This window comes from Rhineura floridana, chromosome 2, assembly GCF_030035675.1.
Source record: "Rhineura floridana isolate rRhiFlo1 chromosome 2, rRhiFlo1.hap2, whole genome shotgun sequence".
Taxonomy (NCBI): domain Eukaryota; kingdom Metazoa; phylum Chordata; class Lepidosauria; order Squamata; family Rhineuridae; genus Rhineura; species Rhineura floridana.
Window position 1 is genome coordinate 102,178,482 of NC_084481.1, and position 72,089 is coordinate 102,250,570.

Below are 72,089 nucleotides of genomic sequence, written 5' to 3' on the forward strand. Positions count from 1 at the left end.
GAGGTGGTAATGGTATGGTATGGAAAGGATGTTGAATTTTATAGGTAACTCTGCATTCCTACAAAAAAAGCAAATTATATAGAATTTCTTTTATAGTCAATGAACCTCAGCATTTGGTTTCCTCCTTTCTTTGTCTTCTTTTTGTTTCCTCTGTGTATCTTTTACTCTTTCTCTTACTCTTTCTCTGTTTGTAATTCTCAGCTTAATTCTCCCACACATAATCCTCCCTCTCCTGCTTTCTAATACACAGCATCTTTTGTTTAATTAAAGCTACTCCATACTCTTTCCCCAAGCTATGCAGCCAACAATGTGCAGCCTTTTGCTTAATTGGCCACTGAAACCATTCGCAAAAGTAAATACAGTGAATTCATTCCCCCTCTTATTATTCCTTTCTGTGGCTGAGAATGAGTGCCAAACCCAAGGCCTTGACATTGGAGAGAGGTACAGATACTTCCCAAACATGGCAGAGAGTTGGACTGTATAATGGCACTGATAATACTGTTCCTCTGTGAGACACTGCCAGAAAACTTGACCTTTTCCAACTTTTTCTGATGAAATCAACTCTGCAGACGGAACTAACCCTTCTTTGCTGAATGGTACCAACAAGACAGAACTATGAATACTGTAGTGTTGTTAGATCATGCTTATTTCAAAGATTTACTAGTGCCAAACAGTTGTGCTGAGTTGCAGTGTATGGCTGTAATCAGTTGTTGTTGTTATTTACTGCATTTATTCAGTGCTTACTACAAAAATGTCTCAAAGTGACTTACAGTTATACAATACAATATTGTATACAATATTTAAAAAGATAAAAACATTAATTGACTAAAAAGTGGTCATCCTGCAACAGCAAAAAGGACAAATCCTGCCCCATCCTACTAAAAGGTGAGCACCAGTACAGGCTTGGATATATCCCAATTAAGAGTTAGATGCCTGTGTGAACAGGAATGCCTTTGCATGGCATCTAGAAATTCAAAATGATGGCATCAGGCACATCTCTTATACTGACAATTGAACCCTAAACCTTCAGCTTTGGTAATGTCACATTACATGTAAAGACATTGTTTGGGATGCATTAAGGTGTCTGTGTACCACTGTTCCCTGGGCTGATTTCAGCTTAAATTTGGGTTGCATTCTATAACATTTTCGTAAACTAAGCAGAGGTCTTCTGTTCAAGCAAGTGGTGTACAAATTTTGTTAAATAAATAAAATACAAGACAAAGAGCATCTCCTAGCTGACCAAAGAAAGACAGATTTCCTAAGTTGTATTAACACACAATTCTAAAATAATACAACAGATACACATAAATAAATATAGGTTCCTAAAGCATAAATCCTAACTGTATAAATCTAGCATTCACAGATATACAATGTAAAATTATCTCAACCAAATCAAATATCACACTTGTTTGGGTGATCAAGCCAACTAGTGGATAAGCTCTTACTCAAGTTGGGGAGGTGTTTCAAGAAACATGGAAGTGTTCCAAGGAACGTCAGCTTCTAGACATATGGAATTATGTCCCACAGGCTAACATTGTTTTTAAAAATATATATTTATTTATTCTATTTAGTAGGAGATATTGTATACTGCTTTTTATCATTCATGATCCCAAAGTGGTTTACATAAAAGAAACTACAATAATATTTACAAAATTCATAGGATACAATTGCAAAGAAAATCAGAGGCAGAACTAATCTAAACATGGCCTCCAAAAGCTTGGGAAAACAAGTGAGACTTCACCATTTGGTGGAAGTCCATCAGTGTTGTAGCCATCCCCACATGCAAGGGGAGTTCCACAGCTGGGGCGCCAACACAGAGAAGATCCTATTCTGGATTCCCACACAATGGGTCACACTTGTCGGTAGGACACAAGCTAGACTCCCCTGCTAATCTCAGGATGTGGGCTAGTTGATATGGGGAGAGGCACTCTGACAAATACCTGGGTCTGAAGTCATTAATGGCTTTTTACATCAGTGTTAGCACTTTGAACTGGGCCCAGTAACTTACAGGCAACCAGTACAGATACTGCAGAATAATTGTAACCGGACATTGTAAAGAACTATCAGTCACGATTCCAGCTGCTACATTCTGCCCTAGCTGCAATTTCAGGATCATCTTCAAGGGTAGTCTCCCAGGAGGATCCCTACGCCTGTGCAGCCTCTGAGACGAGCTCCGTCTTGGATGAAACTTATCCAGTTTAAATTCAGTCAGAAGGCTCTTTTCTGACTGGGAATAATTTCTTCCGGATAAGGAAGAAACGTGAGATTTCCCACACAGCTTTGTTTTGATTGTTGGAGTCTGGAATTCGTCAGAATTGTCTGTCTTCCAGCAGCTCAGACAGAACGAGGATTTTTATGCTAGCTCAGCTGGATAAGTGATCCGGTTTTTTTTACGGATTAACAGGCAAACATCCTCCTGTCTACATTCATCATTTTCTTATCTATACAGCTAAAGAGATTTGTCAAAGTAACAGCAATTGAGATAACCTAGGTGAGGTAAGACTTTCCTTTTTTTATTCACGGAACTAAGGGGGAAGAAAATATAAATAGCTTATCTTTTTTTTTATTGCAAAAAGCTGACATGGAAAATAGCATTTTAAAGATTACAACGGACGGGAGATTTCTGATTGGAAGAGATAAGAAATCTTTTTGATTTATAAGACTTTTGTGTAATATATGGCTGGGACTATTTTTCCTGATCTACTTTTTTTTTTGACGAATCTGCTCATTCTCTCTGCTACTAGTTATTTGGACGCTGTGAACTAAAGCCGTTCTTACACTTCCGGGCAGATAAGAGATAAGGGCTGTCTAGCATGTGACGTTAGTTGGTTGGAAAGATTAACTCCTTAGTAATTGGTTAAAGAAATAAGCTGCTCTTTGTTTGGGACATTGAAAATTGAAGGAGTTTTGTTCCTTTGGCTTTAAGAATGACAATTAAGAAGATCATGGATGTACAAGAAGGGACTTTATCTCTAGACATGTTTCAGAAAATAATGAATGGGATTAACTCAATAAAACAAGAACTGAGAAATAATAGACAAGAGTGGAGAATTGAATTTCACAAAATGAGACAGGAGCTGAAAGAAACTCAGGATCCTATGAGAAAGGAGAATAAAGATAGATCTGGAAAACAAAAAAAGGATGAAAGAGAAATTAAAGGCAAGGCTCAAACTATGGAGATTGGCTTAATTATGGACATGAAAAAAGATTTGGATTTCCTGACTTTGATGGATCCTGGAGACAAATATTACAGTTTGGAATTCAGCGCTGTCCCTGAAGGAATTGAAGAGATTGGAGATAAAGATATTATCGGTTCAAAAAAATTCCTGGAGTGGAAGGATTTGATGGAACTTGAAATGGAGAAATTAACAGAATTAATCCCTGTTTTGTGTCAATGGAAAAATCTTCAAGAGATGTACTAGTGTATCATGTGGAAAAGAGGAACAGAGATGCGGCTTTGCAACAATACTTCAGTGATACGTTTGGATTTGATGGCAAGAAAATATCTGTGATGGAGGAAATTCCTATCAGACTTTTATTATATGACTATGACAGCAAGATTTTTGGGTGCGTAAAGATGGAAGATGGAAGATGGACCCAATATGGATAATGACAGAAGAGCGATTTAAAATTACTGGACTTAGTAGAGTTGATGAGTTGGATTAATTGATATGTTTATTTAGTAAAAAAAATTGATTGATATATATCTCAAGGATTGGAAACTTCTCTTTGACTTTTTGTGGAAGATTAAAATGATAGGATGTTAATGAGATTTGAAACTAACTAAGATAACCGTTGGAGGAAGGTGATTTTATAATCTATTAAGAGACAGGTTTGTTATACATTATAGATTTATAGCTGAATTATAGCGATTTGAAATTACTGGACTTAGTAGATTTGATGAGTTGGATTAACTGGCATGTTTATTTAGAAAAAAAATTGATTGACATATATCTCAAGGATTGGAAACTTCTCTTTGACTTTTTGTGGAAGATTAAAATGATATGATGTTAATGAGATTTGAAACCAACTAAGATAACCGCTGGAGGAAGGTGATTTTATAATCTGTCAAGAGATAGGTTTGATATATATTATAGATTTATAGCTGAACTATGACAAATCGGAAGTCAATATTCTTTCTTTTTTATATATATATATATTTTTTCTTTTTGTATTGTACTAGTTATTGATTTGTGTTGTTTTCTTTTTGTATTGTTTTGGTTTTGAAAATTGGAATAAAAATTAATTGCAAAAAAAAAAAGGGTAGTCCAACACAGGGTGCATTATAGTTGTCTATCTAGGAAGTCATCAGCGTGTAGCACCAAAGCTGTCTTGATCCAGGAATGGTCATCACTGTTGAGCCAGCTACATGTAGTCAGAAAGGGGCACTCTTAGCCACCAAAGCCACCTGGGTCTCAAATGACAAAATTGGATCCAAAAGTACTTCCCCCCCCCCGACTACAGACCTGTTTCTTCAGGGGGAGTGCAATACCATCTAGAGTGGACTGAATCCTCAATTCCTGAACAAGAGAACCACCCACCAAAATTGCCTCCATGTTGTCAGGATTCAGCTTCAGTATATTGGCCCACATCCAATCTATTTCCACATCCAATTATTTGCAATTTAAAAAGTGAGCGGAACAACGTTAAATATTTTCCCTGTGGGCAAGGTCTGCTGCATGGCTTCTCAAAACAGGGTCTGAGCAGGATTAATTGTCTCTGGCTGTAATATATTATTACAGCAAAAGTAAATTCCTACATTGTCAGCTTCATCATGAGATGGTGAATGTGGTTACATTTCCCTGCCTTAAAAAGTACATGAAACTGGAGGAGGAAGTTTCCCACTTCCTCAAGGCTCAGATCAGCAACTGAACAGCTGGATGGAAAATGGAACAACCAAGAGAAGGGGGAGCAATCTGGGAGAGAGGGAGAGAAAATGCAGCAATTGAGAGAAAGTCGGGTGCCACAGGAGTCAGGAGAGACAAAATGCAAACACACAAGTTGGATCCAGTAAGACAGAAGACTCTTGAAACTGCATAATTTTTAATGGTTCTGCCCTCTCACCACCACAATCACAGATTACATCTGTCTCTGTTGAATGAATCATAGGAATCATGGATTTCTATTAAACCTGGCTTGCTAATTTTGTTTTGCCAACTATACAGAAAAATATTTCTTCAGTTGAAGACAGCGGGTAGGCAAACCTAGATAATTTTTTTAAGTTTTTTTCTTTGAGGGAGGACTGTTTAAGAATCCAGCTCCAGTAAGATATAGTGGCTTCCTTTTTTATGCTAATCTGGAAATAAAAATAGCGGAGTCGGGGGAGGCGCGGACCTCTACTTCAAGCACACGTCGTGTCTGAGGATGGCGAGAACTGCCTCCGTAGCGCCCCAAAAGCTGCTTCTATGAAGAGACCTGGGTTCGCAGCGTTAGCAGCAGCTGCCGCCGCATCGCCACTCTACCACTGCGGTGGGCTATTTCACGGTAGCAGGGCTTCCTCAAATTTAAGCTGAAGGCAGCCGGCCTTCACCTTCGAATGATTAGTGCCAGCCAATGGCAGAGCACCGCCTTGCCGGGAGAGAGCAGCTATTGGCGGAGGAGCTCTGCTGATTATTCTGGAAACCTCGTCGGTGATTCATGGAGTGGGATGGAGAGGCTGAGGTTCCCCCTAGCTGGCGAAAGAATTATATGAAAGGGAAAAGGCCGCCGTTGCAGCCTAGGGGGCACTTCAGAGCAGGCGACGGAACCGGCAAAAATTGCACAAGGTCTGGCCGGGGGAAAGACAAAGAGAAGGCAGAAAGGGCAGAGGTGGCAGGGAAGCCGATGGATTAAACCAGGGCGAAGAGACGCTCTCCTTACAGCCAGCCCCTAGCAGGATCTGGGGGAAGCCCGAAGTCGATCCGAAGAAGGGGACAAAGAAACGGGGAGCACTCATGAGGAAACGGGAGGAAGAAGGTGGGATGTGCGGCGAGCTGGAGGCGCAGATCCCCTCGTATACTTGGGAAGAGATCCAGAAGCACAACCTGCGCACGGACAAGTGGTTGGTGATCGAGCGGAGAGTGTACAATATCACGCAATGGGCCAAACGTCACCCGGGGGGACTGCGCGTGATTAGCCACTACGCCGGCGAAGATGCCACGGTAAGGCGCCGCTGCCGCCGCCGCCTGCTTCTTGCGAGGGACAAATGGCTGCTGCAGGGCGCGCGTTATGTCTATCACCTGCCGCTCTAAGGAGGAAGGGAACGCCGCCTGAGAGCTGGGAAATCTCCCCCGCTCGCTGTGGCGCCTCAGCTTTGAGGTCCCTGGAGCGGGGATGGCGCAGTGCGGGGCCGTTTGGCTTCGCTCGGGGCACGCCGAAAGGGGGACTTGACGCAAAAAGATCGGATGGAGCCCGGGTGGAAAAGGTGGTGCTTGCAATTTGGAAGGCTCCAGTCAGCGGGGAGACTGAAAAAGAAAAAGGGGAGGGGGGAGGAAGGAAGGATTTGCCTGCAAGCGGGCGAAACAGCTGCGCTCTGACCCAGGCCCTCGAGCGCCTCCTTCTCCAAGCAGTTTTGTGCTGAGCGTCCCCCCCCCCCCCGTCCCATAAGGGAAGGAGCCGGCCGCGTTCTCCCGTCGCCTGGGCAGCTTCTCCTCCTTCCGCGAATGCGTTGCCCAGTTTTAGTTCCCGCCCGCGGGACTCCTGTCTCAGTGATAGCAACAGAGTGGGGAAGAGGCAGCGAAAAGGAGCAAATCCAGGATGAGCAGCTGTGGTTTCTTAAACCACGATCCTCCAGGAGAGTGTAGGTGAACTCTCCGGTCACCTGCGCAGCCCGAGGAAGGGAATCCCGCAAGATGCATTGCCCCAGCAGCAGAGGCTGCGTGCTTCGGAATACCAGATACTGGGGAAGGGCAGCGGCGATTGCCTTCTTCTCATGCTTCTCCGCTAGGCTTCTGATTTGCCACAAGATCAGAAAAGCCAAAGGCTCCTGTAGTCCAGCACCTTGTTTCCCATAGTGGCCAGCTGGATGCCTAGGGGAAGCCCGTAAGCGGGATGCGAGGGCAATTATATTGTTCCCAGCCACTGGAATCCAGAGGCATGCTGCTTTTTGATCCTGGAGATAGTCTATCAAGGACTAGCAGCCATTGATAGCCTTATTCTCCATGCATCTGTCTAATCCCTTTTAAAGCTGTCTGAGTTGGGGATCATCCCCACATGTTGTGGTAGTATCCCATAGTTCAATTATACACAGTGTGAAGAAGTAGAATAGAATCAACCCTGGCGATCAATGGGGTGACAGATGTCGCAGCCAGATCGCCCTCACATCCATGTGAAGAAGTACTTACTTTCATCTATCCAGAATTACCCACCATTCAGTTTCATTGGATGCTCCTAGATTCTAATATTTTGAGAGAAAGCGAAACATTTTTTCTCTGTCCACCTTCTCCACACCAAGCATAGCTGTATATGCCTTTATTTATTTATTTATTTATTTATTTTATATTCTGTCCCCTTATTCACCTTTTTTCCCTAAACTAAAACAAGCTGCAAATGTTTTAAGCTTTTCTCATAGGGGACTGGCTCATTTTTTCTGCACATTTTCCAGCTCTACAATATCTTTTTTTTTTTTTAGATGTGGTGACAGAACTATGCACAGTGTTCCAAGAGTGGTCACGATTTGTTTAAAGGCATCACAATATTGATAGTTACATTTTCAGACTTTTTCCAAATGATCCCTAGCATGAAATGAATGGAAAAGAGAATGAATGCATGAATGATGGATGAATAGGATGCATGCTTTTGTGTGTGTGAATGGATGGGTGGTGTGTGGGTCTGAAAGAGAAAGAATGAATAAATGACAAAGAGGAAAGGAGGAGGAGGAGGGAGAAAGTGTGGCAGAGAGAGAAAAACTGTGTTCCTGCCCCCTTTGGACTTTAGCCCTGACCACCTCTTCTATGCTATGCACCCCTTTTTGATATTGAGGACCATTTCAGTCCAAGTGGAGCCACAATGGGAATCAGAATGCCAGGTTAGGTAGGCCTTTAGTCTGAGATCCAGCAGGACTCTTCTTTCATTCTGATTATTGCAACTATTTGGATGTATCTGTTAAGAGAAGGGGGAAATGCAAGGTGATTAACCTCATGTGTTGGCAGTTTAGGGAGTGAAAGGTGATGATGGGGCTTAGTTTTGTATTATAACTGCACTTTCTACTCTAGAAGCCTTTCCTCAACCAGATATGGATGTGTGTGTTGTGAGTTGTGGTTACTTGGTGATGATGGAAAAGTTCTTTGTATGTGCTCAGAGGCACTGTTTTCTTCTTTCATCTTGCCTCCTGTGTTCTGAAGATGATCCCGGGGATGACTATTCTGGGCCTGAGAGGTATTGAGGACTAATCCAAAATGTGTGACAACTGGTTTAGATCATTTGTGGAGGAGAGAGGCACCCTGGACATAATCAAAGTTATTATCATTATTACATTATTTACATGTTCCAAAGCAGGAATGGGGAACCTGTGCCTTTCAGATGTTGTGGGACTGGCTACAACTCCTATAATTCCTGACCACTGATCATGCTGTCTGGGGCTGATGAGAGCTGGGAGTCTGACAACATCTGGTGGTCTACAGGTACCCCAGCTGTAGTATCCATAACACATCTACAGAAGTAAGGATGGATTCACACATTCATATAATGTGCCAAAGTCAACCTTTGCAGTAGCTGGGTGGGTATGCATTTTGTTGTCTACCCTTCCACATGCATACATGTGCCTGTAACGTGTACTATCAGTCATTTCTACAAACATATTTGCAAATAGCATGCTAGTCAAAAGCAAGTGCAAGCTTTCACACATAAAGAGAACATGTGAATCCATTGAGTCTTGGCTTCATGTAAGCAGTTCCTGAGCTCAGCAGGTGTCTGCCATAAGGAATTTGTGAGACTTGTAGGACTTGTGTTTTTTGCAATGTGTCTTGACAGCATGTTTCTGGCTTTGTGTTACTTCTGTCCGTGTTTTCAGATGAGTTGGACCTTCAAAGGGTGTGTGTGTGTGTGTGTGTGACATGATTTGAAGGCAGCAATTTTTTCTTCAAATAGCCATTCCTCTTCAAAAAGCTTACACCCATGGTGTATTAAAATACATTGTTCCAAATGTCCCACCAATCTGCAAGTTCTATTATTACATTATTTACATTGTATTTTCACTCATCTCTGGTTCCTGAATCGTGAAACACACAGTGATTCTATTGTTTTTGGTGCCTTTTAAAAAGAAAACAGAGGAGACACACTGAGCTGAAATGACTGGATTGTGGGATTCTATAGAGCAGCAACATTTTGACAACAAATTATATCTTTTAGTTCATGTATTATTACATGTTATATTACAAATGCATTGTTACAAAAAGTCTCAAAGTAGCTTAACAAGAGAAAATACAAACAGATAAAATAAAATAAAAACCAGAAAATGTAAAAACAATGTACATTACAAAATTGCTAAAATGCTCATCCAACAACACAGTGAGGTCAAGTGCAATCCCATCCCACTAAGATGAGCACCACTATAAAGGCTAGCTTAGCTGCTAAAGGCCTGGGTAAATACAAATGTCTTAGCCTGGCACATAAAAACCGACAATTTTATTTGTTTATTCATGTATTATTTATTTATTTATATCCCACCCTTCCTCCCAGTAGGAATCCAGGGCGGCAAACAAAAGCACTAAAAACACTCTAAAACTTCGTAAAGCTTTAAAATATATTACAACAAAACATCTTTTAAAACATATTAAAACAAAACAGTGATGGTGCCAGCTGTGTTTCACTGAGGGGAGCAATCCACAAATGGTGGGAGAGGCAATTGTTGTGGCTCCACCCTCTGCACCTCCCTCAGATGAGATTCACAGAGAAGGCATCTAATGAAGATTACAAAGTCTGGGCTGGTTCATGTGAAGACAGGCAATCCTTGACGTATTGGATTCCTGAGCCACATAGGCTTTATAGGTCAAAAAGAGCATTTTTAATTGATCCTAGAAACTAATTGGCAGTCAGTGCAAGTCACTCCAGAATTGGTGTAATATGTTCAGACCTTCTGGCCCCAGTCAGTAATCTGGTCACTGAATTCTGCACTAGCTGTAGTTTCCAAACTGTCTTGAAAGGCAACCCCATATCTAATACATTGAAGTAATCTAACCTAGAGGTTACCAGAGATAACAAATTCTCAACTTGCAGAAGTGTTGTGTGTTTATGATTTTCTGGATTCATCAGTGGGGGATGGGGGTTGGTGGCTCTCATCTTTTGTCAATGGTTTGGCTACATTGCCTTGTCATCCCTTCTAGGATTCCATGAATTCCTATTTCTCTCAAACATTATGTGCTTTGGCATCATCTGTATGTCCATGACACAGCTGTCAGCCTCATAGGCGGACACATGTACCAGTGTTTTTGTTTACATTATGGCCTACCATGTGGTAGGGAGGGGCATATAGCCACCGGAGCAGCATGTTCTTCCTCCAAGTGCTTTGTGGAACATTAAATGTTGACTTGTCACTGTAGTTATGTTTGGACTTCAGCAGTGCAGAAGTATTCAGACACGATCACATCCCTTAGATGTTCCAGGCCAGTCATTTCTTTTGGCTGAGGGAATGCTGGAGACTTAAGGTGCCTTGTGTAATAAATATTTGTTTCTAAACATACAATTTCAGCAGGTAGTAAGCAAATGGATAGTGCTAGCCAGACCCATAGCTGGGGGGGGGTCTAGGGGGGCCCATCCCCACTAAAACTTTCCTGCCCCCATATATATATATATATATATTTACAAAGAATAAATAAATTTATTTCAGAAAATTTTTCTCCCCCCCCCTACTTTTTTTGGTGCCACCTCCCTGACATTTTAGGTTGGCTGCAGGCCATGTGCTAGCCCAAAACCAGTCTCAAGTTCTGAAGCCTCTGCCAACCAATTCCAAGACCATAGGACTGTCTTCTGTTTGGCAAGATTCAGACTGCATAAACTGTCTCATTCAGCCACCATCCCACAAGCAAGTGTGACTATTTTCACAGTGCAATTTTATAAGGGCTTATAAAGGGGTCCCTTAGTTCTTCCTAAGAAGATGCCATTGTTGCTCACCATCTGCTAGCAATGTGTTCAAGACCCTAGAAAGAGACGGATATCTGTACAACAGAACAGCATGACTGTAATAATGTTATAATCACTTTGCAAATAAACCATTATATGCATGTACTAAAAAGTAAGGTCAGAGTCTGATGGATAGGTCCAAAAGGCCTATGGTCCCAGAATATGATCCCAACAGAGGGCTTGGCATACCTTTTAATCTAATGCTAGCAAGATGCAGTTACTGGGTTGTAATGAAGGCCATGAGCCAGTTCTCAGATTGGTCTTTTTTACCTCAGCATTAAACAATGCTGATCCAATACTTTTTGTAAGGTCTACTGCAATCTCCTAAAAGCTTGCCTGTTTCTTTTACTGACCTAGCCTTAGAATCTTTTGTGCCAAGTCTCTGAGCAACAAGCCTCTCTAGCTTCTTGCCCCATCCTACAACCTTTCATTTTCCTTACAAGCCAATGTACTATTTGTTTTGGGTATCAGAGGAGGCTAGGGATAGGGTTGCCATGTCTCTGTTTTTTGCCCAGAAACTTCAGATTTTTGTGGTCCTCTCTAGGTGAGTCATCCCAATCTCCAGACTCTCAGCTTTCATTTAAAAAAAATACATTTCTAGGTGGTCTGGTTCAAGAGATATACCCAAAAACGTCAGCTGCCCCCCTCCACAACTTCTGTTAAATGAGCTCGTAGCTGGCAGCTCTAACCCCGCCCTTTCAGGTTTGTAGCCAATAAATGAAATCAGGGTTGAGACTGACAAGGGATTTGTTGATCTCCAAGCGACTGCTAGAACCCATTACAAGGCCAGAAAACTTGTCTTTTCCTGCTTGCCTGAAAATCTCATAAACTGAGTAAGTTTGTAGCTTTCAGCAGTAGTAAAATTCCCTTTCTCTCCGTGTGCAGGAGATGAAGAACAAAAAATCACAGCAGAATCTTGGTAGGCAATTGTTTACTGTAAACAATTTGAGTTATGATTATAATAAAAGTGTACATGCAGCGTTTTTCAAATTACTTGCAAAAATAGCATATTATACATTTTATCTTTCAAATAATTTTTGAACACAAATTTAGAAGTGTACATGCAGCTTATGATGCCATTACAATGTGTTATATTTTTCTAATTATGAGGAGTCAAACAAGTTTAAATTTTCCAGGGCTGTTGAAGAGGGCAGCTTATTTGTCTAATTCATAGGCTGTTTGGAAAACCTTCCCAATATGAAGCTTTAATCCTATACTCGTTTTTCTGGGAGTAAAGCTGCAGTGCTAATCCCACATCATGGGAGTAAATCCCATTGAATTCAGTAGGACTTACCTTTGAGAAGACATGGTTAGGATTGTGCTGAAAATCAATGGAACTTTGGAGTGAACATAGCAAAGGATTGTGTTTGTGTTATAAATCTTTCTCTCCCCTTTTAATCCTATTTTTAAAGCAATTAGGCAGGGCTTACATGCCACTGCTTTTATTTGGTAGGAAACTAATACAGTAGGGACCCACTTTTCGGCACCCCACTTTTCAGCATTCCGCTAATACGGTGGTGCCAGCGGGGTGATCAGCTGTAGTGCAGGGAGCTCCAGCCGCCGCGCTCCAGCTGACAGCGATCTGCTGTAGTGCACGAGCTCCCCACACTCCAGCTGATCTCATGCTACAGCTGACAGTGATCAGCTATAGTGCGCAGGCTCCCCAGACTCCAGCTGATAGCACGCTACAGCTGATCACTGTCAGCTGGAGCTTGGTGGCTAGAGCTCCCCACACTCCAGCTGATCGCTGTCAGCTGGAGCACGGCAGCTGGAATATAGTAGGCCACCACTTTCTGGCGGTTTTCGCTTTTCGGCGGGGGCCTGGAATGTAACCTGCCGTATGAGTGGGGCCCTACTATACTGATTTTTTTTTTAAGTTCTACAATGACCAACTAGTTTTGACAATAAACTATTATATGAGGTGTATTTTTTTCCCATCTCCAGTGTGTGTGTATCTTTCCAAGAACTCCGTGAGGTAGGGTTGCCAATGGGAAACCAAGACAGCTCACAACAAGAAATAAACCCATTTAAAATCAAATAACCATAAAACAAGTATAAAACAGTTGCAAAATAGCTTACAGTGGCATGATTATGAATTTTGGGTTGGGTGAGTGAAGTTCATTATCACAAGGTTGCAGTCCTGTGCATGTTTTCCTGTTTGAGTAAGCCGCATTGAATACATTGGGACTTGCTTCTCAGTAAACATGCATAGGATTGCACTATAAATATCTTTACAGGTTGTGTAAATAATACATATCTTTGAGAGTCAGGCTCATATAAATATTTCTTCATACTATGTCCCAATAAGTATCTGATTTCACACCATGGCTGTACGTTATTATTTCCTCTACATTTTAAGTGTGCCCTTCTTCCTTGAGTGGTCATGGTCCCCCTCTGTTTTTTTCATTCTGAGGAGCAGACAAGGCTAGGAGATGGTGAGTAGCCCATGGTCGCTCAGTAAACTTTGTAGCTGATTTCCATTTTTAAAAAAGTATTAAAATGGTTTATATGCAGGCAAATTTTATGAAGTAGATCCACACAATAATTTAAGGCACATCCCACTCACATTTAAAGTGCATAAATTCCCCCAAGGAATCCTGTGAAGTGTAGATGAAAAGTTCCTTACCAGGCTTCCTGAGCAGGTGAGAAGGAAAGATCCTGTCACTTCAGCTGAAACTGGGGACACCTCATTTAGCTAAGATTTCTGTCTTAATTTCCAATCAGAGGGGGTTTTTTTGAGTGGTATGCTCCAAGCAACTGTGGTTGATGCTTAATGTATCATGCTTAATGACATCACTAGGGCCCACCCCTGAAATCTCAGGGTTTGGGATGCTTCTGACTTGGCAACCCTAGTTGGGGTATGGGGGGGAGGCGGTGTCTCTTTTTCTAGTTTGTACTGATTCCAAAAGAAGAAGAAAAAGGCTGGTAATGATATAGCCAATGTTTTGACAGGGAATGGCACAAAAGGGCATGCCCATGTAATAGTTGCTTTCACAGATATTCTCTTCTCTGTATTTCTTCCTATGGATTGAAGTCAACTAAGTCCTACTCAGAGTAGACCCACTGAAATTAATAAACCTAAGTCATGTCTATTAACTTCAGTGGGTCTACTCTTGGTAGGACTAGCACTGATTTATTTCCTCCTTATCCCCTTTTTCAGGGCTTTTCCCAAGAGAATGAAGCTGCTGAAGCTAATTTAACTGATTAATGTTCCCTCTTTCTCCCATTTCTCCATGAGCAAAAGACAACAGGGGACTCATTATAAACAATGACTCGAATCAGATCAGTCCCTAAGTAGCATAAGATTTGGATTCCTCATTCTGCCATGTGCTTATTATTTGACTGTGAGAGTATCATGTTACTTAGTCTGCTGATGTCTTTGCTTATCTGCAAATAATATTGCTGGGAGCTAGGAACTTACAATGTTTTATAATATTATTGTATAACGAGGGGTTCCGCCCTGCTCGCTTTGCCTGCAACATCAAGTGACAACTTGCATGAATGAATGAGGCACTACAGGTCAAACAACAGAAAACTTTCACAGCACCCCACATCATTTTAAACATGATGCTCTTAGATGATGTTAGTTCACACATTTGGCTGTGCTGATCAGTGAAGAGAAACTGAGCATTGGTGCAGTTGTGAATCAACTATCTGATTGCAGTAAATGAAAGAGCAAAAAGTTTCAAATCCTGTTTGCAATTCAGTGGAAAGAGTAGGACAGGAAAAAGGTGCTATAGGATATCCAGGACATGGTAACTTACTCAATGCACCTCTGATCTATATTTCAGGGCTTATTATGTTTGCTTAGGTACATCTTGGGGCAGAATCACAAATTTAGAATCCATATTACTGCTGACAAGAATTTAGACTCTTGACAGATTGGCTTTTCTATGTCCATATGGAGTTTTGTGTTACAAAACAAGGATGCTCCCTGAATTCAGCTCCAGGAGCTGGCAAAGATATGGCCTTTTAAAACATGATTCATTAATGGTGGGAAGTTAACAAGATTCAGGGAATTTCTTTTCTTTTTTGCCATGTTGAACCAGTCTTCCAAAATCAGCACGTGGAATGCTGGTGATGCAGTCATGCTCTTATTTCGCCACAGGACCAAATTTAGATCACACAACCGTCAGACTACATTTCAGCTCAGTTTTTCAGGGTGACCTGGATCATCCCAAAACGATAGGAATTTGGAAATAAGTTGCTGGATTATGAAGGCAAAGGGGAGAATCAGAAACAAATATGAGAGATAAGAAAGAGTGGATAAAAAGTCAATTATTATTAACTTGTATTTCTTCATTCTAGGATGCATTTAAAGCCTTTCATCCTGACGCTATGTTTGTGAGGAAGTTTCTTAAGCCATTATTGATTGGAGAACTTGCTCCAGGAGAACCCAGTCAAGACAGAGGCAAGAACGTGAGTGAGAGCAACTTTTCCTGCACATTCAGTGCATTTCCTGTAAGACTGCTTGCTACATTCTTGCGTGCAGTGCAAACACCTATAATACACATATATCCTGTATAGGCTTCTCTATACTATACTACACTACACTAGAGCAGGGGTGGATAACCTGTGGCCCTCTAGATGTTGTTGGAGTACAACTCCCATCATCCTTGAACTTTGGCCATTCTGGCTGTGGCTGATGGGAGTTGAGGGGATCCAACTTAATCTGATGGGCCAAAGTTAGCCACGCCTGCCCTGAGAAGTTTGGGAAATTCTGATGTATATATTGTTGGGTTTTTTGCCTCCATATAGCTTTGGAAAGTTTCAGAAATGGTGGATGCAAAGAATTATGATGTTTAGTCTTTTCATGACTCAACACCACCTGCAGCTCAGCACCAGCTTTGCTCATTTAGCTGATTTCTTGTCTATAACTAGATGGCTCAATAGCAAGCAAAGCTGGGGAGTTCCAAGGTGAGGAGGGTATGGAATGCAGACCATTGGATCAGGGCCAAACTCACAATCACACGGGCAGATCTGTGTCAGAACACTGATCTATCCCAGTCATGTAGAAGGAGAGAGAGCCTGGTTGTAACAACAAAAGAGGCACATCAGTACAGAGTGCAGGGGCCCTGTTTACTTCCTCTAGGCCCCTCTTCTGAGTCCTCAAAAATTTATCTTCTTAGCCACACCCACTTATGGTATTACAACTCAACTGTGAAGATGTGCCTGGGGACATAGTCTATTGAGAGCAAACCTGAGGTGAGTGGATGATTCTGCAATCCTCACCGACATGCCTCTGCTGCTGTTTAAAACAAACTCTTCCCCCTTTCTATATGATTGGGGCAGATCCATGTTTAAAGACCCAGATTTGCTGAGATAGGGTTGTATCCAATGATGTACATGCAGAGTTATGCTCATGCAGTGGGACCACCTCTTTCTGTTCCCTGCCAGACCTCTGGAGTAGATTTTGAGGGTGGATGGGGGGCAGATGGGGAAAGGAAGGGGAGATTATGTTGCTCACGTGGACGTCTGTGGCACAAATGGAACAACAGTTCTGGATACAACCCATGGTGTTTAGTTTGGTCCTTGAACACTCCAAAACCTTCTAGAAATTACCTGGTGCTACAAAGTTTGTTAACATATTTGATGCTGAGCTAAGGAGGACATAAGTATATTGAAGACTGAAGAATTCCAGTGGGGGTGGAGGTGGAGGAAAGTATCTAGGGAGTTACAGACAGTCCAACCTATCCAAGGCAAATTTGTGGAAAACATAATTAAAAGATGAAATTATGAATTATATTGAAGAAACTTGCTGAAGATGAACTAGCGTGGCTTCTGCAAAGCGCAGACCTGCCTTACCCAAGGTTTAGGAGTTCTTTGATAGCATCAACAAATATGTGGATAGGCATGAACCAATAAATATTATATACTTCTTGGATTTTGAAATAGTTTTTAACAAAGACCTTCATCAACAGCTCCTAGATAGCAATAACTAGACAAGAGGATATGTCCTTTTAAGATATTAGTAAATGGCAAAAGAACAGGAAGCAAATATAAGGGATAGAGTAAATGGACAGTTTTCACAATGGAAGGCAATATACACTGGGATCTTCGAGGGATCTTTATTGGGCTTGATGCTGTTGAACATTCATAAGTGATCTGGAGCTAAGGTTGAAGAATGGAGTATCTCATTTTGTGGATTACACAAATGTATGCAGAGTGGAGAGCTCCAAAGAAATGTCTAAAACTGGGAAACTTAGTATCAGAATGGCAGAAGAGATTCAGTGTAAGAAGTACAAAGTAATGCACCTTGAGACTACACAAATATACTGATGGTCATCTAATTTGCCCATGACTACCCAAGAAAGATAATGGGATTTTAATGGAAAATTCACAGAAAATCCAAGTACAGTGATTCTATCACAATGCCAATTTTAGGGTTTCTGTGTGGATGTTTCTTTAGGGTACTTAGCATTGTCATAAAAGCATTATATGAATGAAGTACTAAAGCGCAGAACATTGATTTGACGAAAAGTAATAATGAAATTTTTTCTAAAAATAAAAAAGTCACACAGACTAAAAAAAAAACTTTTAAAGAATAAAACATGAGGCAGACACAGGTTAGCTGTTACTGTTACACTTGCAAGCCCTCCCTAGCTGTTGGATGAGCTGTATTGTTATATGCCTGGATGAGGAATGGGAAGGTGGGCCTCTCAAGACCTGGGGGGCTTCAGGAGTGCTTTGGAATGTCTTTAACATGTAGATAAAGGTGGTCCTAAGAGAAGCAGGGTGCAAGAAACAAGCAGGTGGAGAGAAATGGGGAGAGTGGGGGTCTAAGAAAAGAAAGGGGGAAGCACAAAAGGGCAGGATGGAGGGAGAAAGCACCTTACCGAAGGAAGGGAGGATCAGGTTAGGAGACTGAAAACTAGAGATAGGAAGAGGAGTCCACTGGAAATATACCTGTGAATCCACACACACTCACACACCCCACCCCAAGTATATTAGCCAAGTTGCTATCATATGACAGAATATTCTGTAGGAAAAACCTCACACAAGGCCTAGGTACAGAAGACTGTGCATGCATTTGGGAAGAAGAGGGAGCGTTGTAATGAAATGAGGAGTCCTGAATGTAAATTAGCCAAGCAGCATAAAACATCCAGAGAATTTTCATGGGCTTCCGTTCCGCTTGTCAGGATTCTGTTACCGGTACGTTGGACTGCATGCCAAACCAGTCACTCACATCAGTATTCCAAACAGATAGTGCGTGGGCCTCTAATAATGTGAAATGTCTAGTTCTGGTTTGGAGGGCAGCTTTGCAAGGAAGATCCAAAGATGCCTTTCCCATGTGGTTCCATGCTGCCATGTCACTCAGGATCCCCAAATTCCAAATGCTCTAGCTATCAATTATTCAGGCACTTTGTCCCGCTTGGTTGATTGCAAAAGGAAGCCCTTTCTGCTCCCTCTTGTTTGTGGATGACTGAGTTTATGACAGCTAGCCAGTATCTAAACATTAACCTGCAGATGCCTCATTAGCAACTTTCCCTAAGGGAAGCCACTCTGTGGAGAGCAGTGTTTCATATCCCAAAGAGAATGGCTGTTCAGAGGGCATTTGGGAGGACTGTGAGGTTGCTTGGAAACTTATGAGGGACACCCCAGTGAGAAGTGCCATAATGGCAGACAAGATTCTCTGAATGCAGACACGTTTCTTGGGTGCTTGACTGGTGTCCCCACTATTGCTGATCTTTCCTTGTAATGTGCAGCCACAGGAGAATGCTAGGAATGCTCTAAAGGTTCATGCTTAGTCTGTGTGGTACAATGACAATATCTAATAGTCTTGGATAGTGCCCCCTGCAAACAGAGAGTGTGCCGTTCCAAAATCTATTGCAGCAGAAAGGAGTGCTTTGGGAAACAAATCAGGGCTGCCAGGATTCCTAGAGAGTAGGCAAGGGCAGTTTGAAAATGACTGAGTTTTACGTTACAATATTGTCACAATTTTGCAGAAGGGAGTTATCTACAAGCTCCCCTTCCACTAGCATTCATTAGGAAATTGTTCAGCATCACAATCTGACCAAGGTTATAGTAGCCCTTATGTATTTTTTGGATATTTAAAAATGTTTGGGGGGGATTGGGGGAGAAATCGGCATGTGTTTGTGGAAATGGCAGGCATTCCTTCACCTGAGAGAGATGCACTTGGGCAGAAAGAGAAGGAAAGATGAAGGAGGGGGAGGTATTTATGTATGTGCAGTCTGTGAGAGAGGGAGAGATGTATGTGGTGTGTGATGGAGGGGAAGAAGGGTGGTCTCTGTGTGGTCTGTGAAAGAGGAGAGAAATATGTGTGATTGTGTATATGTGAACTGTATGAGTGTGTGTGTGTGTGAGATTGAGTGAGATTGAGAGAGATCCATGTATGTCTGTGGTCTGTATACATATAGCAAGTGTGTGCATGTGCTGTGTGTGAGAGAATGTGTCTGTTTTCCCTAGTACTGTGGAATGTTCCCTGTTATTAGAAAGCAACAGCATTGTTGTTGTTGTGTGTGTGAATCAATATTGTGTGATCTCCCGCAATCACTACCAGCACAATATAGGTGACTTCCTATGTCAAGCCTGAGGTGGGAGGACAGGCCCAGCACCACCGGGTGCCCAGGTCAGGCACTGGCCAAGGGACCCTGCGGCCCTGAGGGGCCTCTCCTTACGCTGGCAAGATGGAGCTGCTGTTCCGTGACCACTGTAGAAACAGTAGTGACACAGAAAAGAAGCAAAGTAAGAACACCACCAACAAACATATAAAAATGTAATTTTCCATCTTTGGAGATGCCAGTGTTGCCACCACTCATCATATGCTCAAAGGCACATGTTACCAAATTCTTCCAAGCTACACAGGAAGTGGATTGGACTGTGAAAGACCAACCCAAATTGTGTTTGCATTTTAACAAATTTGTAGGGCAGTACAATATCTCAGAGAGAAGGCCAGGGCTCCTGCTCCCCTAGTGCATTCACTATAGCTGCCCAATTTCCCTGCTTTTTAAAGTTTGATAGAAATATCTGTGGGCTATAGGTACGTTCTTAAACTGCAAGGTTTTTTGCCTATTAGTGATTTTTTCTGCTTTTGAATCCAGGAGGTAAGAAATGGGATACTGTGCAAGTTTGCTTAGAATGGACGATTTGCATGCTTATTGAGTTCAGTGGGATTTACTCCCCTGCAATCATGCTTAGGAGAGGTGAAACTGACCACAGGTGATGTGTAGGGGAGGAGGGGGAGGGAAGCAGGCAGGAGGAGGAGGAGGACAGGTTTGATCATTTGCATGTTTATTGAGTTCAATGGGATTTACTCCCATGCAATCATGCTTAGCATAGGTAAAACTGACCATGGGAAGGGAAGCCTGGAATGGGCAGGGGAGGAGAAAGAAGGAAGAGAGGAGGGGAGGAAGAAGGGAGAAGGAAGGGAGAGGAGAGGGGAAGGAAGGGAAATGCAGGTCTGATCATTTGCATGCTTATTGAGTTCAATAGGATTTACTCCTGTGCAATCATGGCTAGGATAGGTAAAACTGACCATGGGGGAGGAGGGGGGAGGAGGGGGAGAGTAGGGGGAAGAGTAGGGGGAAGGAAGAAGGGGGAGAGGGGAGCAGAAGGAGTGGGAGGGGAAAGGAGGGGATTGGAAGGGGAGGGAGGGGTGAAGGAAGAGGGAGGGAAGGGGCAAAAGGGAGGTGATGGGAGGAAGGAGGAGGGGAGGGCAGGTTTGATCATTTGCATGCTTATTGAGTTCAATGGGATTTATTCCCGTGCAATCATGCTTGAAAATGAAATGGACTGCCTTTAAGTCGATTCCTATTTATGGTGACCCTATGAATAGGGTTTTCATCGTAAGCAGTATTCAGAGATGGTTTACCATTGCCTCCCTCTGAGGCTGAGAGGCAGTGACTGGCCCAATGTCACCCAGTGAGTTTCATGTAGGGATTTGAATCCTGGTCTCTCAGGACGTAGTCCTAGGATAGGTAAAACTGACCATGGGGGAGGGTGGTGAGGAGGGGGAGGAGGAAGAGGGGGAGGAGGGGATTGGAAGAGGATGGGGAGGGGAGGGGCAAAGGAAGGGAGAGGGAACGGGCAAGAGGGAGGGAATAGGAGGGAGGAGGGAGGGAGGGCAGGTTTGATCATTTGCATGCTTTTTGAGTTCAGTGGGATTTACTCCTGTGCAATCATTCTTAGGATAGCATTATTCAGAGGTGGTTTACCATTGCCTTCCTCTGAGGCTGAGAGGCAGTGACTGGCCCAAGGCCACCCAGTGAGCTTCATAGCTGTGTGGGGATTTGAACTCTGGTCTAGGATAGGTAAAACTGACCATGGGGGAGGGGGAGGGCGGACGGGGGAAGGAGGAGGAGGGGATTGGAAGGGGAGGGGGAGGGGAAGAGAGGGGTGAAGGAAGGGGGAGGGAAGGTATAGGAGGAAGGGAAGGCAGATTTGATCATTTGCATGCTTTTTGAGTTCAGTGGGATGTACTCCTGTGCAATCATGCTTAGGATAGGTAAAACTGACCTGGGAGAGGGGCACGGAGGGGAGGAGGAGGGGAGAAACGGGAGGGGGAGGGAGGAAGGGGGAAGGGAGGAGATTGTGTGGGTGGGCACTAGGCAGAGTGGAAACTCCTTTCTTTTCCAAAAGGAAAAGATTGTGAACAGTATCATTCTTTTTCAGGGTTTCCCCAATCTTTTTATTCTACAGCAGGCACGTGTAGCCTCCCACCCAAATTTAAACCAAAGCTGTCCCTGGTGACATCCACACCAGACCTTTACTTCACTTTAGACACTCATGGCTTCCCCCAAAGAATGCTGGGAAGTGTAGTTAGTGAAGGGTGCTGAGAGTTGCTAGGAGATGCCCTGTTGCCCTCACAGAGCTTCAATCAGAGTGGCTGACTGTCTCAAGTGAAATAAAGGTCTGGCATGGGTGTGGCCACCTGATTATCCACGCCAAGCAACTGTGAGTCTGGCTTTTAGAACACAGACAGTTGCTTCTTACTGAGCATGCCCAACATTATCATTGAGTTCAATGCAAAATTTCTTAAATTAATTAAGAATCAGCCAGGCTTTCTCTTTTTTTTAAGTTTTAAACTGCAGAAGATGAAGGTCAGAGTATGGGGCAAGGTCAGTAATAGGATTACAGGTACTCTGTGTACATGGCTCATTTTTAATTAATTTTGACAGATCATGAGAACTCTGACAGAAAAAAGTCCAGAAGGGGTCTAGTTTCTTTCTCTCTCTTTTTACACTTTGAACTCTTGATTCTCTCTGACTGTTTTGTGTATCACCATGGAAATTTAGAGGATTGTTAAGCAAGCATTTCTGAGTTCAGGACTATAAGTTTTGTAAGGTTTTATTTTGAAATGAGCTTATGGGAAGCATCAGAATGGCATGGGGGTATTCTCTAACATTGCAGAATGCAAAACATCCACGCTGACTATAGTATGCAGCCACTGTTGTGGCTGTATAATCAGAGTTCAAGTATTTGATTCCAGTCAGGCAAAAACACTCAAGGAGGGTGTGAAGCAGGGCCAGTGAAGGGTGTGGCCAAGGGAGAGTCTAAAGGGACCAATAGAGGGCCACATTTGACCCCTGGGCTTGAGGTTCTGTACCCCTGCTGTACAGAGACCCAGGGTAAAATCCAGAGAATATTAATGTTCTTTTTGGTATTGAGAAGAATATCTTTTAACATCCTGTATTTCTACTTGTAGTCCCAACTGGTGGAAGACTTCCGTGCCCTGAGGAAGACAGCAGAGGACATGAGCTTATTCCAAGCCAGTCCTGTATTTTTTTCCCTTTACTTGGGTCATATCCTTGTGATGGAGGCTCTGGCTTGGTTAATGGTTTCATACTATGGTACTAGTTGGAGTACAACCTTCCTCCTTGCCATCATCCTTACGATTTCTCAGGTGAAACTTTATTTTGTGGCTATCAAATGCTCAACTGTCTCCTAGTTAATCCATACTTTAAATTTAAATTAAAGCTGCCTGCTGCCCAAACCTCAATGTAAGTGTGCTTTTTTCAGTACTGAAGCATGCATGAAACAACTTATAACAATTCAATAATTGGCAGTCATTGCTGGAAGGATGGGCGATCTTTAATATTTTTCTGTTTCATTCCTTATTACAGTATAATACATCTGAACTGAAATACCCTCAGAAATAAACCAGTTTGCCCTCGACTCTCAGCCTCTGTGATTAGAATTAGCCTTCCCTCATTAAAATTAGCCTCCACCAATTCAAGTAGCCTCCCCTAATTAAAATTACCCTCCACCAATATTGGGCACTTCTAAACGGTTGAAATTTTCGAGTGGGATTCCAGTAAATTTAGGTCGCACGGTTATAGTTGCTTTGGAGCTCTTGTGCAACAAGCTCAATTTGCCAAAAGCTTGGCATTTTTGCAATGAGGAAAGTGACAGGAGAAATGCACTGGAAAATGTGAGATAACACCTGCTTTGTTGCAATGTCATCTAACCTACCCGTAAACAAATCAAAATGAATGCTCCTTAAATAGCCACCATTGTCTAATCTGCCTGTAAAGAAATCGGAATGAATGCTCAGCAAACAGGTTGTCTGGAAGTACCCTAAATTATAATCCTGCTATTCCTCATGGGTGGAGTACATAGCATTGCACAAGCCAGAATATGGCCACTAAAGGTCCTCTGCTCCCACACATTAGGGTGTTATTGACCTAAGTTCTGAATGCAGAATCCAAAGGAATTCCAAAGCATGCCTATACTACTTGTTGCTTAGTGATAAGGAGTAGACACTAGTAAACAAGAGTATCTGACAATCAGACAGCAGCAAAGAGAATGGAGTGGATGTAGACAAGCTTCTTCCCAACCCATCTTATCATTTGCTGTTCAGTGATGGCAGCTCAAGGCGGAAGGGTGTCTCACTATTTGATGCAGGGATGGGGCACCAATGGTCCTTGACAAGACGCTGCTGGACTCCAGTTTCCATTATCCCTGCCCACTGGCCATGTTAGTTGGGAATGATGGGAGTTGGAGCCCAACAACACCTAGAGGGCTACAGGTTCTTCATCCCCGATCTAATGTACTGAACAGCACACAAAGGAAAGGAATGGAGAGGAGTGGGTCAGTCCAGCCCCTCTCTCTCCTGTCATTAGTTACTCTCTCCCTGTCATTTGTTCAGTGCGTGTGTGCCCTGCCCCCCCATAAAGATAAAGCAGATTGCACTCTCAAGCTTTAGTTGAGGGTCCCACTATACCAAAGACCTGGTCATTTTCCAAATAAAAGCACAATGACAGGATGGGCAAGCACTGGAAGATGTCCAAGTCACCACTGCAAGATTCCAGTGCCAGGGCTCAAACAGCAACTGATTTTTAAAAATAAACCAATTTCTTAGGTCTGTTTCAGACATTCTCCCCCCCCACACACACAGATATATCTGTATAAGGAAAAAAACCTTATTTTCTGTGTGTTCCTCCTTCATACTAGTTTGGAGAGGACATCAGGAATTTCAACTGCATCTGTTTCAGCTGCTCTTTTGTCAATGGCGTAAAGGAAACTGAGGATAAAACATTTGGGGTTAGGTTCTGATGCAAAGTTTCTCTTAGGTGTGCCTTTTCTCTCCCTCATGACTGTTCTCTTTCTTCCTAAGGCCCAGGCTGGATGGTTACAGCATGACTTTGGACACCTCTCTGTGTTTAAGAAGTCTGTATGGAACCACATAGTCCATAAGTTTGTAATTGGTCACTTGAAGGTAAGGTCAGTTCCCATTAAGTGTTAAGGAAATAACTGCAGCAAAAGATGCTGGGGTGAAGGTTGCCATCTTCTTCCTGGTAGGACTTCTGTGTTTAACTGCTGCATGGCTGGCAGAAATCCAAATGATCATACATTCTCCATCACTGGGAAGTGCTATAGCTGTTGGATTTCTGCTTGTTCTGCAGTTATGAAAGGAATAGAACAAAAGAGGCCAATCTTACCTGGAGGCCAACTTATTTCATGCTTCAATTGTAAAACCAGTGAATTCTATCCCTGCTTTAGCAACGAATAAGCTGAACTGAAGAATCAGTTCTAGATGAGCTTCTTGTTGTGCCCAAAGTGGAGTATGAATTTCTCTCAAATAATATCAAATAAGAAAAAGCATACCTTCATTTGCAAAATCTTAACTATTAAGTCGGAGTCAAACTTGGATGACTAATTATTCTTTGCCAGTTTGTTAAGGGATCAGGGCATGGGCAGTCTTTGCAGGATCAAAGCTAACAAGAGTATGTCCCTCTGTTAAACCCAGAAATGAGGAATTTTATAAATTCAGAAGCTGGCAGGTCTAATTGAGTCCAAGAGAATTGGCAATACATAAGTGAGTTCAGAGGATCAAGAGTTCAAGACCAGGAAATCAGATCTCACAAGAAGCCACTGAAGCTGAAGAGCTATAACAGAAGAGCAGGATAATGCCAATAATAGTTACCACATTTTTACCCAACAGAGGGTCTGTGCCTTGCAGACAGAAACTCAACAGATGCAACCAGATGTCTTAAGTAATCATTGCTAAGAACCAGCTTGAAACACTCTTGCAGAATTAGCAGGATGTCACCTATGACTGCCGATTTCTTTATTGCTCCTGCACCTTTAGCAACAACCTGACACACACAGATGAAAAGCAGATCAAGCTTTTCCTGGCATGGAGAATAAGTGGCAGGAAAAGCCTCATTGCTGTGTACCAGGCCACTGTTAAAGGTGCAGGAGCAATAAGATCTCCAGCAACACTAGCATGACGTGACATAATTAACATGTTTGTGATGGCCAAGGATGGACATTCATTTAAGGGCCTTCTTTCAGATTATCACTCAAAGTCACTGACCATGGAGCCCCAAGGAAGCCTGGAACAATTTATCCTTGCCACATAAAAACAAGGATAAGGCTTTTGGGGACTGATTACCTTCATGAATGCTAGCCTCTCAACAATACCCTTATGGTATGCTCCAAGCTGTAGCCTTCCTTGCTTCTGTCTGGGGGCATCCAGGGTCTATGAGTAGGATGTTGTAATTGCTTTCCATAAACATGACCTGGACTGAAAGCCTCTTTGTGAGGGAAGGCTTTCTGTCTGTCCTGAGTTCTTGGAGGTGGTCTGGAACAGCACCGACAGCCAGCTGTTTATTATGCCAATGATAAGCAGCAGACTGGCCTTCTGCACTGGCACTGTGGCAATTTAAATTGGTACTCAAATCTCAAGAGAAAAAGGAGCAAAGAGTTACAGGGAGCCAACTGACTATTGTACTTAATTCTCCCCACACTTCTTTAATTGTTTTTAGGTATATCACATTGGGTGGGAGGGTGGGGGGAACCAACAGCAAACATAGGGCTGGGAACCATGGCTGCAGAAAATCCAGTTTGCAGAGAAGTGATGGGCACATATTTAATTCTTAACTCCCACTTGCTGCTTCCCCCCCCCGTGTGAATGTGCACGTGTGCTTATATATACACACACACACACACCCTGCCTGAGTTGCTTTCCCCCAAACTCAATGCAGCAAACACTCATCTGGGTACCATGGCTGGGGGAAGGGAACAGCCAGGGAAGAAGCAGCAGGGTGGGGAAAAGAAGGGGTTAAGTGCTGCTTCTCCACTGGAAGTTGTCCCCCAGACCACTCAGCAACTGGGAAAGGTGGCTAGTGTTCTCAGCCCCCCTCTTTGCTAACAAATAGTTAAGTCGCCTCTTAGAACAGGTATGGACAACCTGTGGCCTTCCAGATGTTGCTGAACTACAACTCTAATCATCCCTGGTCTTTGGCCAGGGCAGGCTGGCTAGAACTCATGGGAGTTGTAGTTCAGCAACATGTGGAGGGCCAAGAGTTCCTCCTACCTCTGCCTTAGAAAGTGAAAAATAGTATTATTTCCCTTACCAATTGCTTTCCTTTGTTCGCTCAGGTAGATGTGAGTTTTCTTAGCTTAATTTTACTTAGCATCTACCTTGTTTTCTTTAACTCAGTGTACTTTTCACTTGCATCTGTGCTCACACATGACTTCTCGCCACTGTCAATTGACAATGCCAGCTGAGGTCTCGAGAGAAGACTGATAAGAGACTTCTATCATTCATTCAGTGGTTTCCACAAATATTTACAGTGTTTGATGTTCATTATTATATTGCACAGCATTTTTCTGAGTGTATGAAAACATTGACAGAAAAACCAGAGTTGCCCATGGACTGTCTGCATGTTCCTACAGGGTGCCTCGGCGAATTGGTGGAACCACCGTCATTTCCAGCATCACGCTAAGCCAAACATCTTCGAGAAAGACCCGGATGTGAACATGCTGCACCTTTTTGTCCTGGGAGATACACAGCCTGTTGAGGTAAGGGGAGAGAATGTGAAATCCACTGGCATTTACACTGGATCACTTTGTTTCCAGGATGTCAGGTTAGCATGTTGTGGTAACAGAAACAACAGAGTGTTCTGGCACCTCAAAGACTAGCAAGCAAGAGTGACACAACTTTTTCATAGGCCAGAATCCACCTGTTGCTCTGAATTTTGCTAATGTGCTCAAGTTTTGTAGGAAACAGCTGGCATCCATCTTCTAATCTATGGCATAACAGTGACTCTCCCAGTTTCTGGACATTGTAAATTTCATGCCAATTGGATGCAAATTAAACTCTGTATTTGGATGACAGAGCCACATGGTGACCACTCTTTAAAAATAATAATAAAGTTTTATTTATTTTATTATTTATATACTGCTTTTCAAGGTTACTCCTTCCAAGGCAACTCACAACATATTAAAATACAAAATATTACAACCATAAAATCATCATCTAAAACACAGCACATCTGAAAAATGTAATATCAGTGGTAACTAAAGTAGTATGAGCAGCGTAAAACAGAGGTAATCTCATTTAAAAGCGTACTAGAATAAAAAGTATTTAGGATTTTGCTGTAAACCGCCTAGAGAGCTTCGGCTATGGGGCAGTATATACATGTAATAAATAAATAAATAAAACCAGTATAATCTCACTTTGCAGCCAGTTGTATTCATGTATGGAGCTGGCCACCTGGTGTTATTGCTAAATGGTGAAGACAGCCTCACTACCCTCCTATTTCCCTGTGATAGCAAACCTGGCTTCTCTACATGGCTAACACACACCCTGGTTTACAGAAGACTTCCCTAGAAAGTAGCTATGCCTTGTAAGGACGGTTTATTGTCTGCTTTGAGGAGGGGATCTTGCCAGAAGTGTTGGGAAGTCTTTCTCAAGAGATATTTCTCACTTGTCTTGGGAGTACTTGTGTGTGTGAGTGAGCCATTTCCCCCACATATCTCTGCACCTGACCTATGGTTTAAAATCTCCTTAACACTTGGCAGGATAATATACAGGAACGTGGGAAGCTGCCTTATACTGAGTCAGACCACAGCTCAGCAGTGTCTGCACTGACTGGCAGTGGCTCATGAGGAGTTCAGGTGGGGGATGTTCCCAGCCGTACCTGGAGATGGTGGGGATTCAACCAGAGACCTTTTGCAAGCAAAGCAGAAGCTCTACCTCCAAGCTATGACCCTTTGAGTCTGGAAATCTCTGCTCTGAGAAAACAACCTTATTATGTATATGTTTATCTTCAGTTAAAGATGGGACTTTCAAGAGCACACTTGCACCTTTAAAATGAGAACCAGCTCTAATACAACAGCAGCTCTGCCTTCTGTAGATGGAAAAGAATAGGGGATAACATCGCTGTTTGATACTTGCTGTGGATGGTGCTGGAACATTGCAGCTATGTGTTGCCCTTGTGATGGGTTGTTTTCTTGCAACATGAGTTTGCTCTGGTCCAGAAGTGCAAAGAATGGTCTACAGCTAGTAAAAATAAAGTCAGTCTTCAACAGAGCTCCCTAAGAATATACCAGCAGGAATCAGCAGGAAGCCTGTGTCACGGTTACCACAGCAACTCTGAATCTGCAACACTCTCCTTGCGTTACATTACATGTTAAGAAGATGCTTGCAATTAAATCCAAAGCCTCAGCCAAGAGGAATGTACTGAATATTTTAACAGCCAAAAGAGAAGTAAACTCTTAGGGGGAAAAGCAAACTGACGTGGCCATGTACAGGTTGTTCTTCACGTTGTCAAGGAATGCTCTTTGATCATTCTGTCTAGGTAACTGCCTGCCCTCAAGCAGCACAGGTTGATTTGGCTTGATTCGGCGCATTCAAATGAAATAGACAATGGAGTTATGCCAGTCTTCAGGACTGGGTCATTTAGAAATTGATGAGTGGGTTTGAAAAAGAATTGTGTCCTTATCAATTGGTACCTGAATTTGCTTGCTTTCCTCTTCCCTATTCCTTTTTCCCTTTGTATCATATGACTATCAGATTGTGAGCCTGCAGGCACAGATTATCTTAACCTTTAATCTCTCTACAACACACACCATTTTAAAATATTTGTAAGTGGTGGTTATAATTATATAATTATAATTATGATGATTATAATAATTAACAATAACTGAAAAATGTTTGAGCACAACAGAGGAAGTTATGAAACGGAAAAAGTTAGTTCTCTTTTTTTCATGATCATAGGTGTCAGCATATCACCTGGTTATAGGTGTCAGCACCTGTTGCAACATCTGAAGCCAATCTAATTTAAGCAGAATATTTGCACTTCTCTGACCTTTGCAAAAGTTTGGGCCAGCAGACTGAAGAAATGTGTGTTATTTCTGCAATCTGGTTTGATTAAACCGCAGTTCCAGGATTTCAAACCAGAATCAAACTGTTAACTATTCTGGACATAACAGAGAACTGTGGTTTAAATTAAGACCAATGTGCCAAAGCCAGTGTCTGGCAGGAAGTGTGTGTGTATGAGAGGATATAGGCCTAATAACATTTCCAGCTAGAGGTGTAGTCGTCCAGGGTCTCAGGGGGTCTTAGACCCCTTACTTTTTTGGGAGCCAGGTCCCAGCAGGGTCTCTATGTGTCCAGTGTCCTATGAGCCAATTAGCATGAAAGAGGAGCATGTGAGCCACTGAGAAGAGTCTTCTAACTTGCTTCCTGTTGTTGTTTCCTGCGGATTGGAGCTAATCGGAGTGAAAAGAGTCCCTATTAGTTCCTGATACAAAAGTCAATTTGTGGAGAGTGAGAAGTCTGTAATTGTAGAAGAAGAGACCATGAATCCTGATGATAGCTTGGCATCTACATCATCAAGCAGTTGGGTAGCATCAGGAGATAAATGTGTAGACACTGAATTCAATAATTCAAGCAATATCTCTGACAAAGTGAAAGGACATTCAAATGGTGACAGTGACAGAGAAGCAGAAAACAGTATTCAAGCCTGGTCAGATTATTCTATAACCTTAGAAAGGTTGTATAATTTTAGAAGGGGGCGGTGACAGTGGCTGTTAGGAAGGGACCCTGCACTTCTGAATTTGCCACTACACTTAGGGTTGCCAGGTTCAGGGCCTGAGACTGATCCTGTGTCTTTAGGAGAAGAGAAAGTCAGCCAAGTGCAGGTGTTCTTGCAACACTGTAATGGGAAAAACCACAAGGTGGAATTCTCCCTTCCCCCTGCACAACTTTTAAAGATACAGAAGACCTCTTGGTTGCCAGGCCCGGCTTCCAAGAAGTCTTCTATATCTTTAAAAGTTGTGCAGGGGGAAGGGAGAATTCCACCTTGTGGTTTTTCCCATTGCAGTATTGCAAGAACACCTGCACTTGGCTGACTTTCTCTTCTCCTAAAGACACAGGATCAGTCTCAGGCCCTGAACCTGGCAACCCTAGCTACACTACTGTTCCCAGCTTAATAAAGATCTGAACTGAGGCTCTTCTCTGTAGCATAATACTTAACTTAATGGTTAATTCTGCCTTTGGCATGATATGAGTGGGCTACTGGGCTCCTAAATCAATTTTTGAACATTTTAATGGTCACTAGCTTAGATGGCTTTAAATCAGGGGCTAGTCAATCATGAAGAACAAGTCAATCTGCAGCTATTAGCTATGATAGCTAAGTGGAACTTCTAAGCTCAGAGGCAGTATACCTCTGAATACCAATTTCTGGAAGGCAACAACAAAGTGTTATCAAATTCCTACTCTGGCAGAGCAGCTATCAAAGTATGCTGGGCTAGATGGATTCAGTACAAGAGAGTTCCTTATTCATCCAGTGTCTGTGGTATGAAGTTGGACTAAACAACTGTTATCTAAGTTTCTGTGGTGGTTTGCACCTAGCGCATATTCAAGTTTTGAAATTAAAACAGCTGATTGTCAGTATATGCATTCTGAAGGAGCATATAGATGATGTGGGATCCTTGCGATAAACCATTATTTGGAGAAGCTCTCAATGACCAAGTCATGCAGTGTTTATATACCACTTTTCAGGTGAGCCTCACAAAGTAGTTTAGATAAAAAATATTAAAGCAATAAGCATTAAGAATATGTTTACTAAAACAGTGAAGATAAGCTACAGCGGGGTAGGAGGGGGACATGACTTTTTTAAAGCCTTATCTCCCCTTCCCTCACAGAAAGATGGTTCTCAGTTAGCCCTGTGGGGGCAGGTGAGGAAGGGAAGGGCAGCCTCAGGTGGAACATCGGGAACTAGATAGTGAGACGTTGCCTAGGCCCATTCTGTCCTTCCCCCCCAGGCCTATTCTTACCCTCAGGGCAAGATGGATAGTCATACAAGTTGATGTTTAAGGGGGTGGGGGAGGAACTGTGCTGGGGCGGGCTGCAGCTTCCAAAAGGATGGGAATAAGATTGCATGAGGCCTGTTGAAAGTACGCTGCTTCTGCATGCACTAGATTATCAAACAGGTTTCTTATGAACATACTTCAGCCTTCTGACATGATTAAACATTTGTTATCTGCTATTCATCTGGCATGGTTTATGATTCTAGTGTTTTTTTTATTGGCCTTGGTATGATAACTGTTTATTTATTATCTCCAATTTGTCTCTAAGTGCTAGACATTGTAAAATGTCTTAATGCTGTAGCTATCAAAATCCTTACCAACAAATGGTGGCAGGTTTTTTTTTGCTTTTTTAAAAAAGCAAATACATGTTACCATATCTAGCACATTCTGCCCTTCCTCCCAGGACCTCAGAATTTCCCCATTTTTATCCTCACAACAATGTTACGAAGTAAGCATAGCCAGGGTAGTGATTGGTTTCATGGTTCAGCAGAGATCTGAACCCAGGTCTTCCTAGTAAGTCTGACATAGTCAGTGTCTGCAATACACACTACAAGGCAATTTGCTGTTTAAATGTGTTTTGGGGGCAACTTACAATATTCAACTGATATAAATACAATTTCAAACAATAAAAATTCAATATAACAAAAATACAATAAACCCAACAGCCATTTCAAACAGGAGTTCACTAAAAGAAAGGCAGTTATAATCAGACTTGGTCCCATGTAAATGTGCCTAGGACTGTAACCTTAACAGACTTTCTGAAACAGGAAGGTCTTCAGAGCATGCCTAAGAAACATAAGGGAAGGGGGCTTGGTGAATCTCCTTGGGGAGCAAGTTCTGCAGTTGTGGAGCTATCACTGAGAAGGCCCCTTTCTTTCTTTTTTCTCTCTTTAGTATGGAAAGAAGAAGTTGAAATACTTCCCTTATAACCATCAGCATGAATACTTCTTTTTGGGTGAGTATCCTCATTTCTTTCTTCCACTTCCCTACATGTAGAGGGAGCCCGTCTCAGGAGCCTGTTTATAATGTCCTCCTGCTTAAACATAGTTATTCTTTGATTTCCTAGTTAGCCCCTCCCTGTGTAGGCATTAAGATCCCTAATGCTACATTTCTAGTGTTTCAGTCACTTGTGAGCTTTCATGCTGTTCCTTGTTTAGAAACCTGCAGATTCATTAGAACCATGCCTCATACAGTATTTTTCTCCTCACTTCTTATATTTTCTGACATTATTTCATTTTTATCCCACCCATTCCCCAAGAAGCTCAAGGCAGCAAACATGATTCTTCTCCCCACCCTCCATCTTATCCTCACAGCAAACCTGTGAAGTAGGTTAGGCTGAGAAGTAGCGACCAGCCCAAAGTCATCCCGGGAGCTTCATGGCTGAGTAGGGATTTGAACCCAGGTCTCCCAAGTTCTAGTCCATTTCTCTAGCCACTATACCACACTGGCTATTGTGGCAAGAATGATGCAGCTCTGCACAACTCTGTAAAGGAAAAGGTGGACATTCACCATAGATTATCTATCATTATCTTTGAGATGTAAAGAATAAATGTCATTAGTCTTTAAAATGTCATTAACCTAGGTATAAAAGAGCTGATTCCAACTTTCAGAAAAAGCAAGTACCTCTTGGTACCATAGCACTTCAGAAGGTGGTGGCATTTTTAAATACTCCCACATGTCAAAAGTTCTCTGCAGGTGAAAGCTAGCTAGGCTACAACTTCTCTCTCAGGTGTTAGTTTCTACATACAGGGAGTTGTTTGACATAGTGGAGTATTCAAACATGGCATGACCCACCTGCAGTTTGAAGTAGTTCAGTCCCAGAACGACAGTAACAATGGACTTCTGGTCGTCTTATTGTCTGAACTAGTAGTAAGCAGAAGCGTTCGATCTTTCTGGAACGGTGTAGTGGGATCCTAGTCTCTTTAACATCTTGAGATGTTGGACTGAACACAGACCAAAACGAATCTCTCGCTTTCTTTTTCCTGAGTGAGAGTACGTCACTCCAGACCTTATTTTTCACAAAGTCATTGCCCAGCCCCAGGGCACCATTTTATGTTTCGTGCTTGCCTACCTCTTCTAATCCTTTTGGTTTTCCTTTCAGTTTTCCCACCTCTCCTCATTCCAGTTTACTTCCAAATGCAAATCTTCATGACCATGTACAGACACAAATTCTGGGCGGTAAGTGAAAGATCCTCCATATCCTGCATTGCCTTCATTAAACTCCATTCACCCCAGTGGAGTGGAATGCTCTGAGCTCTTACGGGGCTCTTACGGGGGGAAGCTGTTACGGGGGGAAATGAAGACGCATCTCTCGGCATATTCTGGCATAAGAAGGGAAGCGCCATTATCATAATGTATAAACTCTTCCTTTTCTTCCTAGGACCTGGGCTGGGCCTTCAGTTATTACCTACGCTACTTCATCACATATATCCCATTCTATGGAGTTCTGGGATCCTTGTGTCTCCTCACCTTTGTAAGGTAGGAGAGAGATCTTCCCTCTTGCTGAACTCCTCTTGTGAGTGGGCTGCACGTATATCTCACAGCCAAGGAGAGTTTTCAGAGTAGCCTAATTCCTTTGTTGCTGTCTCTCTTCCAGTCATTCAGCCTCACACTGCGACACTCTGTTATCCTCACTGAGTGTTTCTACCTCAGCCTCTCCTGCACCCCATCTCTTTCTACCTTATTTCTCTCTTTTTTTGAGGACTGGCTCATGCTTGCCCACATATCACTGGGTTTCTCTGCACTTGTTTACTGTACACCAAATGACTTGTCATGAATGCAACCCGGGATCAAAGGAAGATTGCACAGAAACCAAGGCTTTGGTACCAGTTTTCAGAAGTGTTTTATGAATTTCATTTATTCAAGAGCTGCCAATCATTCAGAACATTCACACATGCTCTGCAAGGATATAGTTGCCAGAAATGGTTGCTCTGACTAATAGGTGGCCAGCCTAGTAGCACAAAGAGATGGTGGAGCGCGACCATGGTGAAGCTTCACATTGCTCCTTGGGGTGCTGCAGAAGTTTCACCCAAAGATTGCTATGACTCCAAAGGTCTTATACTCTCTGTTCAGTCTCTTGATTATGTGACACATTATTGCTTGTGCATATTTTTTTGAATTAGAAGACCTTAGAATGAATGACATGGCAAATCTCAGGATTGCAATGTGTTTGCTTTATCTTTCAGACCCTCACCATGGTGCTTCTAGGTCTTAGGAATGCAAGTCCTTTTTGCATCAAATTCCAGACCCCCATCAGGGTGCTTCTAGGCAAACAGGCACAACTATCCTGAAATGTGACATTCTTCTACCAAGGAATGTTGTTTTGCCAGCTCATACTCTTTAAATCCTGTTTCTTTAAGATTGCCATTGTATTTAAGATACCCACCATAATCTTTGCAAAGAGCTCGCGTTCCTTCCAAAAATCCATTCATTCATACAAGTTTGAAATGAACATATTACAAACAGTAGTATTATAAAGGTAACAGTATACATGAGTATATTCAGAAAGCCTTCAGAGTCATTAGGTTCATGAATCTGGTGAACTGCCCCCATTTCACACCACTGTGCTTGGGATGTCAGCCTATCTGACCATGATGCATATATCTGTGACAGACCATTCCGACATGCTCCGCTTATTAAGTGAAGAAACAATCATGTATGAACTAATCCCTTCCCTTACTATAATTGTCACTGTCACTATGATGAAATCCCTTGGTGGAGAGAAGAAGGAAGGTTGAGCAGCCCGCTGAAAATTCCAGTTTCACCTCCTTTCCCAACATTGTTGCCAGAAGAAAATATCAGAAAGACAGGGTGCTATGACTCTGGGGCATATCTTCTATAGAATTTTTCATAGCCGTTGCATTTCTTCATTGAGCTGAATGATGCTGAAATGTAGGCCCTACTTAAAAGACAAGCTACGTATCCTTCTACAGCAGGGGCAGGGAACTTGTGGTCCTCTAGATGTTGTTGGACTACAACTCCCACCAGCCCTAGCCAGCATGGCCAGTGGCCAGGGATGATGAGAGTTGTAGTCAAGCAATATTATTTTATCCTACCTGAACAGCTATCTCATCTCTGCTTAGGATAGAACATAACTGTACATTGTTAAATAAATTTATGGAAGTGGCTCACAACATATAATGGCAGAGCAAAATACTAGATTATCTTTCTCACTGGAAAACCAGGAGCTACTAAGGTATCTGTCTGTATAGAATGAGAGAGGCTTTGGTGTGAAGACCACATTGCAAGATTATTCAGGCAAAAATTCTGTTTTCCCTTGCACTGTCGGAGACAAAATACAGTTAACCCCTGTTGCACTTCCTTCACTATTGTTTTGCTCATCACTGCTTAAGATTAATATGTCTAGATATATAAGGCTGAATTGTGAGTCTTTTGTCTTTCTTCTTGTCTTTTTTTAAATAAAGGTTTATGGAAAGTCACTGGTTTGTTTGGGTCACACAGATGAATCACATCCCAATGGAAATTGACAATGAGAAGCACAGAGACTGGCTCAGTTCTCAGGTAAACTTTGATAGTCTGAATTGCTAAAATCTGAATTATTATACAGCCACAAAAGTGCCAGCATTGATTTTTCACATTCCTCAATTAAAATTGAAAATACCCCCATGCCATTCTGCTGCTTCCCATAAGCTCATTTCAAAACAAAGTCTTACAAAACATATAGTCCTGAACTCAGAAATGCTTGCATAACAACTCTCTTAAGTTTTCATGGCAATACACAAAACACTCAGAGAGAATCTAGAGTTCAACGTGTAAAATAAGAGGGGGAAAATCCAGATCCCTGTTGGCCTTTTTTTCTGTCAGTAATCTCATAATATGTTGAAATTAATTAAAAATCAACCATGTTCACAGAGTACCTGTAATCCTGTTACGGACCTTGCCCCATACTCTGACCTTCATTCTCAGCAGTTTAAAGGTTTAAAAAAATGCCTGGCTGATTTTTAATTAATTTAAGAAATTTTGCATTGAAATCAATGATAAGGTCAGGCATGCTCAGTAAGAACCAACTGTCAGTGTTCTAAAAGCCAGACTCACAGCTATCTGGCTTGGCTAATCAAGTGGCCATACCCATGCCACACATTTATTCCACTTTAAACAGTTATGGGTTCCCCGAAAGAATCCTGGGAAGTGTAGTTTGTGAACAGTGCTGAGAGTTGTTAGGAGACTCCTATTGCCCTGACAGAGCTCCAGTGGCAAGAGTGGTTTAACAGCCAGCCCCTCTTCTGAGGATTTTATCTCTGTGAGGAGAATAGGGCATCTGCTAGCAACTCTCAACACCCTTCACAATCGACACTTCCCAGGATTTTTGGGGGGAAGCCATGACTGTCTAAAGTGAAATAAAGGTCTGGTGTGGATGTGGCCAGTGATAGCTTTGGTTTAAATTTGGGTGGGAGGCTACATGTGCCTGCTGTAGAATATAAGATGGGGGGAAACCTGAAAAACAATGATACTGTTCACAGTGTTTTTCTTTTAGAAATGAAAGGGGCTTTCCCTCTGCCCAGTACCCACCAACCCAATCTCCTCCCCTTCCCCTGCCTCCCTACCCCTACCCTTCCTCTCCTTCTCTCCCCCTTCCCTCTCATCCCCCTTTCCTGCCCCTCCCCCAAGTCAGTTTCACCTATCCAGTGTAGCGTAGTGTTTAGAGTGTTGCACTACGACCTGGGAGACCAGGGTTTGAATCCCCACACAGCCATGAAGCTCACTGGGAGACCTTGGGCCAGTCACTGCCTCTCAGCCTTAGAGGAAGGCAGTGGTAAACCACCTCTGAATACCACTTACCATGAAAATCCTATTCATAGGGTCATCATAAGTTGGAATCAACTTGAAGGCAGTCCATTTCCATTTTTTCAAACATGATTGTACAGGGGTAAATCCCACTGAACTCAAAATGCATGCAAATGATCAAACCTGCCCAGCCCTCCTCCTCTCTTCTATCCCTTCGCTCTTGCACCTTTTCAATACCTTCTTTTGCCCCTCCCCCTCCCTCTCCTTTCCCTCCCTTCCCTCTCCTTTCCCTCCCTTCCCTCCCCTCCTCTCCCCTTCCCCCTTCTCCTCTTCCCCACATGGTCATTTTTACCTATCCTAAGCATGATTGCATGGGAGTAAATTCCACTAAATTGAGTAAGCATGCAAATGATCAGTCCTGCCTTTCCCCTCCCCCTCTCTTCTTTCCTCTGTCTCCTTCCCCTCCTCCTCCCTTCTTTCTCCCCTCCCCTCTCCTCCCATGCCCACTCCAGATCCTCCCTCTCTCCCTTCTCTTCCTCCCCCATGGTCCATTTCACCTATCCTAAGCATGATTGCAGGGGAGTAAATCCCATTGAACTCAAATAAGCATTCAAATGATCAATCCATTCTCAGCAAACTTGCACAAGATCCCATTTCTTACCTCCCAGATTAAAAAGCAGAGAAATTCACTAAGGCAAAAAACAAAACACCATTGCAGTTTAAGATTGCACCTATAGCCAACAGATATTTCTACCAAACTTCAAAAAGCAGGGAAATTGGGCAGCTATAATGAACGCATCAGGGGAGCAAGAGACCTGACCTCCTCTCTGAGATGCTGCACTGCCCTACGTATTTGTCAAGATGGAAACACAACTTGGGTTGGTCTTTCACATTCCAATCCACTTCCTGTGTAGCTTGGAAGAATTTGGTAACATGTGCCTCTGAGCATATGTTTAGTGGTGGAACAACTGGAATCAGCCCAAGTAACAGAAACTTGTGCTGTTCTGATCTTGTTTTAGCAAGGAGGAAGCAACAATATTAAGACAGTTTATATAGTTCAGATAGTCACTTTAAATATGTTTGATTCCTTTTGCAGTTTTAGTGAAGTTTCCTATAGTAAATAATTTTCTTTTGCTTCTGTTTCTGTGAATATGTGAAGTACAGCAACGCTTTGCATGATTTACACTAAAAAGACTCCAAAAACAATTGTGGAATAATGGCATTGACTATTCTGCAGAATAGCCTCCAGTGGACATGAGGAGTGTCTCAGTTTGCACAAGATAAAGCAGTGGGAGGTGAAATATATTCTAGCAAATTTCTAGGTGTGCTCTACGTTTTTAATTGACCGTGACCACCTTCCTTAAGTGGGGTGGTTTAAGCATTGCAGGGTGAACACATCATTCCATTTCCTGACTTCTAACTGAGCAGACTAGAGGGAGCTGTGTTGGCTGGTCCAGAGGAGGTACAAGCGAGACAGCTCTCAGAGAGCAAGTGAACAGGGAGAGCTAACAGGAGTATGGCAGAAGAGATATAGGGAGGAAGAGATAGGCAAAGAGGACTCTGAAGCTGTGTGCTCTGTGTCCTCTGAAGGGCTCCATAGCAGCTTGACTGGAACGGGCATGTCCTGATAGCTGGCTGAAGGGTCATGGCCTGATAGCTGCTGAGTGTGACTAGGAGCAGCTGCTTGTGCTGGAGTTTTCATTCTGTTTCCTGACTCCTAACTGAGCAGAACAGAGAGTGCTGTGTCAGCTGGTCCAGAGGAGATACAAGTGAGTCAGCTCTAAGAGACAGAGCTAACAGGGAGAGCTAACAGGAGTTTGGCAGAGGACTGTGGGAGGTGAAGAGGGAGGTCCCTAAAACTTTTTTTTACATTGTACAGAGCACCACATACCATTGGAATTCTCCTGTTTACCCTGAAAGAGTATAGGACAAAGCACAGGCCATTCCAATACAAGTAGAAAGAAAGAAACAAAAGGCAGTAGAGAATATGAATGGGAAGGACACTCCAGTGGTGGTGACCTGCAATGTGTGTGCAGTGTTTGTTTTCTTGCCTGAGAACAACATGGTGTACACATGCAACAAAGGTAAGCTGGTGGTGCTGTTAGAAGAAAAAGTGAGGGGCATGGAATGGCAGGTGGCCACACTGAAGAGTATAAGAGAAGATGAAGAGTTCTTAGATAGAATGCTGAAACAACAGCAAAGAGAAGTACAGGTGGAAGAACAACAGCATGTTGAAACAGAGAGCAACAATGAAGTGGAGGAAACTCCATGGAAAAGGGTGATATTTAGGAGCAGAAGAGCAAGAAGACATCCATCACCGGTGGAACTACAGAACTGCTTCCAGGCATTTGAGGATGAGACTAGAGGACAGTCTGCAGGGAAGAATTACAGGAGACCCCACGCAATAGTGAGCAAGAGGCTGAAGCTCAGTCAAGCTTGGACTTGATGGCCTTATAGGCTGCTTCCAACTCTGCTATTCTATGATTCAAGCAGAGGCAATGAAACCACGGCCCATGCCAAGAAGAAGACTAGTAGTAGTGGGAGACTCTCTACTGTGTGAGATTGAAACCCAAATATGCCAAGAAGATCCACGGACTCACCAGGTATGCTGCCTCCCTGAAGGATGGATTAGAGATGTGACTGAAGGGTTGCCATTGCTCATAAAGCCCATTGACAGATACCCCTTTTTTCTCATCCATATGGGAACGAATGATACCGCCAAGCAGAGCTACCAAGAAATCATGCCAGACTTTGAAGCTTTGGGAAGGAAACTCAAGGACTTTGGTGCTCAGATAGTTTCCTTGACCATCCTTCCAGTACTTAGAAAAGGAGTAGAAAGGGAAAGAAAAATACTCCAGGTGAATGATTGACTACAAAGGTGGTGCCAATGTGAGAGATTTGGATTCTGGGATCACAGGCTACGCTTCCTGGAAGATGGACTGCTGGCAGGTGATATGTTGCACCTCACAAGGTCTGGGAAGAATGTGTTTGGCCACAACATGGAGAAATTCATCAGGAGAGCTTTCAACTGAATCCTAAGGGGGAGGGAGACATAAACTTGGTGGTAACGACTAACAAAGGATCGTGCACAGTAAGAGGAACTGAGGGAATGGCTCTAATGGGGCCTAGTAATAGTCTTCATAAAAATGTAGGGAGGAAGCCACGCCTTAAATCACATGGTCTCCAATGTCTATATACTAATGCTCAGAGTATTGGAAACAAACAGGACGAACTTGAACTCTTAATACAGGAGAGTAAATACAACTTGATAGGTATAACTGAAATTTGGTGGGATGACTCCCATGACTGGAATACAAAGACTGAAGGATATAACTTCTTCAAAAAGAACAGAAGGAATAGAAAGGGAGGCCGAGCCACGTTATATGTTAAAAATATATATCCCTGCACAGAAATATAGGAGGATGAGCTTGCTTCCTTCACCGAGAGAATCTGGATTAAAATTAATGGGGCAGGGAATAAAAGGAACATGGTGGTTGGAGTCTACTGCCAACCACCCAATCAAGGAGAAGACGAGGATGAAACTTTTGCAAAGCAAATTGCCAATGTAAGAGACCCAAATAGGAAAAGGAGTCCAAGATGGGTGGGAATTTCTAAAAAAGGAAATTCTAAAGGCAAAATGGCAAACAATTCTGTCAAGGAAAAAAGGGGGAAGACAGCAGAAGAAGCCAATGTGGCTTCACAGAAAGCTTAGAGATGACCCAAAAACAAAAAAGGACACATACAGGAAGTGGAAGTCCAGACCACAAAGGAAGAGTATAGACAGGTAGCATGGAATTGTAGGGATGGCATCAGGAAGGCTAAAGCTGAGAATAAGCTGAGGTTAGCAAAAGATGCCAAAAGCAACAAAAAAGCTTTCTTCAGGTACATCCATAGTAAAAGACAGAGACAAGAAATGGTGGTACAGCTACTCAATGAGGATGGCAAAATTATAACAGATGACAAAGAAAAGACAGAAGTGCTCAATTCCTACTTTGGCTCAGTCTTCTTCCAAAAGAGGGTCTAGGACCCTCCAGAGAAACATGAGGTGGAAGGGGCAGGATTGCAGCTTGAGACTGATAGACAAATGGTCAAGGAATACCTAATCTCTTTGAACGAGTTCAAATCTCCAGGGCCTGATGAACTGTATCCTACAGTATTGCAGGAACTGGATGAAGAACTCTCGGAAACACTGTTTATTATCTTTGCAAAATCATGGAGGACTGGTGAAGTGCTGGATGACTGGAGAAAGACTAATGTTGTCCCTGTCTTCAAAAAGGGCAAAAAGGAGGAACTTGGGAACTACAGACCAGTCAGGCTGACATCAGTCCCTGGGAAAAGTCTGGAGCAGATTATAAAAGTCAGTCTGTAAGCACCTTGAAAAAAATGCACTGATGACTAGAAGCCAACATGGATTTATCAATAAACAAATCCTGCCAGACTAATCTTATCTCATTTTTTGATCAGGTAACCTCCCTGGTAGACTGTGGAAATGCTATGGATATAGTATATCTCAACTTCAGCAAAGCTGTTGGCAAAGTGCCCCATGATATTCTGATTAGCAAGCTAGCTAAATGTGACCTGGATGGAATAACTATCAGGTGGATCCACAGTTGGCTACAGAATCATACTCAAAGAGTACTTATCAATGGTTCCTTCTCAAACTGAGGGGAGGTAATGAGTGAGGTACCACAGCGCTCGGTCCTGGGCCCAGTGTTCTTCAACATTTTTATTAATGACTTGGATGAGGAGGTGCAGGGAATGCTTATCAGATTTGCAGATGATACAAAATTGGGAAGGATAGCTAATACCTTGGAAGACAGAAACAAAATTCAAAGGGATCTTGATAGGTTGGAGCATTGGACTGGAAACAAAAGAATGAAATTTAACAGGGATATGTTCAAAGTTCTACACCTAGGAAAAAGAAACCAAACAGTTATAAGATGGGGGATACTTGGCTCAGCAATACTATATGCAAGAAGGATCTTGGGATTGTTGTTGATCACAAGCTGAATATGAGCCAACAGTGCAGTGTAGCTGCAAAAAAGGCAAATGCTATTTTATGCTGCATTAACAGAAGTATAGTTTCTAAATTGCATGCAGTATTGGTTCCCCTCTATTCAGCACTGGTTAGGCCTCATCTTGAGTACTGCGTCCATTTCTGAACACCACACTTTAAGAAGGATGCAGACAAACTGGAACGGGTTCCAAGGAGGGCACCAAGGCTGATCATGGGACTGGAAACAAAGGCCTATGGGGAGAGACTGAAAGAAGTGAGAGAAGACTGAAGGGAGATATGATAGCACTGTTCAAGTACTTGAAAGGTTGTCAAACAGAGGAGGACCAGGATCTCTTCTTGATCATCCCAGAGTGCAAGACACGGAATAATGGGCTCAAGTTAGAGGAAGCCAGATTTCAACTTGAACATCAGGAAAAACTTCCTGTTAGAGTGGTATGACAGTGGAATCAATTACCTAGGGAGGTGGTGGGCTCTCCAACACTGGAGGCCTTCAAGAGGCAGCTGGACAGCCACCTGTCAGGTATGCTTTAATTTGGATTCCTGCATTGCGCAGGGGGTTAGATTCAATGGCCTTATAGGCCCCTTCCAATTCTATGATTCTATGATGTTGGGCAGGCCAAGTTTATTTTTTCCAACAGCTAGATTCATTGCTTAAGTAGCAACATATTGTGATCAGTCTGATTTTACATCAAACTGCAGTTTCAGATTCAATTGTTAATGCACCCAAAATAGAAATAGAACATAACCTCCAGTCTGAAACAGAAAAGGCTGTCCTCACCATAATATTGACCAATAACAAGGCTTTGAAATTAATAAAAATAAAATTGACACAGATTTCTAGGATGAATACAGCTTTTTAGATTAGATCCTCTATAGAAACAGTAGTAACACAGGAGAGAAGTAAAGTAAGAACACCAAGAAACATATAAAATATGTAATTCTCCATCTTTGAAGATGTAGTCCTGATTACACGTGTAGCCGCCACCACTGTATGCTCAGAGGCACATGTTACCAAATTCTTCAAAGCTACACAGGAAGTGGATTAGACTGTGAAAGACCAACCAACCCAAATTGTGTTTGCATTTTGACAAATACGTAGGGCAGTCCAATATCTCAGACAGGAGGTCAGGTCTTGTGCTTCCCTGGTGCATTCACAATAGCTGCCCAATTTCCCTGCTTTTTAAAGTTTGATAGAAATATCTGTTGGCTATAGATACATTCTTAAACCACAAGGTTTTTTTACCTATTAGTGAATTGAAATCTTATGCACACTTATATGACAAGTGCCACTGAACTCGGTGGGCTTCCTAAGCAAACATGCTTGGGATTATACTGCATCTACTAAACTCATGCTGCAGTACAGTAGAAAATAACATAAATCATGTATCAGAATCTTGGGCCTCTTAACACAAGGTGTATTTAATGCTTATGCAGAACAATAACCTGGACATCTGACAATGAGGCCCAAACAGCAAACCTTTCATCAAAATTATGCTAACTGAGGAGTTGGAAAGCGTGATCTCTGCCAGGAGCAGTTTGTGAGAAGAGGTGGGGAGGTCAGCACTATGCAGGCACATTAGCAGGAGTGCCAGATTGGCCCTCCCAGTGCGCCCACAGAGCACCAACCTCCATGCCACCCCACCCCTCTCCCAGGAAGTGGCAGCAACTCTGCTACCAGAGCACCATTCACTCCTGATCTCTGCCATAACTAACCCCTAAAATTACATTTCTGGCAGAAAATAGATCATTTCCCATTGATATGAGTTAATGTCAGATTTCTGACAACATTGCTACAGCCTTCCTGGGAGTTCTTTGCTGCTACCTACAAGATATATTTGAAGTGGCTTCAGAATTCACATGTTAAAACCATTTCCAACATTATATTTCTTTGCCTAGGCTTCAAAAACCCTCTGGACCTATTTAAACATTACAGTGGCCAGGGGAAGAACGCTTGCTTGATGCATTTCACATAACCTCTGTGTCATTTAAATGAGATGGACACATGGAAGCCCTTGCACAATTGTTATTATTTATTCATTAATTATTTATTCATGCCAAAATAGCTTCTAAGCAGTTTACAAAGTATAAAAACCAATTGCATATATGTTAAAACAGAATAATTAAAATAGACACTAAAACAATCCAATGAAAACAAAACAATTAAAACTGGAGACTCAGGCCAAGAGAATTCCTGTGTAAACATGTGCAATCTAAATCTAAAACAATCTAAAAGACTTCTTTGGATTGTGGCTTTAGAGTAGTAGATTACAGAGTGTGGCATTAGAGCCACAGATAATGTCAGAAGAGCAGAGTTTATGAAATCCATGTGATCTGCTTCCAAGTCTGGGCTTCATTAACATTCACTGTTTTGCCTCCTTGTGTTTTGCAGTTGGCAGCCACCTGCAATATTGAACAATCCCTTTTCAATGACTGGTTCAGTGGACATCTGAACTTCCAAATAGAGCACCAGTAAGTATGCAGTGTTTGGATCTGGAAGAGCTTTGCCAGTGACAGAAGACATATAAGATGGAAAACCCTCTGGGGAAACTGGAAAACCCATAATAAGGGAAGAGTGAAAAGGAAGGTTGTTGTTATGTTGCTGATTTTAAAAATTAATTTCTATCCCACCTTTCCACCATAGGTGCCCGAGGTGGCTAACAGCAATAAATATGATAACATGTACAGTATGATAAAAATCCACATAGCCCAGGTGTTTACCACAAAAAATAGAAAACAATTGGTCAGGAGATCCCAGGTGTGGATGACTTCTGCTAATATTTTAGTGCTGTACTGTCTGCACTGATGACAACCCCTTTCGTCAGCCATGTGCTTATGCAGCAGAATGGGATAACAGAACATTGAGGTGATGGACTGGGCTCTTTTTGCTTCAAGCTATAAGATGGGGACACTATTTTTGAATGCTTCCTGATGTTAAAAAAAAAAGTCCTTGCAATTAAAACCTGACACCAGGGAGAAGGGTTCTAACCCACACTGCTCCTTACAGGTTTTCTACTAGAAGAGATCACCCACCTGCAGTCTCAAATGGTGCAGTCCATTTTGCTGCTCGTGTAGACCAGTCCTTGTCCCTGCAGGCAAACATGTGAGGGAGTGCAGTGCATTTCCCCAAAGGAATGGTTTCTATAGGGTGGTTTCCTCATGCTTTTTCCTTTCTGCTTTATTAAAGCTTGTTCCCCACAATGCCGCGCCACAACTACTACAAGATAGCACCTTGGGTGAAGTCATTGTGTGCCAAGTATGGCGTTCCTTATGAAGAAAAACCTCTTCTGAAAGCATTCTCAGATATTGTTGGGTAAGAGGCTTGATAGGAATTGTCAGTGTGTTCACCTAGTCTTCTAGCGAATCTGAAGATGGTAAGACATCAGAAACACCTGCAGCCCATATGCAGCCAACCACAGTTTTTCTTCCCTACTCCAGCAAAACTTTCAACCAACCCATGTGCTATGCACACAAATGGTTGGCTCAGACATTTATAGAGCTGGGAATCCTTTGCAGGTGATCTTCATCAACTGGGATGATGCGTATGCCTTTCACTATAGATACACCATAGCATGAGGATATGGGCAGAACAGATGTACATTGAGGGGATGGCTTCTCATCCCTTTGGCACTTGTGCTATGGGGTCCTGCAGGGTTTAATGCTGTTCCCCATGCTATTTAATCTGTATGAAGCAGCTGGGATGAGTCATCCAGAGATTTGGGCCAAGGTGTCATCCGTATGCGGATGATATCCAGCCCTATCGCTCCATCTGAATCAGGAGAGGCTGTTCATGTGCTGGACTGCTGTCTAGAAGCAGTGATAGGCTGGATGAGAGCCAAAAAGCCAACATTATGTCCTTATAAGGCAGAGGCACTGTGGATAGATGGTCCTCGAGTCCAGGAATTCATAGGATGGGATTGCATTCCCCCTGAAGGAGCAGATGTATAGCTTTGGTGAACTTGATCCCCTACTGTTACTGGAGGCCCAAGTGGCATCAGTGGTGAGGAGTGCTTATTTCCAGCTCCAGTTGATTTGCCAGCTATGGATATTCCTGGAGCAAGATAGTCCACTGTCACTGTAATCCATGCCTTGGTAATCTCATGACAGGGCTATTTTTTGAAAGGAGCACCCCTTGAAAACTGTTCTGGATGCTTCAGGTAGTACAGAAGGTAGCTGGCTGGCTATTGAGTGAGGTGACAAAATGAAGCCATATAATGCCAGTCCTGAAAGCACTGCACTGGCCCAATTCATGGTGTTGGGATTAGCATTTAAAGCCCTGAAAGGTTTGAGTACCTGCATGTGTGCCTTCTCCAATATCTGCTGACTCGGGGTGGGATGGGGATAAGAAAATGATGTTTGTATTGCCTTGACTTTCTTGGAGGCAGGGCAAGATACAACTGTGACAAATAATAGTTTATAAAACAAAAGCCCTGCTGGAACCAAGCAATGGAAGGAGAGATAAGTAGTCCATGCACTGGATGATAGTCTTAATAGGCATTTAGATGCTCCTTTACAGTCCATTGGAACTGTCCAGGAAAGTGTCATTCAAGATAAGTCAATGCATCTTGATCATTAGAGGCAAGTGGAATTCATAGTATAAGTTGTATATGTTGCTATAAACATACCTTGTAAACCCAAATTTGGGAAGTGCAGTGTAGCCCTGTTCATATGCTCCCATGTGTAGTAATAGGAGTGGGAGTTAACTTCTGGTCCCCACCCCAATGTGGCAGCCTCGTTGCCACACCACACCCCAACCTTTGCACATGAACATGGAGTCTGAAAACTCTGTGCAAGCTGCTCCTATCCAGGGGCTCCATGTAAGCAGGATGTCCATGCAGTTAGATGCCTCCATTTGCATGGAGCTCTTCAGCAGCCTGTGTGAACGGTTCCTTTTTCAGTCCTTCTTCAAAAAAAAGTTGGGAGGGATGTAGTGAAAAGGATGCAACATTGGAGATAGGACTAGAAGCATGGCTCCACCCCTGTTGCTACACATGAGTGACCTACAGATAACTAAATGCATAAATAGGGCTGTAGAGTCCATGTTGACACTGGGATCATATGCATTTCTTTTCCTCCTCCTCCTCCTCCTCCTCTTAGGTCCCTAAGGAAATCTGGAGCACTCTGGTTGGATGCCTACCTCCATAAATGAAGCTGGATTTCAACGTGGGAGAAGGTGTTAGCAAAGGGGAGGGCTGGGACGGGGGTGTTGACATGTGTGTTCTTATTGTTCAATTTCAGTGTGTATCTGTGCGTACACAGCTTGAACGGAATTTCCTGTATTATAACACTGATGTTGGGGTGGGTTCAGGGGACCGATTTAAAAGAGAGGGTTTCAGATGTGTCAGGTAATGTCTATAGAAGATGGATGGAAAACACTGATCTTAACACATGATGGTTGAGAATTGGCCCAATAGCTGGGGGGGGGGATATTTTGAGGAGGAAAGATAGAGGAGGGAAGAAGCAAGTAGGGTGAGATACTCTCCTGTTCCTCTTCTTGAGACTTACTACTACTATAGTTCTAGTCTCTCAGGTACTTGGTTCATCTGCGCAGATTTTTTTTAAAGCAGTTCAGCTTCTGCAGATGTTTGAATTGCAAAACAGCAACAACAAGGAGTATGGCTGGCTCCTTTTAATGAAATAGCCTTAAATCAGCTGAGGCCCCATTCCCTTTAATGATGCTGGAACAAGAGGAAAGAAAAAATTAATTAATAATGATAATTATTATTTGTGAAGTACCTTGAAACACAAAACTGGCTGCTTTAGAAAACTCATAAAAAATACAGGTCCTGCATAATAAGTTTACATCAAGCTATAGAATTGGAAGGGACCTTTGGGGTTATCTGGTCTAACCCCCTGTTCATTACAGGCTCTAACAGGGATAATAAATGCCAGAAGCAAAACTTTTTAAAAAACAAACAGACAAACTCAGTAACAAAATATTGCCACCAACCTAATGGAGAGTTCTCTGGGGGAATTCTCTACTCTCAGCTTCTCAAGAGGAGAACTGAAAAACACAATTAAGTTATGGCTGTCTACTTTGCTCACAGCTAGGGCTTTTCATACATGTGTGTGTGCATCCTGACTTCTCCCTCTCTCTAGTTGCCACACTGTGTGTGTGTTATGTGCCTTCAAGTCAATTACGACTTATTGTGACCCTATGAATCAGCGACCACCAATAGTATTTGTTATAAACTACCCTGTTCACATCTTGTAAGTTCAGGTCTGTGGCTTCCTTTATGGAATCAATCCATCTCTTGTTTGGTCTTCCTCTTTTTCTACTCCCTTCTGTTTTTCCCAGCATTATTGTCTTTTCTAGTGACTTGAACAAAATTACATACACTTACTTTGCATTGAACTTTCTGCAGGCCAATTCCCATTCTCTACAATGAGGCTACATTGCACATTCACCCAAGATCACCCAGCCTGACCCAACTAGGGATGTGCTGATGGATACTTGGATGTGTATCCCTAACTGGATTGGGAATCAGGCACATAAATGGCTGCAGCATGCATGATTTGCCCATCAGGGTTGTGCATATGCAGTTCCAACAGAAACCAGACTTCCAGATGGGAACAGGGGTCATATATACAGTCCTCCCCTACTGTCTCGTGCCTGAGCAGCTGATTGGCACTACTCAGGATCTCTAAATCAGGGTTATGCATGAATAACGTTTGGTTGGGGCCACTAAGTTCTAGGCCCACAGGAGCATTCTGGTTGTAGTGCGACATTTTATAAAGGTCTTTCATGAAACAAAAACCTCTGCTGCATAGAGTGTCTTGTCTTCAAGATCAAGATTTGTTTCTGGATTCATTAACAGTGAGAAGATTCTAGGTATCTCATATACACTATTGCCATACAGATCAACCACCTTTTCCTTTTGTTTTGCAACCTTATCTAGCTCACAGTCTCTGTAACTGTTTGGGGCTCAGAACTTTAGGAAGCATGCCTCTTATGGTCCATGCAAAAGGTCTAAGAAAAGAAAATATTTTGCTAGGCAGTACTGCATTCATTGCATTTACCTGCAAGCACCATGGAGTGTTTTTTAAATAACCATAATCATAATAACTGATTCCTTTTGTGGTCTATGCTTACAAACCACTAATGTATGCTGCAGAGAACAGGCTTTCTCTGACTTTATTACTGATGTGAAAATCTGCAAGCCTTTAAGAAATATTTTCATCTTCTGATTTTTTTATATATATATATAATGTTGGTCACTCAGTGATGAGCAACCATCATGTGTTTGTAAGACACTTAGCATAAGGTTTGCCAAGACTATGGAAAGAGAGAAATGACCACACTGGGCTAGGCAGTGCCTTTCTCTAATTGCCATTCTGCTGACTACAACTGTCAATGCACCAAATTTCAGTGGAGGGGAGATACGCAACACTCCTATCAGTGGGCAAAATGTAGGATAAGCTGTTGACATGAAGGATTATGGGAAAGGGCTGTAGCTCTGAAAAAGCATCTGCTTTGCATGCAGAAGGTCCCAAGTTCAATCCCCAGCATCTCCAGGTATTGCTGGGAAATACTCCCATCTGAAACCCAAGAGAGCCACTGCTAGTCATTGTAGGCAATACTAAGCTAGAAGGATCAAGTTAGATGGTATAAGGCAGCTTCCTTTATTCCTACTTGCTCTCACTTAGGATTTCTAAAAGACAATGGCTTCCTTCCTCCAGTGTTTTTTGACCTGTTTTTTTACTATAAGGTGGATATTTTAGTGATCATTCAAATCATATTCTTTGCTGTTCTTGCTAAGTTTTTCATCTTAAATGTAGGGAGGTTTTTTTTTAATATGTGAGGTTTAATAAAGAGAGCCAGTGTGGTGTAGTGGTTAAGGTGTTGGACTATGACCTGGGAGACCAGGGTTCGAATCCCCACACAGCCGCAAAGCTCACTGGGTGACCTTGGGCCAGTCACTGCCTCTCAGCCTCAGAGGAAGGCAATGGTAAAAACCCCTCTGAATATCGCTTACCATGAAAACCCTATTCATAGGGTCGCCATAAGTCGGGATCAACTTGAAGGCAGTCCTTTTTTAAAAAATAAATGAATGTTCCCATGGAAGAAAGCAGCCAGAGAATGCTGTCATGGAGAACAAATTTATTCCGTGAGGCAGCTCAGTGTGTTGGAACAGTTAGGCGTGTGAATGAGGCACACATCTTAGAAGATGGTCCTCTGGGACCTTTTCCACCTTTCATGGATCTTACACTCTCATCTACCTATTCCAACACTATAAAGTACACTGGACTTCCACTTGCACTACTAATTACCAAAATCAAATGCCAGTGGGCCATTAGTGGAAAAGCACCTTGCCGCCCACACCCAGTAATTTTTTTTACTAGCCCTTAATGACTAGAAATGAATAAACGGGATAGCAATTCTTTCTGCTTCTAATGCCTATTCAGTGCCTCTTGACTACTTGGCAGGTAAGATAAATCTTACTTGCCACTGAGTATGTGTAGCTACCACAATGGAAGCTTTAGACCATATTTTACTCAAGAGCTTTTCTACTGAAAATTTGGGAACCTCTGGTTCCAGAATGAACAGAAACATTCAATATTATTTAACCTTCTTGGGAAATAATATAGGAAGTAAGTTGGCATAACAGTGTTAACACAATTGTATAAGGCCTTAATTTCTCTGGGCATAACCCAGCCAAATTATAAGCATTTGTAAATACCATTGGACAGTAGTCAAGGAAGTCCTACTCAGAGTAGACCCATATAAATTAATGAACCTGTTATGTCTATCAGCTTCAACAGGTCTATTCTGAGTAGGACTAGCATTGAATATCACCCATGGATTTAAATGTGAACAGTGTAAGCATGCAATTTTCATTCACCATGTAAGTGCGTAAATTTGGCTGATTCATGCCCTCTGCCTCCGTCTGGTTCCATGAATGTATTTCAGTTTCTCTGCTCCATCAGGAACGAGCATTTTTAAAAAAGTACTGTAGCATCTCCTATGCAGTCTTCCAAAAGGATAGCTCACTTGATCTGAAGTCTTCTGATTTCCTTATTTTTACTCTCCCAACCTTCGGTTCCAGAACAAATTCTACCATAGCAACTTTCTACCTTGTTTTGCTTCACCCCAGCACCACCTAAGGGATGAAGTCCATCTTGCTCAGATGTTTCCTATTTGCTTAGCACCAGAAATCTGGGGATTCAGCTTTCTCATATCAGTAGTCTTATTCTCATCATTTATGGGGAAAATGTAGGCTGCAATCCTATGCTCACTTACCTGGGACTAAGCCCCAATGAACTCTGTAGGACTTGCTTCTCAGTAGACATGTATAGGATTGCACTGTTAGTATATTATTATTAAAAATGTCAGTAAGAGACCCTGCACTGCGAATGCCTTTGGGAAATGGCAGTTGCATCCTCTGATAGCAATACGTAATCATTATTATTTAGAACAAAGAACAATCCACAAAAGTAGGGGCCAGTATGCAGCTATGCAGAGCAATTTGTTTAGTGAAAATGTAATAAGGCCTAAAGGAAAGAATGTAGATACAGGGAAGGGTGTAAAATAGATGTTCTTCGACCCTTGACTAAGACACACACAAATAGCTGCCTTTATTCTTGTTCATGAAAAATGACACAGAATGTTAGCTTTTGCATTGGGGGGAGATTCTGAGTGTCCCATTTCACTGCTCTTGCTGGAAAACAATGTTCCTCTCCTCCCAGGATAATTAAAGCACCTACTCCTTGGTAATGTAATGTAAATGCTAATGGGTAAATCCAAATGTCTGTCATAAGTTGTAAATACTGGGAATCCTGTGTTAATTTTTATGTCAGGCTTGCCTCTCACTAGTCCAGAGTCAATTGTTTCCCAAAAGCTGTGCATTTCCTCTGTCTTAGAACAGTCTTACAAAACATTAGCATAAAGTGTATTTGTCCATGCTTGCCCACGTTTGTGAAAACTAGATATACTTGGGACATATGGGTGAATTCCCTCATTTTCCAATGACATATTAGCCTCTGCCTAATCTAGTTTCAAAACCTTCCACTTGAAGAAAGGTGTTTATTCATTATTTTCCTACATTGTATTGCCTTTATTTCACCATAGACCCCAAGGCAGTGTCCATGTGGTTCCAAGGCAGTCACTGATTCAGGCACTGAGCAGACCCAGACCTGCTTAGCTTCAGCAAGGTGGTGGCCTCCTGTATAATATACAATGTTAGCATGGACTTAAATCCTTTCCTGGGCGATGAACTTTCAAATATATTTCCACACTGAGTTTGCCTTTCTAACTAGATTACCTGGGATATTCACTGAGCTTTGCCAATACTGTTGGACTAATGTGACTCTGAGCTTATTTTAAGCAACATAAAAGGTCAAAGCTTTCAAATGATTTGGCCATTTGCCAGGCAAAAGCAATTAAGTGTGTTTATATGGAAGTAAAATCAGAGCTTGGAAAAGTTACTTCTTTGAACTACAACTCCCATCAGTCCCAGCCAGCGTGACCACTGGATTAGGTTGATGGGAGTTGTAGTTCAAAAAAGTAACTTTTCCAAGCTCTGAACATGTCAGAAAAAAAATCTCACCCCCTCTCTGTCTCCCCTCCAGTCATGTAATAATGTAGTGGCATATCAAATACTTTCATTTTTTTAAATTGTTTTTCCATGAAGAATCATTACTAAATAGGCAGAATATGGGGTACGTTTTAGGCAATGGAATGTTCCAGGTGATGCCTTCTTAGCAAAAAGCAGCACATGTTCTAGGAATTGTTGCTTCTGTAGCAGTTGGAGTGTTCAAAGCTTAAATGGAAGCCAGCATTCCATTCTGGAATCCTTGGGAAAGTGTTCCAAAGAATGTGGGAAGTAAATTAGGCCAAGTCAGAAAGTAAAAGTATGTGAGAGAGGAACAGAGATATAAGAGAAGCCAGACTGTTTCACACTTGGAACTGTAAATAATGATGCAAAGATGCACCAGGGAAAAAGAGAAGATACATTCTCAAAAAATGTCACTTGCATCCTATCTGGTCTAGATCTGGAGAACACTGTATGCAAGAGTAGGCTGTGTACTACTGAGCAGATGACTAGATCAGGGACATGTTTTTCACATGCAATGAAGTGATTCTTTTTCCCTTTTAATCATAACATCCAAGCATATAAGAAAACATAAAAGCTCCCATTTCTTGATGTACTTGTATTGATTGTGTAGGTTCTTGGTCTCTTTAATATGGCTAAACGTGTGATGCATAGGCAGTTGAAAACATGCTGTGTTGGGCAGTCTGCAAATGTGGCACATGATATAGTATTTGATTAATAGTTCTAGTGCACAAATTCTGCTCTGACATTTAGCTTTGAAATCTCCATACAAACATCAGTCTTCAGTGGATAAATCTCCAGAAGTTTAAGCTCAAAAGCAAAAGCTCATTTTTCAACAATTTTTTAAGCCATCCAATCCTGTACATGGCTCTTTTTTCTTCTTCAAATAGAGTTATTCTAACAAACCCCATAAACCTACAGTATGGTCTAGTGGTAGTCTAAGAGGGCTTTCTTTACATACAGAAACTCCAACTTGTAGCAATCCTTAATTCAACTTTTTTTAGGAAATCGATTTTCTTATTTTAAAAAGTGTCTGCTGTTAAGTTCAATAAAATCATAGCTGTTGAATATATAAGTGGTTTGTGTCTTAATTATCCATATTACAATATCTGGTGTACACATAAAAATACATTGCGATTTCTCTAGTCAAAAACAACCAGGCATGTTAGGGAGAATTGATCTACTTTACCTAACTAACTAACCTGACAAGGGCTTCCCATGTTACTAATATTGTATCAAGGCTGAGGGCATTCCTTAATTATTGGATTCATAATTAAGGAACACAGTCATCCTGCTGTGTTCAGAAGGAACAGCTTTGGAGCTCATTTGAAGCATTTGAACAGATCAATCATGAACCAGCTGTAGATTTTACTGTGTTGGGTCCAGGTTCAGGGCCTGAGAGCGATCCTGTATCTTTAGGAGAAGAGAAAGTCAGCCAAGTGCAGGTGTTCTTGCAACATTGTAATGGGAAAAACCACAAGGTGGAATTCTCCCTTCCCCCTGCTCAACTTTTAAAAATACAGAAGACCCCTTGGAGTCCGCGCTTCACAACCAAGAGGTCTTCTGTATTTTTAAGAGTTGTGCAAGGGGAAGGGAGAATTCCACTTTGTGGTTTTTCCCATTACAATGTAAGAACACCTGCACTTGGCTGACTTTCTCTTTCTCCTAAAGATACAGGATCAGTCTCAGGCCTTGAACCTGGCAACCCTAGTCCAGCCTGAGATAAACATGCTGTAGTCCCATTCAGATCAATGGAAAAAGTAAGTCATGGCTAACTTAAGGTCCAATGATTTCAAAAGAACAAAAGTGTTACTAGCTTAGGCTGCAACCCTAGCTAGCAGAAGAGGGACTTGAGGGAGCACTGTACCAACAGCACCAGCCAGAGCAGAAGGTGGGAAGGGGCAGGAAAACTGCCTCTTTACTGCACCAGCTCTCAGGCTGCCACAGCAAAAAGGCCTGGATTGGACCCATTGCCATCATGTGATGGCAGCACAGTTCAGTTGCTCTGTTCACATGGATTCAACCCATGAATTGTGAATCACACCAGTTTCAACAAGCCATGTACTGAATGGTGAAGTTCTTCATGAAGCCAATGTGGTATAGTGGTTAGAGTGTTAGACTAGGACCTGGGAGACCAAGGTTTGAATCCTCACTCAGCTGCAAAACTCATTGACTGACCTTGGGCCAGTCACTGCCTCTCAGCCTAATCTACTTCACAGGGTTGTTGTGGGGATTAAATGAGGAGGGGGAGAACCATGAGCTCCTTGGACAAAAGGTAGGATATAAATGCAATAAATAAATAAACAAGGTAGGATTTCAAGCATTTTAGAGAATTCACCCAGGACCATACGATCAGTTTTATTTATTTATTATTTGATTTATATCCCGCCCTTCCTCCCAGCAGGAGCGCAGGGAGGCAAACAGAAACCCAAAAAACAGAAACAGTTCACAGAATGATACAATGTTATTTGCTTTGATCTATCTATCTACGTACATGACATTTCCCAAGGAACAGATTAGATAGGGCCCTACTCCCAAGGTGCTTAAAATAAAAAAAGACAGGGAAAACAACAGAGGAGAGTTAAGGAAATGTAGAGACGCAAAGAAGAATGTGATTATTTCAATTATAGATATTTGCTGGATTCCAGCTTAATAATTAAAGCTAACTATTGGGCAAGCAAAACTTCAACCGATGTAGTGATATATACAAATGTATATCCACACCAGTGGAGGCTGTTCCATTAGGGCAAGTGGGACAGTGCCCCACCAAGCTCAGTCAGGCCCCACCTGCCTACCTCTTGCAACCAGTCCAAGGAGTGGCACAGCCCATCAGTTTCCTCCTCAATGCTGCCTTTGTAGAACTCAGTGAGGAGAAGGATGGGGACAAAACCAGAATTAGCTGTGGTCTGCCTATCATTCGCTGTGCCTCCACCTACCCTTGGACTCCCTGCCTTCTGCCCTATGAATCCCAGTGGGCACCACTGATCCCACTAAGCCCTGCCATCCAAATTACCAGTTGAGTTGACATGTGTTTGGCAGTGCAGTTATGTTTCTCATAGTTCCATTAATGGACCCAAGATAAATTTATCTGAAGACTTTCAGCATACATCCTGCGAAGTATGAACAGTTCTCTGACAGGCTACTTCTTGCAACAAGGTATAGCGCCAAGGTCCCAGCAGATATTTACAGTTGAATTGGGGTCCTTTGTCAAGTTTTCAAATACCAAAGACAAAAACATATTGCAAACTGCCGAAGCAGCAACAATGTAATGAAGCATTCTTCCATGCATTCAGCAAAGTCAGAGAATTAATGGATGTCCTATTGAACCAGGAAATAGGCTGTATCTCTAATGATGAACTGTACTGTAACTCCTAAATATGAAGTGTGTGACATGCAGCAGAGCGTTGTGACATTTAAAGTTATTGGTTAAACGGGTGTTGAGTTTAAAGGGTTCTTTCTTATTTTAAATGCCTCTTGTTCCAGTGCATAATAGTCTCATAACATAATGGATGTCCAATGGTTATACTTCCACATCTGCATAGAACATAATTGATTACTCTTCTTTCATTCACTCCAGAACACATTGTCCTGTAACAGTTGCTCTCTCGCATGCCTAGGTCACACTATATTATGGATTCTGTAGCACCCTCTCATTCTCACATTTGCACAGGTTGCTCTAAGTCATGCCAGGGTTGGGCAAGAAGAACTGATTTAATGCTAAAGGGCTAAATATTGCAAGAATATGTAATGTTCCAGGTCCAGGATAAACATGCAGCAGACACATAAGAAAGCATGGGAAATTTGAGTATGACATCAGAAAATGTTAAGCAGGATTTGGAATTGCCAGACCCACAATATTAAACCTGAATTCATTTTTTAAAAAATATTTTCTTTTAAATTCATTCCCTACCTCACAAAAAGCCACCGGATCCCTGGGTGCCAACCAGGTTAATCCTAACTTTTCTTAAGGTTCTCTATTAGTCAAAGAATGCTATTAGAAACAACGGGTTGCATCCAGATTTTGTCATGCATAGAGGAGACGCATTGAACTTAAGTCTCATTGATTTCAATGGATCTGTTTCAAGCACGACCAAGGCTGCAATGCAATACACACTTACCTGGAAGTAAGTCCTATTGAACCCAGTGGAGCCGACTTCTGAGTAGACATGTATTGGTTTGCAGCCTAAGGCTGCAATCATAACTGCATTTGCTTAGGAACAGGGATGAGGGAGAAAATCAACTTTGTTTGGGTTTTAATACGAAACCACATAATTCACATTTCTTATGCCAAAATGCAAACCAAAACAGAGGTATCATTCAGAATTCACACCTCTGACTTTTGCAATGCAGTTCTTCAATGTGCACACAAATGCATATGTTAGGGGAAGGTGTGCATACAGATGCAGCAAAAGAAAAAAAACAAGGCTGGAAGCACCCAAAAACACTCCTACCAAAGAGAGGTAAACCCTTGAGGTGCTAAACCAGCAGACAGCAGAGTGAAAGTGGGAATTTTTATTGCAGCCCACGCGTTTCGGGTATTGACACAACCCTTTGTCAAGGGCAATTTGCAAAAGTATATATATAAACACCATTAAAATCAATTACAGAGTAAATTCTGAAATATTAAAAAATACATCTGCTCAAAATGAACAAAATAACACTCTGCATAATGCTGGCAAAAACTACAATTAATAAGGAAAGGACAACCAAAACGAAACATAATGAAAAATAAACACAAAAAAACTTTCTCAAAAACTTCAACTGGTTATAGCCAACTGAGAAATTTTTACAGAGCCATGAACTGGTTAAAATAAACCATAACAAAGAAAACAGATAAAAAGGATTAAAATCAGAGCTTGGAAAAGTTACTTTTTTGAACTACAACTCCCATCAGCCCAATCCAGTGGCCATGCTGGCTGGGGCTGATGGGAGTTGTAGTTTTAAAAAGTAACTTTCCAAGTTCTGATTAAAATAAATGAGTCGGAATTAGGGTTGCCAGGTTCATGGCCTGAGACTGATCCTGTGTCTTTAGGAGAAGAGAAAGTCAGCCAAGTGCAGGTGTTCTTGCAACACTAATGGGAAAAAACAAGGTGGAATTCTCCCTTCCCCCTGCACAACTTTTAAAGATACAGACCTCTTGGAGGCCGGGCCTGGCAACCAAGAGGTCTTCTGTATCTTTAAAAGTTGTGCAGGGGGAAGGGAGAATTCCACCTTGTGGTTTTTCCCATTACAATGTTGCAAGAACACCTGCACTTGGCTGACTTTCCCTTCTCCTAAAGATACAGGATCGGTCTCAGGCCATGAACCTGGCAACCCTAGTCAGAATACCTTGTGCAAATAACAAGCTGATATCTCCTTGATTAACAAACTGAATTCTTAAACACAGCTGGCTCTTAAAAGAAGGAAGATAAAGAGCAAACCCACTCATGTGGGTATAGCCACTTACTGAAAGCAGGATGGTTTTTGAATTCTAAAAGGTATATGATGCTAATTTCAGTGCGAGTGACTACTTCTTAAAGGTAGATACAAGCATCCAAAAAGGTGGGGCTTAGAACACATGCATGTCATAGGACTAGCTATAGCAAGTGAGCTATTCCTAAATCTTCATTTAAACCTGTGGGGGATACACACCTGAGCTGGAGGATCCAAAAAAGTTCTCTTTTCAATAAAATATCATTACTGGCACATTGTACTTTTTCTATGACCCAAAAAACCAAATCACTAGGAGCATATCTCTGCATCTGAAAATGGGTCACCAACGGAGAGCCAACTCTGTTGTTACAAATGGGCTGAGGTGTTCTCCAATACATTTTTAAGGGGTTGCTTAGTCTGTCCAATGTAAAGTTTTTTACAGGGACACTCAGTTGCATTAACCACAGAGGTGCTGCTACACCTTTCTTGGCAAGGTGATTGAGAGGGTGGTGGCGGCTCAACTCCAAGTTTTTCTGGATGAATCGGATTATCTAGACCCTTTTCAATCAGGCTTCAGGCCTGGTCATGGGACAGAGACTTCCCTGGTTGCCCTGCTTGATGACCTACGCGGGGCAACGGACAGGGGGAGCGCATCCCTGTTGGTGCTGCTGGACCTCTCGGCAGCCTTTGATACCATTGATCATGGTATCCTTCTGAGCCGTCTCACTGGGATGGGCCTAGGAGGCACTGTTCTACAGTGGCTCCATTCCTACCTAATGGACAGGACCCAGAAAGTGGTGCTGGGAGACTACTGCTCAACCCCCTGGCCATTGGTCTACGGGGTACCTCAGGGTTCCATTCTGAAATCACTGGGAGAAATCATCTGGAGATTTGGAGCGCAATGTCATCAATATGCTGATGACACTCAACTCTATCTCTCCCTTCCATCTGATGACAAGGTGGGATTGCTCATCCTAAACCGGTGCCTGGAGGCTCTGAAGGGCTGGATGTGGGCGAACAAACTGAAACTAAATCCAGACAAGACGGAAGTGTTGCTGACCAAGGGAAAAACTGCCCCAAGGATAGGGTTGCAACCTGTTCTGGATGGGGTTGCACTCCCCTTGAAAAAGCAGGTCTGCAGTCTGGGAGTTCTTCTAGATCCTGCCCTGCTGCTGGAATATCAGGTGGCTGCAGTAGCCAGGGGTGCTTTTGGCCATCTCAAAATGGTCTACCAGCTGCGTCCGTTCCTGGAAGCAGCTGACTTGGCCACAGTGACACATGCATTGGTGACATCGAGGCTTGATTATTGTAACGCACTCTATGTGGGGCTGCCTTTGAAAATGATTTGAAAACTACAGTTGGTCCAAAATGCAGCAGCCAGAATGTTAACTGGAGCACGATGCAGGGAGCATATCACCCCTGTGCTTTATCGACTCCACCGACTCCCAATTTGTTTCCGAGCCTAATTTAAAGTGCTGGTTTTGACCTTTAAAGCCCTAAATGGCCTTGGACCAGTGTACTTAAAGGACCACTTACGCCCATATGTTCCTAGCCTGGATTTAAGATCATCTACCTCTTGTCTCCTCTGCGTGCCTGGAATGAAAGAAGTTAGGTTGTCAGGCACGCGGGAGAGAGCCTTTTCAATTGTGTCTCCCAGACTTTGGAATTCCCTGCCCCAAGAAGCCCACTTTGCTCCCTCCCTGAAGGTCTTCCGGAAACTTGTAAAAACTATTTTGTTCTGGAGAGCTTTTGTTTGGGACTGATGGGTCAGCCTGACACTGTTTTAAGTTTTTTATCTTTTATTTTTATCTTTTAAGTTCTTTGATTCTCACTCTTTTATATGTGTATGCACATATATACATGTTTTATGTTTGTATGTGTATGCACAATGCATTTTATGTATGTATGTGCATAATGCATTTTATGTATTTTAATAGTATTTTATACATTTTAATTTACTGTAATTTTTAATGTTTTATTGTGTATTTTATTATATATGTGTGCGATTTTATTGTAGCCACCCTGAGTGCCCTATTGTAGGGTAGAAGGGCGGGACAGAAATATTTTAAATAAATAAATAAGAAGTAGACCCTGTTGTCCAAAGGATTGGAGAAAAAGAGACACTTGTGAGTGTATTTGCAAAAAGTACAATGGCCGTGTGGATGATGTCCTATGGGAACGGAGGCTCCTCTTAAAATGGACTGAGAGGAATCTGAGGGAAGGCTGGTGTTGCTATGTCTAATATACCGTGGGTGATGACTGTCAAATGTGAGATAGGAATTCCTATCGGTGGGTTGTTTATATAAAGATGTGCACACACAATTGTTTTGTTTAAAGACTTCTACATCTAAAAAATTGATGGATGACCTGCCAGACTGAATCAAAAATTGAATGTGGCTATTATAATAATTAATCCATGCAAAAAAACACAGTTTAATGCGGCATCTGACCCTATCTAGATAAAAAAGATATCTTCAATATAGTACAATATCAGTACAGCACAATATCATCCAGACTCGTCTAAATTTATTCTGGTGAGAGTATACCTTCATACTAAAGATGCTGTTTTATTATTTGAAATAAAGGTTACTATGGCTCAAAATTGTCTTTCCCTCCTGAGGATGCTATTGGCTGGCTTTGGTGGGGTGACTACACATTTACATAAGTCCCAGTTCAAAGTGTTTGACATTAACCCTCCTGCCTTTTGGGAAACACAATTATATGACAAAACAAAGTCCAGCTGCCTTGACAGCTGGAGTGACCTCTCCAGTTCAGTGGTTATTATCAGTCTTTTATCAGCCAGATAAATAACCCAACAGCCCTTGTTTAAACACCTATCAACTGAAAGCATGCCTAGCCACAGTCAGGGAAAATTAATCTCCTGCTCCGACAGATAACGATGGTACAAGGGACAGTGCCACTGGATGCATCACTAGATCCTTGAACATCTTGCACGTGGTATCTTCCTGGCTTTCAAGCTCACATAGTTTAAAAGAATACTTTCTGGTTATACTGTATATCTCACTTTTCATTCCTAAAAATGTCTGGGTTGGAACTGCTTTTTAATATGTTTTTAAAGTTTTTTTTTTAAGTTTTTAAAGCTTTTTTAAAAAATGTTTTTAAAGATGTTTTGCTTTAATACATTTTAAAGTCTTTTTTTATGATGGTTTAAAGTGTTTTTAGTGTTTTTGTTTGCTGCTCTAAGCTCCTACTGGGAGGAAGGGTGGGATGTAAATCTAAAATAAATAAATAAAATAAAAAGAGCCTGTGGTGGCTTACAGTTATAAATGACAAAGTAAACAATTAAAAGAATTTTTAAAATCCAAGAGCATGAAAACAGCATATTAAAAACCATCAGCAACACAGTAGGGAGAATTTTGGTAGAGACAAAAAACCTGGCAAAATATAGTGGTTTTAACCAAATATCCAAAAACTGCAAGAAAGGGAGTTAATGGAACCTCTCTAGTGATGGAGTTCCACAACTCAGGTGCCAGAAGAGAAAAGGCCTGGCAATATGTCCCCACAACTGCACCTCTGAACATGGCAGAACACGGGACACCTTTCTTCTCACACAGAATCTTCCATCCGTGCTGACACCAGCTTCCTCTTTCCCTTGAAAATGAAATGGACTGCCTTCAAGTCGATCCCGACTTATGGCTACCCTATGAAGAGGGTTTTCATGGTAAGTGGTATTCAGAGGGGGTTTACCATTGCCTCCCTCTGACACTAGTCCTCCCCAGCTGCCTAGGGCCTGCTCAGCTTGCCACAGCTGCACAAGCCAGCCCCTTTCTGTCTGCAACTGCCAGCTGGGGGGCAACTGGGCTCCTTGGGACTAAGCAGCTTGCCCACGGCTGCACAGGTGGCAGGGCACATAACCCCTGAGCCACTCACTGTGGGGGTGATCTTTAGCTGGCCTTTGACACCCAGGAGACACGAGCGGGGATTTGAACTCACAGACTCTGGACTCCCAGCCAGGCTGTCCTCCCCACTGTGCTATACCAGCTGTAAACCTCTTTCCCTTACCATTGTAATTAACACTGTGCGGCCATGTCTACCACAGTCCCCTGGCTTGGACATAAGTTATACTGATTCTGGTGACCCAGAGGCATTTTATGGCACCACTGCAGACAATGCAGCTAGGGCACATCTCACCATAGTAGCGGCAGCAGTCCATTCATTAGCCCCTCTCTCTTACCTCATAAGGAACAAAACGAGAATGCTGTTTGCAGATAGGAGAAAGAAGGGGGTACAAATGAAGTACTAAGGCACTAGGACTGGAGACGCTGCTGCAGCACATGCTCTAGAACTGATATGAATGCAGCAGGTGCTGTCTCTGAGTCTGACAAGCTTTCCTATGCAAGGGGGAAATAATATGGAAACAGCTGTCTATCACGGCAAATCAGTGAAATGTTCCCACAAAGCCAATCCACAGAGGAGCTTCCCCTTTTCATAGCTCTGCCCTTGCATCCTTCCAATCAGGAGATATGCTCAGAACATCAGAAACACGGTTGGGGAAACCCTTCTGAGGGTGGGTCACTCATACTCTAAAAGGAAACCTTTTGGTAGGGAGGGAAATATGAGAGTGAAGGCTGCCTCCAATTTCAATTGAAAAAAAGGTGTGCCTTGGCCATCAGATGTCTAGGGCACACAGGTGTAGCCAAGCGCAAGGCATGTTCACGGGGCGTTTCCAGGTTGACCTTGAAGACCATATCCTGTAGCTGCTAGGTCTGCCTTGTAATCTGCCTTTCAGCACTACCCTGGTCGCTATAGGTGACTAGGAATCTCATGCAGGTGAGTGAGTGGGCTTGTGGAGGAGGGACAGATCACCCCACCCCTCCTCAGCCAGCCCATTTGATTTCTGTGCTAAGATCCCTCTCCTCTACAATCTGTATGGAAATGCAGTGGGCTGGCGGAAGGGAGATGGAGCACTCTATCCCTCCCCCACCAGCCTACTTGGTGGAAGGCTATCCCCCCCCACCTCTCCCTCCCTGGCAATAAAAGACACAATAATAAGAAATTAAGGATGCAATCCAATATACACTTACCTGGGACTAAGTCCCATTGGAGCAAATGGCGCTTACTTCTGAGTGGACATGTATTGGATTGCAGCCTAAGTAATTTGCTGCCCTTCATAACACTTCAAATCAGCTGCCTAAAGTGGCTGCCTCACTCTGCCCAATAGTAGGGCTGCCCCTGAAAAGAGTAGCTCATTTACTTCCATTCTCATCACCACTTATGAGAGATCTAACAACAGAACTCATTTAATTTTTCTTGGTCTTTGTTTTCAAGCAGGATATTATTGGAAACCTTCAGGTAACGGACTTCCGGGAAGAGTTGCTTTGTCTGTGCTGCTTCTGAGTCAGCTCTCGTCTCAGAAGAAGCTTTTTCAGCTTTAAAATCAGTCAGAACGCTCTTTTTGACTGATAAAGAACTTCTTCCGGTCAGGAAGAAATGTAAGAGATTAACCACAAAGCCTGTTTTTGTGGGGAGGACTGGATTTCATTTATTTATGAGAGAAGGTTCAAACTGCAATGCCGGACGGACTTTCATCAAGCTCTAGCTGATTATAGCGACACGTTTTATCTTTTCTTCAAAGGAAAACGCACTTTAACAGGCAAATAAGCATCCTTCTTTCTATTTTCTTTTTTCATTTGGTTTAAATTGGTGCAGCTAAAAAGAGATTTGTCAATGAATCAGCTGTGAAGAACTCCTAGGAGAGGTATGGCTTTTCTCTTTCACTTACGAAATTAAGGTGGAAAGAAATCGAAAAAGCTTATCTTTGTTTTTATAGCAAAATGCTGTCCTGGAGGTGCATTCTAAAGATATCAACGGAAGAGGGATTTCTATTTCGAGGAGGGGGGGGGATTTTTTTTTTTTTGGTTTATTTCATTTTGACGAATCTGCTTGTTCACGACGCCACTAAGATGGTGGCAGAGACGGACACTCGGCAGGGAGCTCCGCGTTTCAGCTTTTAAAACCTTCAGATGCCATTATTCCACCTACTAAATTGCCATCTATCTGCCTGTTTACCTGTCTGTATGTCATCATGGACATCACGGACTGGCTATTGTTGCCTACCTGCATGGCTGGGGACCTTGGCTCTGCCGCTGCTCGCTGTTGTCGCTGATGTCGTTGCGGGGCGTGCTACCTGGGCCGGCCTCGTTTTTGTTGTTGGTGCCGCCTGTGCGTTGGGCTGTGCTGCTGCCAGCCCGTTGTCGCCGTCGCTGCCTGGGGCGGCCTTGCTTCGCCGGCGTTGCGGTCGTGCTGCCCCTCGGGACGCCATTGTTGCAGCCGGATCCGCTGTGTCATCGCCGTTGCTGCCCGCCCGTGTGTCGCCGCTTCTGTCGCTGCGGACTGTGCTGCTGCCCGTCGCTGGTGTTGTCGCCGCCGGCGTTGGCTCGCCTGGTTGTGTTGCCGCCCAGAACATCGTTGTCCGTGCTGTTGCTGCCGCTGCCGTTCCCACCGCCGCTTTTTCGTTGCGGCCTATCGCGCCGGGGCCTCTGGTGTCGTTGTTGCCGCTGCAGCCTCTCTCGCCGGGCTTGGTGCTGCCATCTGCTGGTCGTTCTTGGTGCGGCTGGGCGCGGCTGTTGCGACTGTTGCTGCTGCTCTGCCAGTGTTCGATCGCTTCGGGTCCGTTTTATCGCTGCTGGACCACCATCGCAGCGGCTCTTGCTGCTGCTGCCCGCTATTACTGTGGAGCGGGGCTTGGACGCTGGTGTGGAAGGATATTGTGCTGGGTTGGCTGGAGTGTGTATGGATACATGGATGTGTGGATGTGCGACTGAGACGTAATTTTTAATTATATTGATTTTAACTGTATTTTATTTTGTTTTATTTTTGTTATTTATCACTTGGGGGTGGGTTTATGGTCTATTATTGTTTTAGACTGGGTGGCCTGTTGATTGGCGGGCAGGGATAGAGTATGTGCAAGTCAGGAGGGGATGTGACAGGGGAGGTGAGGGGCCAAGTTATTGAAAGACTGGGCGGCAGGCGCTGGAAAGGTGCTGTAGGCAGACCAAGCCAGCATAGGGGAACAGGGGGTAGATGCATTATACCCATCCCCTGTTCCGGGTCTGACCAAAACCAGACGATAACTGGGGGACGCAAGGTTCCTACCGACCTTCGTCTGCTGTTGTGCAATGCCAGGTCTGTGGTACAAAAAACTTCACTCATCCACGACATGATCTTGGATGAGTGTGCAGACCTGGCATGTATTACGGAGACTTGGCTGGATGAGGCCTCTGCACCCATTCTTGAGGCCATGTGTCCGCCGGGTTTCCGCTGTGCACAGCAGCCGAGGGTGGGTAGGCGGGGAGGGGGTGTGGCAGTCATTTACCGGGAGTCCTTGGTTTTTGCCAGATCTCCTCTCCATAGGACCAAGTTTGTTGACTGCATGTACTGGAGGTTGGGCCCGAAGGGCAGTTTAGGGATCCTGCTGGTGTACCGCCCACCCCGCTGCACAGCAGACTCCCTGGCCGAGGTGCTGGAGGTGGTCTCGGCTGTACGGGTGTTGTCCCCAGAATTGTTAGTGCTGGGTGACTTCAACGTGCATGCCGGGACCACTCTCACTGGAGCCCCTCGGGATTTCCTGGAAACCATGGCTTCCTGGGAACTGCACCTCAGTAATACTGGGCCCACCTGTGTAGCCGGTCATGCTCTCGACCTTGTGTTTGTCCTGGGAGAGGAGAAAAGTGCTCTGAAGTTGGGAGTGGTTCTTTCCACTCCTGTGTCATGGTCAGATCACCATCTGGTAAACATGGACTTCACGTTGCCACACCCTCTCCGCAGGGGTAAAGGACCTATTAGAATGGTCCGTCCCAGGCGCCTGATGGATCCTGATGGATTCTTGACTGCGCTAGGGGAACTGGAACCTGCTGAAGGTTGCCCGGTTGAAACCCTGGTGATGGAGTGGAATGGAAAGATCACCGGGGTGTTAGACCGGGTGGCTCCGAAACATCCTCTCCCCCTGAATAGAACTCAGTTAGCACCGTGGTATACACCACGGCTGCGTACTCTGAGACAGGAGGTGAGACGACTAGAACGCCGGTGGCGGAAATCCCGCTCCGAAGGTGTCCGGACTCAAGTTAGAGCAGCAGTAACTGCCTACCAAGTGGCAATAAGGACAGAAAAGAAGGCTTTCTTTACTGCCTCTATTGTGTCTGCAGAGTGCTGTCCCAGGAGGTTGTTCCAAGTGGTCCGAAGCCTGGTTGGTCCAGTTGCTCAGGAACCCTTGGAACAGTCAAAAGCCTCCTGTGACATTTTGGCTAAGCACTTTGCTGATAAAATCGAACACATACGGAGCTCGATCCCGTGCGCCGTGGATACAGTGAATGAATCAGAGTTGACCAGTTGCACGCCGGTATGCTGGGATCGTTTTCAGCCTCTCTCTTCTGAGGATGTGGACAAGGTGCTCACGACTGTAAGGCCTACCACCTGTCTAACTGACCCTTGCCCATCGTGGCTCATCATGAGATGCAGAGAGAAGTTGGGTGAGGGGATCAAGGCGGTGGTAAACGCATCCTTGAAAGAGGGTGTGATGCCATCAGCCCTCAAGGAGGCAATTGTAAAGCCCATCTTAAAGAAGCCCTCCTTGGATCCCCAAGTTTTTAATAACTTTCGCCCAATTTCGAATTTACCATTCTTGGGCAAGGTCATTGAGCGAGTGGTGGCCAATCAGTTGTTGACACACTTGGATGAAACGGATTACTTAGATCCATACCAATCGGGCTTCAGGACTGGTCACGGAACTGAAACAGCCTTGGTCGCTCTGGTAGATGATATGAGGAGGGCATTAGATAGGGGAGAATTTACCTTCCTTGTCCTCCTCGATCTCTCAGCGGCTTTTGATACTGTCGACCACAGTATCCTTTTATATCACCTAGAGGGATTGGGAATAGGAGGCACTGTATTACGGTGGTTCCGCTCCTTTCTCTCTGATAGGTACCAACAGGTGGCATTGGGGGAGGAGGTTTCAGACCCTTGGCCTCTCAATTGTGGTGTGCCACAGGGCTCTATCCTCTCTCCTATGCTATTTAACATCTATATGAAGCCGCTGGGGGCAATCATCAGGAGATTTGGGCTGCAGTGTCACCAATATGCGGATGACACTCAGCTCTATCTCTCATTTAAATCTTCACCAGAGTTGGCTGTGGAGACCTTGTCCAAGTGCCTGGAGTCCGTGAGTGGATGGATGGGAAGGAATAGGCTGAAACTGAACCTTGACAAGACCAAGGTACTGCTCATGGGGGACAAGAGAAGGTTGGGAACCGTTGACCTGAAGTTCAATGGGGTGAGTTTACCCCTAAAGGACCAGGTCCGCAGCCTCGGGGTTGTACTTGATTCCAAGCTGTCAATGGAGGCTCAGATTTCGGCTGTGAGCCGGGCAGCTTGGTACCAACTACACCTTATACATAGGCTGCAACCCTACCTTCCTGTTCATCAGCTCCCACTGGTAGTACATGCCCTGGTCACCTCTCGATTAGATTACTGTAATGCGCTCTACGTGGGGTTACCCTTGAAAACGGTCCGGAAACTACAACTTATTCAGAATGCGGCGGCTCGATTACTCACAAACAGTCGTCGCCGGGACCACATCACGCCAGTGTTGTTCGATCTACACTGGCTTCCAGATGTTTTCCGGGCCCAATTCAAGGTGTTGGTATTAACCTTTAAATCCCTACACGGTCTCGGCCCAGTTTATCTAAAGGAGCGCCTACAACGTCACCAATCATGCCGCCTGACAAGATCGGCCACACAAGGCCTTCTCTCAGTCCCGCCAACCAAAGCACCTAGGTTGGCGGGCACTAGAGAGAGGGCCTTTTCAGTGGTGGCCCCCACCCTCTGGAACTCCCTCCCACAAGATCTTCGGCACATCTCTTCCCTGAATATGTTCCGCAAGGCCTTAAAGACCTGGCTTTTTCAGCAGGCTTTCAGGACTTTTGGGGAGGCTTAATATTCTTCTGTTTTAAATGCCTCCTATTATGTATTGCTTGCTTTTATAATTTATATTATTTCACTGTATTTTGTACTGTATTCTGCTATATTTATTGTATGTACGTCGCCTAGAGTGGCCATTGGCCAGATAGGCGACACATAAATTAAATTTATTATTATTATTATTAATTGTTTTGATGTTGGGAACTAAGTTTGTTTTGTATTCCTGAACTCATAGAGATAAGGCAGGCTGTACTGTCTACACTGATATCAGCAAGCCTCGAATATTAACCCAATTGTGGCTGAAATAATTTTTGTTTCTGTGGTTTTAAGAATGACAACCAGGAAAGTGATTGAGACCATGGAAGAAATTATGTTTCAGAAAATAATGGGTGAGATTGAGATAATGAAACAAACCCTGAGACAGGGAAGACAGGAGATGAAAATTGAATTTAACAAAATGACGCAGGAGCTTAAAGAAATAGGGGATTCTCTGAGAGAGGAGTTTGATGGGATTGGAGATGAGAAAAGACAAATTAAAGGGAAGCCACAAGCCCTGGAGATTGGAACAAATGTGAAATTGGAAAAAGATTTGGAGTTTATGGATGTTAGAAATAAAGTTTACTGTTTGGAATTCAACGTTGTCTCTGAAGAAATTAATGAAGATTTTGGTGGTAAAGTTATCAATGTCTTGGATAACTTTCTGGACTGGAATGATGTGATAGAGTTTGATATAGAAAAAATCTATGGTGTTGGCTACAGATATGTGACAGTGGAGAAACTCTTAAGAGATGAGCCAGTGCATTTTGTAAAAAAGAAGAACAGAGATATGACTTTGCAGCAATATTTCAGCAACATATTCAGAATTCTTGACTGGAATGATGTGATGGAGCTTGACATAGAAAAAACGTATGGAATTAACTACAAATGTGTGACAGAGCAGAGATGCACCCAGAGCAGAGATGTGACTTTACAACAATATTTCAGCAACATATTCAGAATTGATGGCAAGGACATATTTGTGATGGGGGAAATTCCCATCAGACTCTTGTTATATGACTATGGCTATGACAGCAAGATCATCATGGGATACTGATAATGGATGAATGGATACTGAAACCACTGGATTTAACAGGACTATTGAAGATGGAAGATGGAATTAATATTGATAATGGAAGAATGGTTATAGAAATTATTGGACCTAACAGATTTGACGAGATGGATTAATCGATATGTTTATTTGGATTATGGCTATGACTACAAGATTATTATGGGATACTGATAATAGAAGAATGGCTACTGAAATTACTGGATTTAACAGGATTATTGAAGATGGGAGATGGAATTAATATAGATAATGGAAGAATGGCTATTGAAATTATTGGGCCTAACAGATTTGAATCAGATGGATTAAGCGACATGTCTATTTGGAGAAAAGTTGAAAGATATATCTCTCAAGGAATTGAAACCTCTCTTTGACTTTTTGTAGAAAGAATAAAGTAATGTTTATGAGATTTGATGATTAATTAAGATAACTTCTGGAGGAAAGTGATTTTATAATATAATTTTAGAGATAGGACTGTTATATATTGTAGACCTATAACTGATCTGCGACAAATCGGAAGTCAACATTTTATTTTATTGTTTAATTGTTTTTGTTTTGTTTTGTTTTTTGTCCTTGATTTTATTGTATAATTGTTTTTGTTTTGTTTTGTTTTTTGTCTTTGAAAATCTGAATAAATATTAATGGGAAAAAAAGAGGAAACCTTCAGGTAACAAGCGACTAATAAATCTAATAAATTATCATCATCATCACCATCATCATCATCCCAAATGCAGGTTACATTTCCCTCCAGAGCAACTCCAGCTGCCACAGGTGTGGATTGAATTGCTTTTGGGGCTCCTGTAGGGTGTGGGTCAAAGTCCTCAGTATTATGTTCAAGGAAAATATAGTTCTGGAATTAAAACTGGGTCTGCTCTGCTTTGGAATAAAATGCTACACTTGGTGCAATCCCCACTCATAAATGAATATTCTTTTCTACAAACAGAATCTCAGCTCAGGGCCAAGACATGCTTACATCAAAAAGAGGCACACAGGTTTTGAACTCACTTGGTTCTTTTTTAAATGGAACTATGTCTGCAGCATGTACCAGCATTCAATTTGCTCCAATAAACTATGGACACATATATATTCAAAAGAAAGCTACAGGACGCATTGAGGGTTCTGTGAGCCTCTTTCTGAAAGAAGCCTGTCTTGGCCTTCAGTTTCAACCTAAATGGCACCCATGCCTTTCTATTAGGGATGGTCATCAAGGAGTCTATGGGTAGGGATGGATTAATCAATGTTGTTTCCCTCAGTTTCTCATTTTTGCCAATCAGCTCTCCACATTTCCTCATCAGTTTGTCAAATTATATTTTTTTTAAATCCTCATGAAAATTCACCAGCATTTTAGTGCACATTTCTCCTAATACAGTTTGCCTGCAATTTTGTCTATCACATACATTTTTTGCCAGGAATTTCACCTAGTATAATGAATTTGTGTATATTCATGCACACTTTCTCATTTTGGCACACATTATTTGGTAGGAAAACTGTATCACAAAATTCAGAGAAATGTAAATTTCAAAGCATAACGTTTCAGTAGGCATATTCTTTTAGAAAGTGAGAATTTGGTACATTTTTATTAAAATGCAAACTGAACTGAATTTCTCTCCCATCTGTATCCATAGATTGGATCTGGCCCCCAGTGACCCAACCACTTTTAACTAAAATGCAGTAAAATATCTTGTCCATTAAAGAAAAAAAGTTTCCAAATGTCAGCTTTCTTTGGATTGTACATATAATGGCCTCCAAAAGGCCCCAAATACTCCAGGAAACCGACCTATCTAGAACAAGGGTAGGGAACTTGTGGGCCTTCAGATGCTGTTGGATTCCAGTTCCCATCAGCCCCAGCCAGCATAACCAATAGTCGATGATGGGAACTGTAGTCAGCAACATCTAGAGGGCCACAGGGCCCCTGCCTCTAGAACAGAGTATCCTATGAGAATACAGATGTTTGCCATCCCTGCTCTTTATGGAAATTTTAAAAAGCAACAAGCACTATCTGCAAAACCAGTTTAAGCTTTAGATCCACCTTCACCAACATAGCCCCCTCCAGATGTTTTGGACTACAGTTCCCATCAACCCCAGTCACTAGCAAAAGCTGGTGAAGGCTGTTCTCGATCAACTTAAGAAGTGTTATACTTTCAGAAATTTCCAAAATCAGACCTAATCCTTGAGTTGGGTTTCATTTTTTAGCAGCAGCTATGCTGAACCTTATTATTCGGGGTTCCCTTTCTTCTTCTGACTTCTCCCACCTTCACCATATGTTAGCCTTCAAGTTTACTTCCCCATGTAGCGTCCTTGTAGCACAAATCACTTGCCTGTGTTTCCAAGGACAACCTGACCTATTTTTACAAAGCTTGCTTGCTTTCGGATCTATTCAAGTCGTCAACGTCATCGAGACTCAGGGAGGTCTGAGTAACACCAGGCAGTTCAAGAAGATTAATGTCTATGACTACATCCAGAACTAAATCACAGTTAAAACCTACATTAAGTACATATACACCACACATACTCACACATGCATCCCTTATACTCTCACAACACAAAACAAATATTTTCAGGCACAGTATTATCACAGAAAATAAAGCCAAAAAATTAATTTCTGACAGCCAACGTGGTGCAATCACAAACTTTATTTTTCCAAACAATACTGTCAATCCATTTT

The 72,089-nt window shown here is 42.7% G+C and overlaps 1 protein-coding gene across 1 annotated transcript; it reads left to right on the forward strand.

Annotated features, from left to right (window-relative positions):
* The first annotated feature begins 5,638 nt into the window (after nt 1-5,638).
* Nucleotides 5,639-54,026, forward strand: LOC133376903 (acyl-CoA 6-desaturase-like). The gene is made up of 12 exons (XM_061609844.1): nt 5,639-6,140; nt 15,406-15,516; nt 22,763-22,960; nt 24,674-24,775; nt 27,241-27,366; nt 32,557-32,617; nt 33,764-33,840; nt 34,043-34,140; nt 36,087-36,183; nt 44,814-44,893; nt 45,609-45,734; nt 47,519-54,026. Exons 1-12 carry the CDS (start codon nt 5,934-5,936, stop codon nt 47,568-47,570), a joined length of 1,335 nt encoding a protein of 444 aa, XP_061465828.1. The 5' UTR covers nt 5,639-5,933; the 3' UTR covers nt 47,571-54,026.
* The last annotated feature ends 18,063 nt before the right edge of the window (nt 54,027-72,089 follow it).

Bases quoted from the DNA above. Each gene is read 5' to 3' on its own strand.
- LOC133376903 (XM_061609844.1), top strand. From the start codon at position 5,934: ATGAGGAAACGGGAGGAAGAAGGTGGGATGTGCGGCGAGCTGGAGGCG. The intron at 24,776-27,240 runs GTAAGGTCAGTT...ATGTTCCTACAG, and splicing joins TTGTAATTGGTCACTTGAAG to GGTGCCTCGGCGAATTGGTG. The intron at 34,141-36,086 runs GTAGGAGAGAGA...TTTTAAATAAAG, and splicing joins TGTCTCCTCACCTTTGTAAG to GTTTATGGAAAGTCACTGGT.